Source organism: Pyrgilauda ruficollis, unplaced genomic scaffold (assembly GCF_017590135.1).
Source record: "Pyrgilauda ruficollis isolate IOZ18807 unplaced genomic scaffold, ASM1759013v1 scaffold43, whole genome shotgun sequence".
NCBI lineage: Eukaryota > Metazoa > Chordata > Aves > Passeriformes > Passeridae > Pyrgilauda > Pyrgilauda ruficollis.
In genome coordinates this window covers 5,277,324-5,349,412 of record NW_024525823.1, presented here as the reverse complement: position 1 = coordinate 5,349,412, position 72,089 = coordinate 5,277,324, and the positions used below count along the sequence as shown (strand labels likewise).

At 36.6% G+C, this 72,089-nt stretch overlaps 1 long non-coding RNA gene across 1 annotated transcript; it reads left to right on the top strand.

Moving 5' to 3' along the window:
- Positions 1–26,749: 26,749 nt before the first annotated feature.
- Positions 26,750–39,310, top strand: LOC121359280. Its single transcript, XR_005956024.1, has 3 exons — positions 26,750–26,885; positions 38,187–38,345; positions 38,920–39,310. It is a non-coding gene; the product is annotated as an uncharacterized LOC121359280 (long non-coding RNA).
- The last annotated feature ends 32,779 nt before the right edge of the window (positions 39,311–72,089 follow it).

Below are 72,089 nucleotides of genomic sequence, written 5' to 3'. Positions count from 1 at the left end.
TGGTGGAAGACAGGGGGAATACATATCTTGAATGAGAGGATTTAGCAGCTGTATTGAGATTCTAGAACAGGAGTAGGTTTGGTGTTGGGCCAAAATATAGTCAAGTAGTAAATGTGGAAGAAGTCAGGTAATTGCTTAGCCATGAGCTTTCTTGTACTGTAGCTGCCATCAAATTGTGCTTTGGGACAAAGATGTTTTCTTTTATCTGACATTCCCCCTGTGAATTCTGGGAGGTCAGCTTTGGACTTGAACAAACAACAAATTTATTTGTTTGTAACTTCTGCTAGTTTCACCATCTGGCATGAATTATACTGCACTGAACATGTTCTGTCTTATCAAATTCTATTATCACTTTGTGCTTATCCTGTAGTTTATCACTTTGCAACTGCTTGTGTAAAAATAAAGAAAGAAAGAAAATAAAACTATTAGTGGTTTGAAACCCCTTTAAAATCTTGTTGCAGCCATTCCTGCAAATACCTGAGGCTTGGATCCTTGTTTCAAGTACACATAACTCTATATTCTTTTTGTTGTCTGTATGGCTTCATTGTTCTATGCTGTGTTTTTATGACAAATTAAACATCTTTGGTTTTACCAAGCAATATGTGCCTTTTGTTTTTACATAACTTATTTGTCTCTAATTGTAAAGGATTATTTATTTCTTGCCTTTTCCTTCTGTTATTTTTTAAAATTTAATTTGATTATTATCAAGTTCTAGATTTGCTACCTCAATTCTTTCTTATTTTTAGGGTAGTATAATTTTTTTAACCTGGTTTAGTGTTTCGTATTAAATGTGTGCTTTTCATTTACACTTTATTACAAAATAATATCTCTGATTTTTTTCTTCTTCTCTCTGTCCCTTTTGCCCTTTCATTCATTTCTTGAATATTCTGTGTTTGTAGTGCAGAACTTAAGAGCTGACTACTTTCTTTCTTGCTCCTGTTAGCTAACCCTGGTCACAGTAAGCTGATTTATTTACATTTGCAGGTGTTTTTTCAGGATCAAATCCTTCACGCTGTATCAGATAAGTGTCTGAACATCATGAAAATAATAAACAGAAGAGATTTCACTCATAGCTCCAAAGTGTTAGGGAAAACTACTTTCAAAAGCTACTTTTGCAAACCATTACATATAACAGGTTGAAATCTTTGAAGCATCTTAAATCTGGTAGCTTTAAATTTCAACTCTCACTTCTAGTTTCACCTTTTGAAGCTTTTTTGGCTTTCACATAGATGTTATACATCAATAAATATTTAAGTCTGACTCCTCATGTAAAAAAAAAAAATTCCTTTGGCAAAATCTATGAATAAGAAGTAGTTGGTCTAACCTGATGATCAAATTGCAAACAGTACGGATAGACTAAGGCAACAAACCTTGCCCGTGGTACTAAGACAAAGGCAATAACTGAATATTTATTTATTCTCTTATTAAATGATGAAAATATTGTTCCCAGTGTGCTTCTGTTTAAAGTGCTTTGACCTACAGTGCCATATAATCTTGTTCTGCCCTGGTGAATTCAGAAGTGGAGCAGGTTTGGGGATTCTTGCTGGGATGGTCAGTATACAGCACAGTTGTATACTTATTCCTCAAGAGAAATTTGATGTTAGCCACAGACATTTTCTTGTATGGCTGCAGTATTACCTAATTTTTTTTTTTTTTAACACTACAGAATGAAAATCAAGTTATCTAAATCAAAATTTGGTAAATCTTTTGCCACATCCAGACTTGAGTCACTCTGGCCAAAGCATAAAAATCCTTGGACTTATGCTGATGGCATAGAGACTATGACCAGAAATGTAGCCTCCCAGGAATGTGAATGGCAAACTGTCTTCTTACAGATAAATCCTGAAGGAAGATATAAAAACACTGTACTTAGTTCTAAACCAAAAATATACAATGCAGCAGACTAAATAAAGCTGGATAAGTCTGAATCTTCATTAATTAAACAACATAAATTGTTTCTAGTTCTATCTGTCAAAAAGGATTTATTAAGAAATTTTGGGTTCTGCTACTCCTCAGTTGAAGTGGAACATCTGATGCATAGATGAACGCTTACATATCTTGTGATTTTCCAGGTAAAATTATATTTGAACAAAGTCATAACTTTATTAGTTTTGAATCACAAGAGACAAATCAATTTACTCTTACAGTGCAAGAAGGGGAACGCTTTGCTATTCCACTATGATCTTTTTGCTTTCTTGGAGGCTTTTTAGTTTGCATTTTTAAATAACTTTTAGAATTTGAATCTTCTTGATAAAACTCCCTTTCTAAAACTAGTATCAAAGGGGTCTGAATATTGTGAAGGCTTTTTTTACTAGAGGTCTTGATACTGACAGCCAGGTTTGATTTTGGAATTGAAGCATATGGATAAAGTGAAAAGTCACTAGAAGTATGGAAACAGCTGTAAACTGAATAAAGCCAAAAGGAGACTGAAAGAATTTTCTTGGAAATAGTAATGTTTGTGCCAGACAAGATATTCTTAGAATGAGCATTTCTATTCTGTAAAGCCCATCAATTTTGTTTTCATAGCAAGACGTGAGGAGTTAGTAAATAACAAGATTTATACATAGATCTCCTGTGTACTGAGTTGGACAATCACATTATTGATTGACCACCATGATGGCACTAAACCTGAACCTTCTTAATGTCATCATCTGTAATCATCTCTTGATTAGACACTCTGAAGCACCACAGCCAGGATCAGGTAGCAGGAGACAGTTCTGATTGAGCAAATCAGTTTGGAAAGGGTCCCTGGAGAAGAATTTCATTTTCCAGGCCAGAATTATCATCTCTGTGCCTTTGAATCTATACTAATAACATAATGTGGGAGAAAAAAATGTTTCTCATGATGAAATAAAACATCTGTTTCCTCCCTTTCCTCTGGGTTAGGTTTATCAAATTATGAGCTGAGTATTACACTGCTGAGTAGCAGTAAGCAAAATGGACTGATAGTAGATAGATATTTTTAATTCTTATGTTATCTGCTGTAGGACTGTTAACATATGTAATTATTTAGCATCATTTTTGAAAGTGCTTTTAAAACTCCAGATAACATGAGATAATTAGTGTCCCTTTACAGAAAAGTAAATCCCATGCCAACTTCACGCAACTGAAACGAATAATATTATGGTATCTCTGATCTTTACAGAGTCTGTGGCTGGAGCTGAGAATCAATGATTTCCCAGTCTGTGATGCTCCTCTGGAGAAAATAAAAACCAAAACAGACAACAAAACAAAATCCCTCTAAAATTTACTTCAGCAAATTAAATTTTGTATTAAAATGTTGATGACAGTCAAGAAATCTGATTATTTTATTTTGTTTGGGCTAAATTACAGCACTGTTACTCTCTAACACTTGAAAGAGCGTACACTCAGAGAAATGAGATAAAAACCATTGGCAGTCCTTGCAGGCTGAGGCTGGTATCAGGTAACCAGATGCAGTGGCACTGGTTTCGTCCCATCAGTGCACTGGTGTGTATAATGTCTCTCTTTGAATGGTTAAATGTGGTAGAATATCAGAGCAGTTGCCCCTGGAGTCTCCCTGTTTAAGAGGGTAAAGTGGGAAGCTCTGGGCCCTCTCTTCAGATTCCATCAGTAAAGCCTGTTATTAAGAATCCCAAAAAAAGCAGATGCTTTAAAAATAATATAAATACCTACAGTCATGTATCTGATCTTTCCCTAAAAGTTCATGATTCCTGTAATATTTTCCTTGGTACTTGACATTATTTTCCCATGTCTTTCCAGAATCGTCCCTATATTTGTATAGGCCATAATATGTTTTTCAAAACTGTTTTTTTAGGTTTTTTCTAGCTGTTTTGTTGATTTTATTTTTGATATTAAGTGATCTCTTCCATAAGTCTCCTTAAAATCAATCATAAATTGTGTTTTGAGCATATTTACTGGGTGGCAAGAGGTTGAATAATGTCGTATAGCTGTTTCTACATAGGAATGGAATAAAGCAGATATTGTTAGCAATGGGTTTGACAGATCTATAAAGAATGCAGTCATGCATTCATGGTTACCATGCAGTCATGGTTACCAAACAAAGAAATAAAATCTCAGTATGAAGCTAGAAGTATCAATGCAACCGGGAAGCATCCATAGGAAGTGCCCAAGGTCCCACCTGCTAAACATGGAGTATGTACGGAGTCTGATGCTTGGGAGTATCAGTCAAAGGATGATCTGCATTGACCTATCTGGGAAATCCATCCAACAAAGCTGGAAATGGACTTGTCTAGTGGTTGCTAACTGAACCTGTGCTATTCAGCTACAGGAAAATTCAGTCAGCTCAGAGCAGCTTCTGACGGGTGCTCACAGCCAATACTCTGTTCCTTAATCAACACAATGATAATCTATTTTTCATCCATATTGACTAGGGTGCTACTCCCTCTCACTTTGCAATGTTGGCATTGCTAATTTAGACTCCATCAATGGACAATGAAAAGGAGATAGTGCAATATTTATTTGCTGGGAAATCTGGGATAGGATTCTGTGAAACAGTTTGAGTCATTTCTATGCTTGTCTGTTCATTTCTGCTTGTTGTTCTGGTGCCAAAGTGATTTGAACTGTGGTTGTGTTCACAGCAGCACTATTTAAAAACAGGTGTGAGAACTCTCTGTAGCCAGTTAGTATGTGAATCTTCTTGTCCAAGGAATTCTACACCTTTATGTAAGGTGTTCTGGCATACTAAGCTCTGCTTTTGTTATATGTACTACCTTTACCAGCAAAATTTCATGGTTAAGTGTTCAAAAATTTTTCTCTATGTATTTCATGCTTTCATAACACAGACACAGGCACACAAATCCCCTACAAGGATTTGAAAAAGCCCAAACAAAGAATAGACAGGAAAAGTTTATGATTTCAAAGGTACTCTTGGAGTCTTCATAAGCAGAAAATGCAATTATAAATCCTGAATCCAGGTTTTATATCTGTACCTCTTCACAACTTAACATTAACTCATAAGGTCAAAATGACAGCCTGAAGATCACACCTGACCTATTTAATGTCTCTATCCAGCCCATTGCTGCTGGCAGAGGGAATGACCCCCCAGACACCAGGACTGAGGAAAATCCTTCAAAAATTACTGGTACCACATTACACCCCCATAGAGACAGAATTGATATCTGTTGCCTTCTTATTTTACATGCAGAAGCTCAAAACATTGTTAATTTAGTGCCACTATACCAAGGCATATAACCTCTATGAGAGAGAGCTATTGCTACATGTAGGGAATGTTGTTGGGAGAGGCCTCCAGGCAGGCTGTAGGTTTGGTTACAGCCAGTAGTTTTGTGGTCTGTGGCAAAGACTGCACAGTACCTGTGAAACTTCTCTAGAGGGTGACTTCAGAAAAAATGAAAGGTTTACAGGCAATGTAAAGGGAGACAGGTAATTTGCTTAATTTGCTTAGGAATATCCAGCAGGAGAAAGTCAGTTTTCTCCTACTGTGTGTGGGTTGTGATGGGATGAAATCAAATACTGCATTTTCTTGGGTTTTGTGTTTTTTTTTTTTTTTTTTTTTTTTTTTTTTTGTGGAGGAGGGGGAGAAAAAGTAGCTATTGAAAAATATCCAAGAAAAGTAAGCTGGTTTAGAGAAGGAAAAGAATTAACCTATGATCAGGATGAATTATCTGAAAAATCTCACGTTTGCTTCTACAGATGTTTAATCCTCATATTGCCTAAAGAATTCTCAAAACTATTCAGTCTTGGTCAAATGTAATGCTATTTTTGGGTAAGAACTGTTGACAGAATTTTGGAAGAAAAATATTAATACTAATATTAACTCTTTGCTTAATATTATGGATAAATAGCAACAACTGAAACAAAAAAAATATGCTGTAGTGGGAATTTGTCAGAGTGTTATAGAATTGTATTTTGTATCAGCTAAAAATATAGAAAGAACTAAAAAAAAATAATCTAATACTGTATGAAGTTACTAACACATCTGTGGTGCTCCGTATAAGACTTTCCAGGTGGTGATGCTAAAACCAACATTAATTTGTCACTGGGTGCTAGATTTATTCTGGCTTCATAGATGTAGAAAACAGACATCTGTTTAAAATAATTGCTGTACACAGACAGCAGGCTATTTTGCTACTCACAGTGAGTTGGACCCCATTGGTACAAAATGCACAGGAATCTACAGTGTTGCTAAATTATTTTACATTACCTTTGACCTAAAACCTTTTTTTCTAATGAAGAATAATTAATTCTTTTTGAAATAGCAATAAGCTTGCTCCTAACAATTACATAAGAAAGAAACAAATCCCCTAAATGTCTTGATTTTCAGCAACACACACATGACTTGTATCAAAGTGAATTCCAGGGTTTCCAAGTTTTTCTGTGGTTTGTAATAAATACTCAAATTAATCTCGTCTAAGAGCTTTGCAGAAGTTGTGTGTCTTTGGTTCCCTGAATAAGAAACTTGAGGCATGTTCTGTCATTATGCCACAAATATGAAAAATATGACAAAACTGTATGTTGCATAACAGAAAGAGGACAGTATACATCAGTTTAACTGAGCTGATGTATATTTTTTGGAGGGAAAACCAAACAAACTTCAGATTATTGTAAAATCTATGTGAAAAAATGTGTGTCTCCATTTTGTAATTATATGATTTCAAATTTCTTTTTCATTTGTCTCTTACCCTTTATCCTTCTCTATTACGAATTTTATTTTATTTTGTTTCTCCACTTTGCTATTGTGGGAGACAGTTAGAAAAAAATATGGTAAAGCAGGGACAGTTTGAAGAAACTTAAAATTAAAAAAGAAGATGAAAACAAATAAATAAAACATGGTTTCAAGTTTCTTAAGATAAAGCACTGCTAGGGAAGACAAAAATTTTTTTTCCCTTCTCAATGAAAACTCCTGGTGAGTTCTGTTTTGCCTAAGCAATTTCAAGCTGCTGAAGCACAGAGCCATCAAAGGTGCTCAGCCCTAGGGCAAACTTACTGGAAAGAAGGAAGAAAATGCTAGGTTTCATCAATGAAGACCTAGACAGAGTACTCAATCTGCCTTTTTTCTTCTGGTTTCTTGGAATTGTTCCACTCTCCTTTATAGGTTTGCTTGAAAGCACTAAAATAAGTAAATATTAATACTCTTACTTTAAAGCCATTGAGAGTTATGAGATATGCAGATTGGATGCAAACATCTGGACAGGAACAAAAAATCGAATAACTGTGCAGTCAGGATGACTCTATTACATCACAATCTCATAGTGACTGTGCTCTTCAGAGCAGGCTGTTATCTACGAGTGGGGCTGTAATGTTGTCAGTCACCTCCTGTGCTGTAGGAAGCGCCAGAGCTTCCTCCTTTCCCTGAAATACTGAAATACAGGAAAGGGTAACTATACAGGACTAGGGGTATTAGCAGAAATCAAACAGATTTGTACTGTATTAGTAATGAAGTAATTATTATGATATGGCCGCTGTACCCATTACGTATGGCTGTAAATAGGCCAGATGTGAATTTTTATTTCACTTCTGCGTTTTACTATATTTTGTGTATCTGCTGCTTTAGCTTCAGTACTCCCATGCTGGGTTTTTTGCATGAGATTTCTTACCCCCACTTCCTTTTGTTGAAGAATGGATATATAAAGAAAGTGGATGAAGGTATACCACTTCAAATTGAAATCTATAGTACAGAATTATTAGTATGTGCAGCTGGTATAAATCCATGTCTTTGTCCTGTAGTATGAAAAAAGCCGTGTGCTTCCCAAATCCCTGCATCTTAACTCAGCTAGCTAGGAATTTAACAGAGATTGCTTAGCTGTGTGTATGTGTTTGAGACTGTCACTTATTAATTAAGACTATTTACTGCAGCTCAAGGGACATGGTGTGTTTTAAAGTCCTCATAAATTTTATCTTTGCGAGCACTTGCTTTCAAATGACCCTGAAAGCACAATAATCTTTATAGTCAATGTATGTATAAAACGTGAAGTTTAAATGTATTCTATTCCAGCTAGAGTGAAATCCATTTACTTTGCTGCTTGGCATGGGCAAAAAAAAAAAAAAAAAAAAAAAAAAAAAAAAGAAAGAAGCAGATTTTAAACTATTCTTTATTTGTCTGAAGGATTTTACCCAAATTTATCAGATTAGAGAGCAACAAAAAGGAGATATGTCTCAAATGAAAATATAATGTTTTTGATGTTTAAAGGAAATGTCAAGTAATGTCCAAATTTTTCACGAATTAATAAAAGGTAATGGTAATGGTTTCTATTCATAAATATTCAGGGCAGCAGCTGTCTACTCTTCACTTTTCATGTCTTTATCTTTTCTGCACTGTTATATTCACAAACTAAGGGTATTACGATACTGCTGATCTGGATATTTTTTCTTACCATAATCTAAGGGTATTGTGTATGTCTCACTGGTACAAACCAGCACTCCTACCAAAAAAAGCCTCTTCAATAGGGAATTGTCCTTAATCCCCTGCTGCCAACAGTGGAGAAGCCACTGAGGGAGCCACACTGGGACTAAAGCTCTGGGGAGAACTAGGGAAAGGAAAGATTCACCTAGATTACTCTCATGGTATGTGACATTTCTCAGGAAGGAAACATAAAACAGTGTGGGTGGGTGGGCAGCATCAGGAAAAGCAGATGAGAGAGGGTAGAAGAGAAATTTTGATGCATAATTTCATAACGAGAATCAAATTATGGTACATATTGAATAAGAAGATTCTTAGTAATATTTTAATAAATATCATGGATTTGACTAAATGCCTGTGTAATAATAACCTATTAGAAACACAAAGTGAAATCAAAACAATTCTAAGAGGAAGGTAGGAGTTCTTAAAGATGGAAACACCTGGAAAGTATCAGAAACACAGTGGAGGAACTATTGTAGGACACTTTCTATTTGACAGTTCTACAGCTGGTATTTTAGTATGTAGTCTTTCCATGCCAAATATGCAGAATTATAGATAGTATTAAATTAGGCATGCCAGACTAATTAATATGAGTAAATTACAGAAGAGTAGTCTGAAATTCACATGCATAGTTTTAAGAGAGATGTAGGGCAACTGCTGTAGTCAGATCAACCTGGTACTCCTAGCTTGGCTATGATGAGAAAGCCTCACACATACTCCAAGGAAAGATTCCTGTGTTCTTAGAGGAAACATGCACTTTACCAATTGGTTGTTTTGACACTCTGTGGTGTGTTTTATACTCTCCATGTGAAGAGGTAGCATTCTGTCCTGGAGGATCCATTTCCTGAGTCATTAATCAGCCAGAGTCTTTGGCTCCTGAAGAGTCTCAGCTCTGCTGGTTGTCTGGTTTTCCACAGAGCTGGAAAACAGATGGAGGTCTAGTCAGGGCATCTGGACAGGTAGGGGTTCCACCCTTAAGAGAGGGGAAGAATCCTCAACCTGACACTTGAAAAGAGAAAAAACTAGTGCAAACATAAATCTCACCTGGTAGCATGGAAAAGTACTCTGACACACTGGACAAGTCACATTTTATGTACTCAAGGGAGGAAAGTTTTGACAATTTGAGAAACTGCACTAACAAACATATATACTAATAAACCAGGTTTACCAGCTCAAGAGCATGAGAGAATCATCAAAAATATGCAGAAACACTCTAGATAGTGGGAGAAACCTGCCTTTCCAGAATGTAGGCCACCACTTTATACACGGACTATGGCAACTGCCAGACAGCATTATAGCCTACAGTCAGTATGCAGTGAAAGGAAGCAGAAAGTTATATCTTCTATTATCTCGCATGTTATATACAGGCTGTTCCCTGGCCTCCCTCCACCCTGGATGTGCTCAAATGGCAGTGAGTGTTTTGGCAGGGAACACGCTGTCTAGCACACACTATCCAGTGAGAGCTATTTTTGTTATCTGCTAAAACTACAGCTTGGAAATAGGTGCTGTTGAGACATTTTGCTGTTTGATAATGCTCCAGGAACTGGTTCTGTGGCTGTAAATCAAGAATTATAATGTCATCATAATACCAAAAAAACTTTTTTTCAGACTCAAATGTGAAAATTTTATGTTCAGCTGACATGAATACAATATAAACCAGAGGGGAACATGAACTCTTTGGTAGTTTTCCCATGTATGATGCTAATGTTTCACCATTGAACTTTGGTTTCTGAATTTCTGTTTCACTTACATTCACATGAAAATTCCTACCTGTCCACAGTACTTGAATATTTTGTTTTTTTCTGAGGACAGAAAAAGGATATAAATTCTTGATTCTGCTTTAGCTTAAAATTTCTTAAATGATGACCCATTTAAAAAGAAATAGAGTTTTATATTCTTGGGGTTTTTTTTTGACTATGGAAGGCTTAATTTATAAATCTGCATGCAAGAAACTAGTTTCCTTAACTTTGAAAGTTGGCAGAGAAATAAGGAGAGAGAAAGCTCATTACTCTGAGCTCGCACATGACCAGATACTTGGAATTTCATTGGCAAGCTCCTGACCTGAGACTTGAAGGACATGTAACACCCCTCTAGATTTATGACCAGGTTTCCAATGAGATTCTCTAATGCAAGTCAGAAATGTAAATTGTCAGAATGTGAAAATAACTAATGCAGTATCAAATGGCACCATTAAAATTCATATGTGTGGCCTTCAGCTGAAATCCACAGTCCAGAGATGAACAGTGTATCCCAGAGAGGAACAGTGCATCCCAGAGATGAACAGTATAGCCCAGAGATGAGTACTGACTCCTAAACAGCGTATTGAATGAGGAGAGCAGGTAGATTATGGTGCCAGCTTGCACACATGTACACATATCTACACTATTTTGCATATTGGGTGTGAATTTTTAGAGATGTTTATTGAAGTACATCCTCCTCCGTGATGAAGGTGTCTTATTGAGCCCTGCCAGTAAGCTGTGCCTCACCTTTCAGTGCTAACAGCGTGGCTGGGATCTGACCTCTCTTCAGCCCTCTCCAGCATTAACTGCCAGGCTGCAAAGATCATGATCTTGGGATCATGTTTCCAATTTTTTCTTCTTTACCAAAGTACTAAAGTTTCTTTGGGCCAGATGGTGACAGAGGAGAATGGTAAGGAAGTGCCAAAGGCTCACTTTAGGAGATCACTTATTGTAGGTTTGTTCCAGGACAGTTTACATATTTGAAGCAGGATCTCCAGAGGGATGGAAATCCTTGGCTTTTCTTTCTAATTGAATGGTTTCACCTGTCCTGATCTGCTGAGCAGTCATATGTCCTTTGCTTTGCAGATGATTTGGCATGGATATGTGAACTCTGGAAATGCCGATGTGCAGTTTCTACACATGTTTTTGAAGGTTGGCATCCTGAAACTAAAATGATCATTCACTAATTTCCTCTCCCACTACAGACACACATATACACACACTTTCACTCTCCTTATCAAAGCAGTCCTTATATCCTCAGAATGCCTGACAAAGGATTTAAAATGAAGCAGCATTCACCCCAAGCCACGAACTGTTCTTTTAGAAACCTCACAGAACTGAACTTATGGTACACAGATGGTAAAGTCATGGTTTACAGAACTCAGTTGTGCTGATATGTGAAGCAGGTCTCAAATAGCTCAGCTGGCAGGAGTGGGTGCTACAGCCATTCACAAAACAGCAACCAAAGTACTTAAACTTTATAGCCATGCTTAAATTACTAATAGGAGCAGAGCCAGAGCAGAGGACTGATATTTGCTCGTCCTTGATGTCTGAAGAATTCCTGCTACAGCTTTGGCCTGAGAATTTGTCACTGTGCCACTAATTTCCAAGTGCTGCCTGGGAGCTCAGCACACAATCTGTGGAGCATTCCCGTGAGTTCTTGAATGTGGCCATGGTGCCTCGGAGATCCAGGGAGCTTCAGATTATGGATATTGCTCTTTTGTGACAGCCAGCCTCAGGGTCCTGAGCACATTTTGTTTCCAAATCTGGTTTACTCATCTATACTGTCCTGATCTGAATAGAAACAAAGTAATAGAGGAGTTTTAGACCCCAATTATAAGCCCTTCTACTTTACCTAAGACCTAATTTTTATGTCTTAAAATCTTTTTCTTGTAAACTACAATTCTATTACTAGGCTCAAGTAGGTTGAGTCAAGCAGGGTACCTAGTTGTTTCAATATACAGGACAAACAATACCATATTTTAGTCTAAATAACAGACAGTGCTTAAATCATTAAACCTATTTTTTTTTTGTTTCTATCTGCACAGAATGAATTGCAAGACTGAAGCACAAGCATTCCCTTTGTGCCCACCCTGTAACACAATTCCAGAGGAACCCAGCTGTTGAATATTTATCAGAAGAATTGGTCAAAGAATAAAAAAATAATGAAGAAACAAATGAGGGGAAGAATTGAACTGAAACATAGTTTTAAATGTTTCTAATCATGTCAGTAAGGTTTATTACTCCTGGTTGTAGGGGCACCTTCTCCTGGCAGGGGAAATAATTCTGTTTATCAAACTCACATACATAAAATTCCTAATGAAATTAATGAACATATTCAAATCAAAAGAAAAACATGAAGAAAGAATTACACAAAGATACAATTTTGTTTCTTTGATATTCACTCTATCACCCCTGCACAAGACTACAAGATTTGCCCTCCAGATCCAGGAATCACCCCATGTCAAATGTAGCTCCTTTCCCTGTTTTTTGGTTGGTTTGTGGTTTTTTTTTTTTTTTTTTTTGTTTTTTTTTTTTTTTTTTTTTTTTTTTTTTTGGTTTTTTTTTTGTTTTTGTTTGGTTTTTTTGTTTTTTTTTGGTTTTTTTTTGTGTTTTTTTTTTTTTTTTTTTTTTTTTTTTTTTTTTTTTTTTTTTTTTTTTTTAGGTTTTGTTTGCTTGTTTGTTTTTGTGTAGGGCGTGTGTTTGGTTTGATTTGGAGGTGATCTCTGGCTGCACATATTGACCAGAACCGTACAGGCTCTTTTCATTATTTACAAGATATTTTATCTGTTATAGAAACACCTAATTGCCTCTACATTTTCCTACCCTGAGGACTTCAGAGTAAGAATTGGAGCAGTTTCACTGGAACCCGTAGTACAATTGCTCAAAGCCTAATGCTCACTGTCACAGACAATAGCTCCCATGAGGCGGGGCAGCAATCCCTTATAAACAACAGCCTTGTGCTCACAGTAAAAATTAATTTCAGCTCTCAGAAGAAACACATTTCAGGAAAAGCAAGGGATGTGAATTTCAATATTGGCAAATGAATTTGTATGGAGAAGTGTACTCCACCTCCCACTCTAAAATCCATTAGCAAAAGGTAAATGTCTGTATACAAAAAGAAAAAAACAAGGTAGAAAAGATAAAAAAGGGAGAGAGATGTGCAGCCAAGAGACACACATGAAAAAAACATATATTAGGGAGTACAGAATGAAAAAATGTACTCAACGAGTTCAGAATAGTAAAGCAACGCCTGCTACTCTACCTCTACTCTATATACTGGTTATTTGCACTCATAAAAAAACATAAAACTTTTGAGTAAGAATAAGTTTTTTTCACCAGCTTTATATTAAGGGATGAGACTACCCCTTCAGATTTACTGTTGATCTATGGCTTTCCTATTTAATCTATGGAACTTAAAAAGATGTTTATATCTGCTATTGGTGTGCTTCCATGTCCTATAATTCCTGATTTATAGACCCTGGCAAAACAAAAGTGGCCTGAATTATTGAATGCTTTATTATGACATAATGTAATACCTTTACTATGCAGTAAATGCTTGTTTAATAGAGAATGTCCTTTATATTTCACTTATAAAATCAGGAGATCTATTTTTTGAGCTTGTATTTTATGTTAGCACAGCATGTACAAGGGTCTTTCCCTTAGACTCTTGCTTGCAGAATTATGATTCAGAATCATGTTTTTCACATGCTGTAGGACATCCAAATCCTTTTAGTCCTTCAAATTTTATTGAGGGCTGTGAAGCTCCAGAAAGTGGCAGAAAATTCTAGCAGAGACAGTACCCACCTCTACTTTGCTGGAGGTGTAAAATGATAATTGAAATTTATATTCTCTATATTTTGCCTGACTTATCTTTTAAGTTGTCTACAGGCTCAAAAAAAGTCTCTGTTTCAGTCAATGTCTTGGAAAAATTGGGAAGAGGAGGGAGAGAGTTAAACTGATACCAGGAAATGTTGTTTAGAGTTAATCTCCTTTTAAAATTGGTGGGTATATCAGCCTGTGAAAACTTTTGCTGTCAGGTGCAGCCAGATAAAAATCATCCACAGAGGGAATTTATCATTTATTTTAGCTTGGCTGAATGATGATTTCATCGTATCACAGTTACTTTTTTTATAATGCATCTCTTCACTGTGAGAAGCAGATATTCTCCCTCTGGTATAAAACTGATAGGCAATAAATCTATTTAATATCTTGTAGTTCTGTGGGACTCCAGCTGAGAATTTTGCCAATACAAATGATGCTCCGGATCATATTCTATGTTTGCTCATACTCACTGGAACATCAAATTTCAGTGGCAACCATCTTTTAGTATACACACTATTGGATGAAAGCAGAAATGGAAAATATTATTCAGTGCAAATATAGTGGATCTTTTGCACAGCACTATCTCCCTACTTATCCTATATTTTTTCTTTCTCCTCTCACTATGAGCAATGGTTACTGGTTACTATCCACTAGGATAAGATTTTACTTTCTAAGATTATTTTAATTACGGTTTTGTGGTGTCTGTATTTGCAAATACGCATTCAGACACACATGCTGGCTTTAATTATTCTTTTTTTTTAATGAAAACTCCTTTTTCCCCCTCTGATTAAAGTTCTTTTTCCATCTTGTTTTGCAAGTGGGTTTAAGATCTTTGATACTATATCTCTAAATACTAGATCTCTAAATAAAATGCTTGTTTTATAAAAGGCAGCATGGAGTTATGAGGCTGGGGGGGGGGGGGGGGGGGGGGGTGAAGAGAGAGAGAGAGGGAAAAAAGAGAGAAAGTCTTTTAAATCATTCTAGGAGATTAGGAAGAAATTCAAACTCACAGAATTTATTTAGCTATTGTTTTCTTTACAGTTAGAATTAGCATTAGGGTAGCAAGGATCTGTCCTATACAAACTGATGAAAGCACTTTTACCCTGCTATCCTTAGTGCAGCAACATGGGTTAGAATTGTGCACTGGTAGACTAGCATTTTGGAAAGCTGTTTTTTTAATTTTTTTTTTTCTCCCTCAGCCAAAGATGTAATTTGTGACTTTGGGTAAGCCATTTCTTAGCTGAGGCTTCTGCTTGGCAGGTTTGCATGGCAATGCTTTGGCAGTGCTGTGGGGGCTGGTGTGGGCTGCAGGTGTGGCATCTGTGAGAAGCCACAGCCAGCTCCAGCTGGGTCCAAAACAGACCTGCTGCTGGCCAAAACTGAGCCCATATGTCATGTTGAGGGCACCTCAGTGGTGACATTCAAGAACGGGTAAAGCCCACAGTAAGTACAAGATGAGAATGAGGAAATGTGAGAGAAACATCTCTGCAGCCACCGAGGTCAGGGAAGAGGGAGGGGAGGTGCCAAAGCAGAGATTCCCCTGCAGCCCACGGTGCAGACTGTGGTTAGGCAGGAGACATCTTCTGAGTTTCCTTACATCAGTTGTAGTGCTCGGTTTTGCACTCAGCACGCACTTGTAATGGAAAAATCTTGGGTTTATAATTTATTTTAAGATCTAAAAGGGAAGAATAATTTCATATTGGAAATTGAAATTTGGCAAGCTATATTATATTGAAGATTTCGATTCCCCAAGAATCATGGACTTGCTTTTTATTTTTTACATTACAGACGAAAAATTGCACTTTTCATATTAAAATAAGCTGTCTCCGTGTTGTTGTATGTACACTCATCTCAAGGGCCTTAATAACTTGACAGGTCAGTGAAGCAGCTTTCAATGGGTTGCTCCTCTGTGGTCAGTTCTTTATTTTTTTTAAGAGCTGCTGTGTATGAATGGAAGGAGATTTTGTAAACTAAAGAAAAAAAAAATTCTTAATTCTTCACATTCAAGTTTGGACCATTTGCTGTTTCCACTCATTTTTCTGACGTTCACTTGAAAAATTACGGAATCTCATTTATTTATTTATTTATTTATTTATTTTAGGAAAAGAGCACAATGATTTATTGGTCAGATCATTTCAGCTCTGTCAAAGAAGATGTAATCTCAGGTCAAGAACAACACTTGAGGAAAATAAAAGGAGAGACAAGATTCGGGAACAATTCAGCCTCCCCACACATATGGCATTTTCAGCTGTTTATGTACTTTTTTTGGTTTTGTTGTCGTTAATACATCTAAAAGCTGCAGGGAACAATTATGATCATCCTGGCTGAACTGCTTCATAACCCAAACTACACCATTTCACCCAGGGACTCCTGCACATAACGTAACAGCTTGTGATTGAATTACTAGAGCATGTTGAATTGCTGAAAGTCCTTGCATGGAGACAACTTGTTTGCTCTTTAGAAGTTTGCTCTCTGTTGCTCCACCAGTGTCAGGTCTGTGGTATCATAAACGTCTAGCAGCAGCTTGCTGTGATCATGCCCTAAGATGATTGTGACCCTAAATGAGCAGCAAAAAAAGCAAATAGGTGTTGATTTAAGCTCAGTCAGTCATGGCTAAGCTGAGTTCTTAAAAATTTACAAAAAACACTTCTTGGACTCTATTACTTTAAAAAAAAAAAAGTGACTATGGTCAAATAAAGCTTCTGTGTCTTCTTTTTTAGGGGTGAAGAAGGCTTATCTGTGAGAATGGTTTACTATGGAGGGTGCTTCAAGGACAACAAAAAACCACATTTTCAGACAAGAATTGTGCTTCAGGTGAGCACAATAACCTTACAGATTATTGTCTGCAGAGTGCAGGCTATCTCTCCAGAAGGCACATTAGGTGTTCTCAGAGAGTGAAGTGTAAGATAAATACTTTGCACTGAATGCATCTGTTTACTCAATTATTGTTTTATTTTTACTTTTTCAGATAGACCCATTTTCTGTAATCGCTTTAGGAGTAAACTACTGTCTAAATAGAAAAAAAAATAGATATAAGTTTCTTATGATTCATTGGTAAAAGCAATTTTTCTCAACCTTTTCCTGTACAAAAGTGTAACAATACAGGACCATTTTGTGATTGATTTGCAGGAATCATTTCTGTCCAGTCATCAGAAATCATCTGTGCCAAAACCCTGGAATATACAGCTTAAATAAGGAGTAGTGTAGCACAGTGTCATTGTAACCTGTGATAAGATTCACATTGAGTTTGGCAAGCAGTGTATCAGAAAGAAAATTTGATAATAAGTTTGAAACTAAGCTAGCCAAATAGATATATAAGCTCAGTTTGAGACTGGGCCCTGTGAATCACATCTTGTGAAGTGCTGAAAACTGTTAGTGTTCTGCATTTCTCAAAATGAAAATGCTGGGATTTCCAGAAAACTACATGGAAGATACCCATAGTCTTTCTGCACAATATTGTTGTTGATGTACCCTTTCCATAGCTGAGAGTATTTTGAGTTTTCTTTGATTATTAAAGAGGTGCTTATTTCTGTTGTCAAAATTAAAGAGATATCCATGGGTTTTTCTGTGTCTAAGTTGAACTGTTTAGTAGAGACAGTTAATTAATTTTTTCCCAGTGGTTTCATTAAGCCTCTATAGTTATTCTCTGAACTCCTCTGTTTAAGTAGGTTTGTTTGTAGGCTTTTCTCTTATCTAAAAAACCAAGACACTGATAGAAATGTATTCTAAAGTCTGTTGGAAAGTAGACATGTACTTCAATGCATACTGAGGGTGCACATTCATACTTGTAAACCAATATATGGATGGGATGTGACAAATAAACAAATATTTATGCATGCTATTTGTCAAAAAACATTGATTAAATCTCTCAGAAATCTATTCCAAGGATTCAATCTTTAGGATTTAAAGTGGTGTTCATTTCACCAATCTGAAGTTGCTGATGTTAAGTCAATTATCCTGACATCTTCCAATGTCAATGAAATGACAGACGGATATTGGCCTATCAAAGAGTGGGAAGCTTCTACCTTTCAGGTGGTCAAAAGCATGTAAATCACTCTTTACCATTTCAATGTAAGCAGTCATTAAAACACTACCCATTTGTATCTAATGCACTCCACACTGGTACAAAATGTACCAGGGGTAGCACTTACAAGCTTTCCATTGTTCATCTTTTCAAACATCACTCTGTAAAATAGATGTGCCATTAGTTGAAATAAGTTGCTTGTTTTGCTGACATGGGGGACATACAATTGTGGCTTTGAATAAAACTTTCTTACATCTCTGATATCTACTTCACTTTTTTTTTTTTTTTTGACATTAGCTTCCAGTTTCTTGGTTTTGAAATGATATTTAAATTTAAAGCAATGTAAACAGAGAGTAACACTGATATATGCTGGGTAGAAAGCATAAAAATACTGAATCTATTTTTAATTGAAATGAGCTAATTGTTCTGGATTGGGGCCTGTTCCTTTTGCAAGTAGTGCTAATTACTTTAAAAAGAGTTCTACGGAGAAGAAACACTTTGAGTTGGTTTTGGTTTTTTTCTTCACCAGAAAAGGACTTTTGCACTTTGAGATCTGAATCTGCTTAATTGGTCAAGAAAATCCTTAGAAATCTGTAAGATGATACTGCAACAAACAAGGTCCAGCATGTAGAAATATGTTGAGAAACTGTAATTGCATTTCTACTGTTGTTATTTTTTCATCTGACATGTCATCCTATAGCAGACTTTATAGAGCAGGAGGTGAATTGATATAATTAGTTTGGTTTCTTGCCATCTTTCCCATAGGTCAAGCCAATTAAAAGACGACTGAGGGAGACAGTACTCCAAACTGTAGCATATGGCACCATGGCATAAAACACACTGAAGATGGAAAATAATTCGGTTGGGATTTTAGCTTTGAAATTTAATTGAATATAAACAATGTTTGTCTCTGGTTCACCTTGAAATTTCTTTCTTTCTCTTTGCTTCTTATTTTCATCAAGAATCAGAGCACTATTTTCTTCTTGGATCATGTAGTATCATTTTTTTTGCCTTTGAATGAATTCCCTGCAGCAGCTGTTTCACTGCTCAACATTTTACTTTTGTTCTAAGCAGAGTCAGTTGAAAGCCACCAAATTTAGGATTTGTAATATATTTGAAAATTCGAATTTTAGTTTTACTGCAGAGAGCAGCTCTTCTCCTGCCCTGCTAACAAAGCAAATAAAACATGTTGTTTTCAAATTTTCTTGCTATGTAAAAACCAGTAAGATTAGCACTAAATGAAACTGGTTGTGTGGTGGTTTGGGAATGTTTTTGCTTCTAGTCAAGTTTCACACTGCCATTCCCTATTTCACCTGAGTCTGAATTCTAAAGACAGGGAACATGATTCCCCTAGGAGCAGTCTGACAAAACCAGGTTTTCTGGGAAGTCCCGATCAGTGCTTTATCACAAGGTGTGAGTGCACAGGGCATTTCTCAGGGCTGCCACTCTGTCTTCCATGTCTCATAAGCTGCTACCAGGCTGCTCGGAATGACTTAAGCACATTCCAACCAGTATTTTACAGACAGTCCCTGGATGAGACTGCAAAGTTAGAATGGCCTAGGATAGATTCCCTGACTCAATTTGGAAGTGTTCACCTTCTGGGGGGACAACCTTGCTAGTGAGAAGAAAACTGCTGGACAGCATATTTAGAAAAACATTATTGCTTTTGCAGGTTTTCTGTTTTTTTTTTTCATTCCAATTAGATTAGAGCTTTTCAGGTAAGTTTTGTTTTTCTATGATTATAGCTTAGTATACCCTTTATCTCTGCTAGGACATCAAGGGTTGCTATTTGATTACAAAAGGGTAACTAAATATTGGGGTCCAAACCCAGGTCCAATGTATATGGTTGCTTATGTAAAATTTCTTTCTTATTGTTTAGGGATTCTTTCAAACACAGACCTTTTGATTTCTTGTGATTTTTTTTTTTCCACAGACAAAGCAACATTTTTTATCTAGCAACTGCTTCAAATCTAAAACCATGGTTATATAAATTGTTGCTGAGTCTGACTCTCTGCTGTTCCATTAAGCACCAGCACAGTTCATCTTTCCATAGACAATAGAAATATGCAGACAGTAAAAGTGCAGTTGTTTGCAATCAGAGTAACGTAGCTGTTTTGTAAATATAGTTATCTCACACTACTGGAGAACAGGCAAATGAGATCAAGATCAGAATAAAACTGTTATTCCTGGATTCCAGTAATGAATATTGAAATGAATAAATTAATGTCTGTATATGCTATTCACTGTGATCCTTGAATGTACATTGGGATGCTTTCTGATGAGCATGAGAGAGCAAAGCATGTCTGCTTAATTTTTAATCTCATCTACAGGTTATTACTTGTAAAATAACAATTATCAAGTCAGATTCTCTGAAAGAATGAACTTGTCAAACTCACATACATTATCTGCTGTGGCAATTGACGTCACTATGATAATGCCATGCTATCAGTGCTTAAGATAAGAGTTTGTCAGTTACCCCATGATAAACTCTAACATTTGGGGGATTTCTTTCATCCCAGTTCATCAAATCACACAGGTCTGACATTCCATATGCAGTCCTCAGGGTTTCAAATGTTCTTTTGCTCTTGATTTATGCTAACAATAGAATATTTGAAAGAATGAAGACTAAGTGTCATCACAGTGCCTAAGTGAGTCTGATTAAACAGATTCCAGAAATTGGCTGTGGACAGCTGCACTGAAGTAGGAAGTTTGGATGACTGTGCTGATTTCAGCTGGTGTTGAGTTAATTTGCTTCACAATGGTTGGTGTAGGGCTATATTTTTGATTTGTGCTGAACACAGTGTTGATAATAGAGAGATGTTTTTGTTATTGCTGAGCAGAGTTTGCACCAAGGCCTTTTCTGTTTTTCTTGCTGCCATGCTGGTGAGGAAGTTGCAGATGTGTGGGAGGCTTGCAGGAGACATGGTCAGAATAGGTCACCCCAACTGACCAAAGGGATATTCCAGACCCAATAACATCTGCTTAGCATACAAAGTGGGGAGAAGAAGGAGGAAGAGGGGGGAAATTTGATGTGATGGCATTTGTCTTCCCAAATCACCATTACATGTGGTGGGGCCCTGCTCTCCTGAGATACCTGAACACTGCCTGCCCATGGGAAGCAAGGAATTAATTCCTTGTTTTGCTTTGCTTTTGTGTGTGGCTTTTGAACTTCCTTTTAAACTGTCTCCATCTCAGCTCCCAAATTCTCTGGCTTTTACCCATCTAATTCTCTCCCTGATCTGTCTGTGCAGGAGCGAGCGAGCGGTTGCGTGGGGCTTGGCTGCTGGCTGCAGTTACACCACAACAAGCAGTAAAGTTGGAAACAGAAGTAAGCCTGAACTTCGTAGTAGTGCAGAAGGGCAAGGAAAAAGATGGAAGCAGCTTACTTCCCAAATTTCATTGCTCTGAAGACAATGGAACTTCAACATGTCCTTGGTATTTGGAGACCAGGTTCAGGGATCATCTTTGACCATAGAGGTTTTCAGTGTGAAAGGCTGCGTGTGGGTTCACCACCTTAGGCTCAGGCACAGGCCTTTGCAGGGTTTGATTCTTGAATATTTCTTTAAAAGTAAGGCAAATCACACTTTCTAGTACTGAAATGTTTTCACTGACAACATAGACCACTGATAGCAAACACAAAATGTTCCTGTCCCCATTGCAAATAGTTATGAATGAACTGATAAATCTGACTCCCTGCTCTTGACAACTTAGTAGGGACCAAGAAAAAAAATAAAACTATCAATATTTGCAGGGAAAACAGAGCTTTGCTGTAGGGGGAACAAGTAGTAATTCATAGAAATGGATCTGCAGGTCTCCTTTATTGGTACAACCACATCACAGATTATATTTAAGATTAAATGGAGATTGGGCACAATCAAGCCCTCAGCAAGGGAAATGTCTTTTTTTTCTGAGTATGTTTTTCTATCCTATCATAAATGTACCAATTACTTCCAACCTCTGTCTCTCATTTTAGGTTGGAGTAATCATAAGATTTTTGTAGGAAATTGCATTAGTAATTTTATTACATCTTTAGACATACTTTTATATGTTAAAATTTAAATTTATTATTTTACAGCAGTATTGCTTCTCTGGATATAAAGCATTTTGGGAACATTGTTCTGAAAAAATATTCTGTCAGATTTATCATTCTTGTGTTTTGCAGATCCTGGTATCTAGAGATCATTCTTTAAATACTTTTAGATAACCTTAACTGAAAAGAAAACAAACCCTCAACTCAAACACAGATAAGAAATGGCCAGGAGCACATTATTTTCTTTAAAATAAAAGCTCTTTCCTTATGCTGTAAATCAAGCTGCAAATAATGTCTTCTACTGTCTTTTTTTTGCCTTATAACAGTAAAGAAACAATTTATTTGATGCCATATGATGCAACTAAATAAGAAGGCAGAAGGACGGTGAAGCAAATGTTTTCCAAGGAGAATATCTTTTCCCCTAAAATTCCTGGGGGAGAAGGCACAGCGTATTATCATTACTTTTCCCAACTCCCCTCCTCTCCTCCTCTACACCAGATTCTCTCAAGGTTAATTTGAAATGGTATAAAATGCCGTATTCATGGAAGGAGCTGTTATCTTTTCGTTTAAAATAAAGAGATGTACTTCGGAATTTTCCCCCTTCATTACTCGGAAGCATCAGAAAGGCCGGCACAGCTTACACCAGAGGGCAATAGTGAGCTGTAAATATTTTCTCTCTCCCCCCTGCCTTTTCCGTGGAAGCCCTTCTTTTAGGCTCCTCTTCTCCCCTAACCATAGGCGGTCCTAACAGTGTAAAATCTTGCACAATAGGACCAAATGCAATGATGAGCTTTTTCCACTGTTCTCAGAATTTTCTGTATTTATAACAGATAGATGAAATTGGTGACTTTCATGACTCCATAAAGTTACTCACCGATTAGTCTGAACCCAGCATTCAGGCTTCCCTGCAGTGCTAACACTCCCTCCCCTAAATCTGCACTCAGTCAGCTCTTTGGAGTAATGGCTCTTGCCAGAATTGGTAATATCAAACAGGAAGGAGCAAGCATAGAATTTTACATATTTTGCTTTGGAATTCTTTTAAAGCCAGTTTAAACCCTCGTCTTCAGAGACCAGGGCATTGCTAAATGTAAATGTTATACCTTGTTTCTAGATGTAGAAGCACAGTACAAGTGGCAGAAAAGATGAAAAGAAGTGAGTAGGAAAAAAATCAGGAAAATATAAGAGGGAAAAATTTATGTTTCATTCTTAAAATTATGCCATAGTTTTCTAAATAAAGAAATTTTGCCTTACAGTTTCTAAAAAAAAACTAAGCAGCCCTTTCTGTGTTTTTAAGTGTTCTGTGGCTTGAATTGAATGGCATTTCTAAACATAAGTTTCATCTATCCTAGATTTTTAAAAGTGTTAGTAATTGCATAACTATCATGGGACTGCAAGTCCTTTATTCATTTGACCTCTGCCTTTTGTCATATAGATTTTTTCTGCTTATGCTGGCTGCTGGAATTAAGCTTTTCTGACAAAATTAGAATGGAGGAAGAAAATTTTCCCATCCATTTTGCATGAGGGTAAAGATTTAGGGAACAAGTCATTATGACCTTACATATGTACATTTTTACATATATCTAGCATATTTTTAAGCACTAATAAGAGGGGATCTCCATGAGACTGGAGTATATTGGTATATTGTTAATGCTTTAAGAGTGCTTGGGATGTAATTTTTCCCTAAGCTTTTCTTTGGTGTCAGTAAATGTTTGGGATTGGGGAGTGGTGTTTTGGGTTTTAGGTGTTGTTATTGAGTATTTTTCCCCCATAATCATTGGCATTGCACTTTAAAGGAGTCATTAAAGTCATCTCTAAATAACATTGAGGGACTATCCCCAAACACCAGACCAGGATGCCTGATGAGATGGTGGCTACCTTCACTATTTCCTGAACGTAAGTTCCTACAAATGCCTGCCTAATTGTCCTTTATCTATCTGTGTGACCACAGCTGTTAGAGACAAACCCTCAGGTTATGAGACTGTGACAAGTCAAGGGTCCTAGCTGCCATTGTCTCTTTTGCTTTAAGTTTTTGTGGTGGAGGACAGGAGCTCTGAAGTTGTTGCTTAATTGACTTTTATATTTAATAGACTGCCTTCCATTATATCAGTCTGCCCCTCAGGCCCTGCTGAAGTCCTGATTGATTTCTAACAGCTTTTAAAGTTAATACTGTAGCCTCCTGCTATTTTTCAGTGCTTTTGATTGGTGGTTTTCTGCATCAGCTTCCAAACATGTACCCAGATAGTGAAATAGTTTGAGTGTTTCTGATTGGGAAACACTGCAGGGAGGGAAGAAACCCAATATCATTTTTTCATGGCTTTTAATTGGAAATGTCACAGAAAAGCATCCCCACAAAGCTGCCTAGAATAAGTCAGTCATCAGTTCTGAGGACTAGGGACTAAGCTCTAGGATCTCATTAGTGGGCTCAGAGGATCCAACATTTACAGCTGTGTCCAGAAAAGTCTGCTTTTCCTATTGCTGCTTTTCATTAATTTGTGAAATGTTTACAAACCACCTCCGGTCCAGATAAACTTCAAATATATCTCTTCTTGGGACTGAAAAACATCCCCCCCACCCCAAAACTTCCTGCTGATCTGGCCATGCAGCAGAAGCCTGAGGGCCACGCTGTAAATGACAATTCACCTGCTGGTATCTGGATTCTACCCCTACTAGGCCACCTAGAATTGTAGAATCCTTAATTTTGGAATAGGCCTCTGCAATCTTGGGAGTCCAACCATTAACCTAATACTGTCAAATCCACCACTAGACCATGTCCCTGCATATGTTCCCAAGAACCACATCTACCACTCACCTTGGAGAAAGTATTGAAAACACACATCATGCCTGGGAACTTATAAGAGACGTGGAATGGGTGTGTTTATCCAGCACAGGTGAAGTTTGCTGTGCACTGACTGTCCCAGCAAGAAGAAAAGAGCAAACCAAAAGGGGCTGAGCTCAGGCTTGGTCAGACTCTGACACAGATCCAACAATCTGCAGATTTTGGGCTGAAAAACCAGCTCTTCACAGAGACTGGCACCTTCCCGGCGCTGGCGGGAGTGAGGAGCAGATGTCCCTATGGCAGCTGGCGAAGCTGCCTCGAGCTGCTCCTGGCCGTGCTGATGCCAGGCTGCCCGTGGCAGCGCTTGTGGCCAATGCTCTGCGCTTCAGTGGGGGTCACCCAGCTGTAGCCTCCTGCTCATAGCGGCTCCCTTCTGGCTCCTGCCCCATCCTGGCCTCCCTTCTGGGCCAGGACTGCCTGCTGTCCCTGGGTAGCTCTCAGCTGCCAGCTGGAAAGACTGCTGAATGAGGCAGTGGTCAGGCACAGCCTCCTGGGCAGCTCTCCCCTCAGACTGCTGCAATTACCAGTTGTCTCCACCCTGATTAGAAAAGAAAACAGCTTTCCCCAGTCTGGCCTTCAGCCTGCAGCTCGTACATGCATCTTCCCTTGGCAACTGGTTTTTCTTCTGCTGATGGCACAGTCTCCAGTGAAATCTGTCTCACAATAATGAGAGGAAAACTCTGAAAACCTCAGCAACTCATGCCTCGCTTGGTGGATAGTTTTGCTGCTCTGTGCTTTCAAAACACAATAAAATAATAATTATCCCTCGCTGCTCTCTTTGTGGCTCTTAAAACATACTGCCTTCATTTAGGGAAAATGGCATTTGTTGAACCCAAAACACTGGAAGTTAGTCTCAGAGCCAATATTAGAGTTTGGGAGCTCTGGCTTTTGACCTCATGCTCAGTCCACCAGGCCATTTAGCTTCCTTAGGAAGCAGAAAACTACCACTCTACAAAGTGTATATATAATGAAATGTATCAAGATCTTCAAGAGGGGAAACAGCAAAATTCTCCAAGAAACAAAAACATCTCTCCTGTAGCAGTGAGAATCAAATATCTAGGCAGTTGCACATCTACACAGGGTTGGATTCACTATGGAGTTGATAAATGATGATATTTCCAGTGAGCATTTTTTGAAACAAACTTTTCATTAAGGTTTTGGCTGCATTTTCTCTGCATTTCCGTGCCTTATTCTTGTAAAAAGTTGTGCCATGTTTTTAGGCAGCCATATGCAAAATACCACTGAATGACCTGGGGCCACCTGACAGGTGCCATATTTATGACAACACAACATTTCTTATATAGACCACATATTACAGAGAGGGAGTGCTCCAAATATCACAAGTGGGTATCCTTCAAAACAAGGAATAAAATGCATGCTAGCTTTTTGTATACAATAATGCAGTCTGTTAGCTTGTGTTGCTTACTGAATTTTGCCAGGATTGTGATAATAGAAAAGAGAAATAACAAAAAAAAAAACAAAAACAAAAACAAAAAACAAACCCAAACAAAACCAACAAAAACACCCCCTAAAGCCTCATTTTACTGCAGCCTTATGTATGAAATTTTAAACCCACTGCTGTAAGTAAAAATGATTTTGAATCTTCCACGATGCACATAGATCAGTTTATTTCTGAAAGGTGAGTAAAAGGAAAGTCAGAAGAAAGCAGCAGATCACAGAGTTCGTAAGCTATTTTTCGCTTTAAGAAGTTTCTTAATTTCCCTGGTAGCGTATTCTTCTGATAGAGAAGAATAAACTAAATTAATGTATGGTAGAAAAAGCCCTAAAATGCTCAGTGCAAGCTGCTTGTAAAGGATTCAAGTGTAAGCAGAGCAGTATTTCTAAGCCTGTTCATTTACGGGCAGCAGCGTGATCTTCCTTGTGATGACAAATGAGCCTTTAAAAGTCACACGATCAAAAGCACGTCACTGAAACCTGGGCAAAGGTCAACAGGCTCTGAGTGGGAATCCTGCCGTGTTCCTGAAAGCATGAGATCATTTTCTCCATGATTGTGCTGTACCATGGACTGTTTGAGAGGATTATCCATTGCTGAAGGGGGTGTGTGACTGTAGGTGAGTGCATTGTGTGTGATAGAAGACTTGAGTGTTGCAAACCATGCATGGATTAAACGTCAGAAGCATTCAATTTAATGCTTTTATTTGTTAGAGGCTGTGTTCTTAATCTTAGTAACAGTAGCCAGCTGCATTTCTGCAGAGCGAAGCATTATAGAAACAGGAGAAAAATAAAGCAACACAAGTGCTTTTCCCCTCCTCTCTTCCCTGGAGACAGTTTTGTATCCTGGGACAGTTGAAAGGCCAGACTTAAAGAGCACGGACATGCACTATCTTTTGTGGAATGTGCATGTGATCTTCATTTGTATCACTGAGCAGGAGAGGGATGTTTTGCTCTTTCATCCGTGCATAACTTGTCACCACTTAAATACAAATTGCAAACATTTTTAAAGACAAATGCACGCCTGAAAGGATTTCCCATCCTTCAAGTTGCTTATTGTTAATTGACCCAAGTTCACTCTTTCAGCTGACAGCAATTTTCTTTTTCTGCTGTGTGAAATGTAGATGGTACACACCACCACAAAGCATATTACTAATTCAGAACAAATGTTTTTTATAAAAATCCAAATAATTAAATAGTATTTGATTGAGTGTCTGCTTGTAACTTGACAAAGCTTATGTTGGCAAATTGGCTATAATGGTTTAGGTTACAACATAGGGCATAGATAAGGTCTTATGGATGTTTTTTCACATTAAATTTCAGCTCTGGATGTTGAAATTATTATTATTATTATTATTGTTGTTGTTGTTGTTGCTGTCATCATATATGATATAAAATCACAGGTGTAATTGGAATTGTTCAGCCTGAAAAAGAGAAGTCTTATGGATGACATAATTGTAGCCTTCCAGCACCTAAAGGGAACCCACAAGAAAGATGGAGAGAGACTGCTTACTGCAGCAGTGCATGTAAGGAGAAGAGGGAATGGATTAAAACTGAGAGATAGGTTTAGTTTAAATATTAGGAAGATATTCTTTACTTTGAGGGTAGTGAGACACTGGCACAGATTGCCAGAGAAGTTGTGGATGCCCCATCCCTGGAATTATTCAAGGCCAAGTAGGACAAGGCTTTGAGCAAGGTCTAGTGGAAGATGTCCCTGCCCACAGCAGGGGGTTGGAACTAGGTGATATTTATGGTCCCCTTGAACCCAAACTATTCTATGATTCAATACTTACAGATAGTTGCACATGCATATGTTCGTATGTTTCTTTGTTCTTGTATTTTAAAACACCCAGAATTGCTGCTAAATGTAAAGACTCAGATGCCTCTGCATGGATTTTAATCATTGGATGCCTGTTTCCTGTGAGGTTTGTTATGTTCATGGGGTGATTCTTGTCTAAATCCTACCACATATTAGCATGGTTTGGGTGCTATAAAGGGGCACATATTTCAGCTACAATTGTTGATCTGTGGCGCCTCTTCCTCTCTACTGTCTTTTGATTGAGGGCTGAGTGGTATCATTGAGGGCTGGAAGCAATGTGGTGAAACAAATACGGGCATTTCAGAGGAGCAGAGTCTCCAGTTGAGTGGGCATTGCCCCTGTATGTCCATGCCTTCCAAGACACCCTTACCTGAACACCATAAATGCAGTGTCATCCCCTGTTGATTTGCCAAGGCTGGGACACAGCAATATCACCTCTCTGCCGCCAGAAGAAACTCTGCGTTGCTCCTCTAAAATTCTTGATTTCTCTCCTAAGCAGTGGCACTGATGAAACAGCACAGATGGTGGTGTTTGGATACAATGTTTCAAATTGTGTCTATTTCTTAAGAACACAGTCTTGTAGTTGCATCCTTTGATCTCTTGTTTTGATTTTTTTCCCAGCAATTATAACTGTCCTGTGTGGGTGTATAAACACTAAACCAGGTTTTTATTCAATACCCCAAAGAGAGAAAGTGGCCCTTCCAATTAGTGTTTTTGCCACATATTGAGGGAGGAGAGCAAATAACCGTAACCCCTCTTTATCAAACATTTATTGATGATTGCCTGAGGAGTGCAAAATTAAGGAATCATAGAATCACAGAACTCCCTGAGTAGGAAGAGACCCACAAGGTTCACCAAATCCTGTCTCTGCACAGAACAGAATAAACATTTAGTCATATACCTAAAAGCATTGTCCAAATCATTCTGGAATACCCACAGACCTGGGTCAATGACAACTATTCTTGTGAGCTTGTTCCACTGTTTGAAAACCCTCTCAATGAAGAACTTTTTTCCAATACCCAATCTGACCTTCACTGACACAGCTTTCAGCCACCCTGCTGCATCCTACTGCCAGAAATCTAAAAGAGATCAGCACCTTCTTCTCCACCCCTCTGTTGTGGAGGAGGTCACCCTTCAGTCACCTTTTCTCTAAGCTGAGCAAACTTTTAATGTCCTCACCTGTTTCCCATAATGCAAGCCCTCTAGTTCTTCCACAATCTTTGTTGGCCTCCTTTGGACACATTCTTATATACTTTTTATGTATTGAAACCCCAAACTCTATTCAAGGTGAGGCTGAGTCTAGTAGGACAATCACTGTTTTTGTCCACTTAGCTGTACTGTGCTTAATGCACCTCATGATCTGGTTGGCATTTTTGATCTCCAGGGCCCAGTTTTGACTCATTTTGAGTTTGCCATCAAGCAAAATCTCCAGATCCTTTTCTGTAGGGCTGCACTCCCTTCTGTCCTTCTGTCCCCCAGTCTATACATATATCCCAGGTTACACCACTGAGGTACTGAATCTGGCACTTGCCCTTTTAGAGTTCATACAGGCTGTGACATCTATCAAGATGTCTCTATAAGACCGCTCTAACCTTGAGGGAAGCAATGGATCCTTCTAATTAAACACTGTTGGGAAACCTGCTTAGTGTGCACCCCACTCCTGTGTCCAGGTCATTAATAGACACAATGAAGAGAAGCAGCCCTAAAACTGGGCCCTGGCAAACCCCACCAGTGACCGATTTCCACCCTGATGCTTCCCCATTTACCTTTGAGTAAAGTCTTTGAGTCTGACTCTCCAGACAACCATTTACCCATTGGATTATGTATTTGTCTAGCTGCATGATGGAGGTTTCATCCAGAGGATACTCTGAGAGACAGAATCAAATATTTTTATAAAAACCAAACAACCCCACTCCCTTATTTTCCCTCTTCCCTTTGTCCACAGGAAAAAAGATGATATTGAAAGGATGTTGCAGTGCACTTCTGTGGCATGTCTCTGCTTCAAGGGACTGTGTGACTGTTTGACTCTGTTTCTGGAGTATTTCAGCACAGTGTGTAGTACAGTATATACAAAAATATATATATATATACACAGGAGACTTCTGCTTCCTGCTGACATGCCAGTTTTCTTTTAAAACTTTGTAGAGCTTGTGTCCATTTGTTGCTGATTTCATACATTTTACACTTCAGAATTACAGTGATTTCAGTAGCTTAATAGCTTAAACAGCTAGAGACAGTAATCAGGCCTGACTAATGAAGAAGGCCAGTACAAGCACCCATTGGAGTTGTATCAGAAAAAATGGAAAAGCTTATGTGGGTGTGAAAATACAACCTCTGAACTCACTGAGTCAGATGTCCCCACAATTAAACCCGGAGTGGTGTTCTGAAAATGTTCCGTTGCCACGTTTGCAAGTACAGCATACAAAAATATGGGTGATGGGTTTGCTATGCAAGGTTTTAGCAACAAGGTGATTAGCAAGGGATGGCTTCTGTGGTAAAAAACTAGAAGCTTCCCCTATGTCTGACAGAACCAATGCCAGCTGGCTCCAAGATGAGCACGTTGCTGGCCAAGCCCTTCAGCAATGGCAATAGTGCCTGTGGGGTAATGCATTTAAAAAGGGGGGAAGAAATGCTGTGTGGCTTGAGCAGGCAAAGTGGAAAATATGTGAGAGAAACAGCCTTGAAGACACCAAACTCAGTGAAGAAGAAGGAGAAGAGGTGCTACAGACTTCAGAGAAGACATTCTCCTGTGCTCTGTGGAAAGACCATAGTGAAGAACCCCTGGAGGTCCATAGAAGAGGATCCCACTCTGGAGCCAATGGATACCCAAAGGAGGTTGTGAGCCTGTGGGAAGTCCAAGCAGGTGCAGGTTTGCTGGCAGGTATGAAGTAAACTCCAAACAGGGCAGATTTTGAGCAGCAGAGTTGTATGTATGTGTGAGTGTTTACTGAGACTGTAAGCTAGAAGAAATTAAGGGCTGCTAGGGACGTATGGGATACTCAGCAAAAGAAGCTGGATGGACATTTGGCTGTGGTCCCTTCTGTTACTGTGATGGGAATTTCGGAAGGTACATGATGCAGGGTCCTGGGAAAATTTTTGTATGAAGGACTTGATGTATGTTGTATACTAATCCAGATGAAGGTCAGTGATTGCTGGACTGTTTGGATAAAAATGGAAAGGCACCACCCTGGGTGATAAAGATGGAAAGACTGAATGGAAAAAAGAGTCCTCTGAGTCCAGAATATAGTGTGACTGTCTTACTGCCCTTGGTTAAAGTTCCTCTGGCCAGGAAAAAGACTGAATGTGAAAGAAACTAAGCAGAATGTTTGAACAGTTATCATCCTGAGTGTTGCCAATGTATCTTTTACTAAATATTCACCTCTCTGTATCTCCTCATCTCCATATCTCCATATTCTCTAGCTGTGTTCTGTGAGATAGCATTGTTACTCACATTAAAAAAAGGTCATGAGACAAAAACTCCAGAGTCAATGTATTTGTTCTTGCTTTCTTTTATTTTCTTTGTGTATTTTGAAGTGCAGTAGGATTTCACTTGCAATGTTCTAAGTATAGTAATCTCTGTGGACTCTATGTATCTGATATCTGCACCACTTACTAGCAAAACACCCACTTTATCTCTACAATGGTAAACTGGTACATGATCCCGTAGTTCTTAAACCGTAAAGAGGTACTGAAGGGTTAAATACTTCATGAAGAGGTAGTAATATTTGCACTTCCAAAAGGTCTTCCTGACCTATCTTACACTACACTGATGAGATTGTCTGGTAAAGAGAGGCCAGCATTAGCAGGCCCTTTTGCATGGATATTTCAGTTCTGAAATGCACAGAGGTTAATTTTCTCAGGGGACTTCCTGCTTGGAAAGAACAGGAGGAATGTGTAGGCATCACAAATAATTTGTCCATGAGAGGGTAATTTTTTTGTTTGTGTCTCAATGTTTGCAGTTGGGTAATATGTTGACAGAAATTTTAGAACTTTATATGATCTTACATGTTTTACATTGGCGTGTAAGCTGTGATTTATCTTAAGTAATTTTAACAGACATTGCAGGCCAAAAATAAAGATTTTTTTCTTCCCTTTCACATTAGGCTGCTTTGGTTTTCTCTCATTATATTCAGCCTTTAGAAATGCTTATGTATTTTAACAGGTCTCTGCAAAAAAAGTCTTAATAAAAGACTTCTGACTCAGTAAATAACTGTTTAAACATTGGTTCCTTTGTGACTTAAAAACAAGCATTTGTTTAAAAAATGCCTTCAGGAAGGATACATTTTGGGATTTATTATATGTCACAGATTGAATAATTTCTTGTTTATTTCCTTCACTTAAAAATTCATAATTAATATTTCAAATTATATTTAGTTTAGTAGTTACATTTGATTCTTTACTTAATTTTAGCAGTAATTTCAAGTCATCATAGTGAGATTTAGCCCTAGTACTCTCTGAACACAACCCATAAATCAGGTTAAATGTTTGAGTCAGGGAACTTTAAAGCTGCTTTTAAATCCCAAACACTGGCAAAAATTACATTTTATCTAGGGCAGCAGTAGCTTGTCACCAACCAATAATTAATGACACAAGAGCAACAACTTTAAACAACCACATATCAGGAATTTTTAAAGGCATCTCCATATTAATAGCCAGAGATTTAAGATTTGTAAGTTGGGGTTTTTTGTCCTAGAAAGAACAGTATACTTTATCCTTGCTTTATATTTTTCTAAACAGAAAATATTTTGCAGTCATTTTCCATACAATGTTTGTGTAGTTGATTCCTTCTTCCTAGTAGTAAAGTCTAGCACTTGTCTTTATTGGATTGTATCTTAGATTTTTAGGCCAGTTCTCCAATTTTTTCAGCATAATTCTGAATTCTAATTCCATCTTCTAATGCACTTGCTGGCTGAAAGCAACACCTTCTAGCCTGGGGTCCTCCTTCAAGCTTATAAAAGTACTGCCTATTCTCATTCAGCTCATTAACAGAAACATAAATAGAGAGCATCTTATACCCTTTAGCTTTGTGTTCAAACAAAAACAAGCAAAGAAAATGTCATTCCACCAAATCCGCCTGTTGTACAAATTGGATATTGAGATGCAAAGCACATGCTCTCCTGTGTGAGCAGTAGTCCTGAGTCATCTGGTACCCATGTCTGGATACTGTTGAACCAAGCTGTGCCAGACTAGGGCCTGGCTATTGTGTGGTCTCTGTCTATAGGATGGAATTGTTTTTTATCCATGCTGACTATTAGTCTTAATACACAAATGCAATTTAGAAGTTAGTGTGAGCTGTGGACCACACCCAACAGGCATTTTATGGGATGCAGCTCTTTTGGTGGTGAAATTTTCCCTGTATGTATTGCTAGTCATGTCATGTCACTTACCCATGGGGTTACTGTCAGAGCCCTGGTCTTTAAGCTTTTATCCTTGCTGGCTCTTTTCAAAAAACAAAGTGCTAGGCTCCAGATGGGGCTAGAAATAGCTGCTTGGAAGAGACTAAGTGCTAAAAGTTTTGGTTCCTTTCAGGCTGGAGTCATAAAAAAAAATGCAAAAGCAACTGGTGTGAGAGCCTAATGGCACATAAAGCTGTCAATATCCCTCCTTTGTAAGTAATAAAGAAGCTTTCATTCACATCAGATCAGTTACACAATTGAATGAAAACTATAGATATGAAGTCATATGCTTTGAGGCTTTTTTCACCCTGAAGTGGGACTATCATCCTGCAAATGTCACATGTGACACAAGGCTCTTCATTAAATTGGGAAGAACAGCTTCATATCTGAATGATGTATTGCGCAGTCTTTGAAAAGGATAATCACTGTGCCTAAGTGGGGACTGGATTTTAAAGAGAACCTATAAACTATAGGCTTCAGTGGCACTGTATGACATCAATTCATACTGGCTGAACATCATAAAGCAATGAACCTTAAATGCAACATATTTTTCATGTTAATATTTTCTCACAATTTATGCAAAATAATAAAAAATATATTGCTGGTTCAATGTCTAATGAACCTCTGAATGTTGAAAGTATTTTCTGTGATGGAAATACCTTAGTACCTAGGGGGAAAAAAAAGTGAAAACAGATATTTCACAGTAGATTTTACCATGTTTACCAAGAGCAGTTCTATTTATCTGTGTTTTAGGACATCACAAGTTAATATTTAGGTGTTACTGTTTAAGACAGTATTTGAGTGTTGGATATGAAATCCATATCCTCTGGCTTGAAAATATTTCCTCAGAACATGAAATATACTGTTAACAGCCTCATTCTTTCCACAGGATTAAAATAATTCTTTTGGTCCTGCAAGGGCAGCACATTGTGTATAAAAGTTCACAGACTTCAGGACCTCAACCAAAACTGAGCACTAATTAGCTCAAGGAGAAACATTTTTACCTGTAATACCACAGGACTTATAAAATACCCAACATTCTCAAGATTTTAGTAAGATTAAGTTAGTATCCTAGTGTTTCATTTTATACTTTAAATTATTTTTGGTACAGATTCAGAAGTCATGTTAATTCCTTGATAAATATGTAGAGCTAACTACGTATAGCTCAGATCTGTTTGCAAGCACCCATGTCAATTGTCCCTCAGGAAGCTCTCTGCCCTGAATGCACTTTGAGGCTGTCTGTCTGTCTTTGCATAGTCTAGATAACGTCAATAGTCAGTTTGAAGATTTAGGTCATTGTTTCTATTACCCATTGCCATCTGATTATGTTCACTGACTACTAAGGGACACTTCTTTTGCCCTTTTCTATCAGGGTTCTGTTTTGGGTTAGCCTTGGCAGGCAGTTGGGCCCCTCACAGCTGCCCACTCCCTCCGATCTCCAGCAGGATGGGAAGGGAATGAGAAAGATAACAGTGAGAAAATTTACCAGTTGAGACAAAGTCAGATGAATAGGCAAAAATAAAACTGCTCACAAAAGCAAAGCAGAACAACGGAATCATTCACCATTTTTTTATTTTTGATATATTTTTTTGATTGGTTTCATTTTGTGGGAAGTTATTTGTTTAATTCTGTGGCTTTTTTTTTTTTCTTGGTAAGGTATGATTTGTTTAACTTTTAGATTCTATGACATGAAAACAAGTAATCTTAAAACCTCTCTATAATTAGTTTCATACACATTTGTATCGTGTCATAAAAATCACTAAGATTAATTTAATAATTTTTGGACTTAGTTGATTTTTTAGGTATAAACCCTACATAATTCTAATTATTCATTATACAATACATTGTTTTCGATAGTCTGGAAAATGGACCATATTAAAAATCCTGTTTACTACTTCTCCTAAAATTTTCCTACCTTTCCAATTTCAATTTTTGCTCATGATTAAGCTAAGTGTTAAGATTAGTGTTAACATTATCTTCTTTGAGCACTCCCAGTTTGCCATGAGCATTTGAAAGGATTCTTTCTGTGATTATGGGAATTATTTTCCATTAATATCCAATTGTTTGCTCCTATTAAATGCTAATGCACGTAGAACATTTGGGAAGCTATTATAATCTGGTAAGGTGTAAAGACCCTCTTATAGTCCCTCATTAGCCTGCTAATAACTCTACTTTGTCAAGCAGAAACTTGGTTTCTCCACTAGCAGAAGCTAAGTTTAACAGACACACAGTATTTTCTAAATAATCTCCCTAATGGAATGAGTTTACTTTCAGTCACTCTCAAACCATGTTTTACTGCTTTTAAAATTCCTTATCAGTATTTTTTTTAAATTTCCTAAGTCACTCAGGATAATACTCTACTATAAGTAAATAATTTATAATTCAAAAGTAACATCTTCCAGTTTGACTTTAAAAGATACATAAAGTACAAGACGTTTGTTTGCCAAAAATAGTTTTATCTATATAAGTGCAAGAAACCCCTGTAAACCGTGTACCCTTGGGAAGAACATCCCATTCCAGACTACAGAGCAATTAATCAAAAACTGAAAACGCTGCTAGCAGGTTCTGTCTTACATAGTTTCAGGTGATGTCTCCTTTCATAATTTTAAACCATCCCCCACCTTACTAATCATATATTCAGAAATAAACTGACACATACCCAAAAAACTGAAATGAAACTAAGCAGTGCCAGACCAATGCAAACACTCTTCCCAGTTACTACAAATAAGACTCCCTAAAACAAAAGCATTTAAATCTATAGGTGCTAGACTTGTTCAAACCAATCTGTGGTGTACTTCATTTGGTGGAACAAATGTCCTTGTGAATGGAACATGGGTGCAATTAAATGAGTGCTATGTGGTAAAATGAGCTCGCTCAGGCAATTTATAATAGATGGAAATAGCCACTTAACAGTAGGACAGTATTTTTCATTCTGTTTCTGACTGCTCATTCCTGATCCCCTAAGGAGTCCTACAGACTACCTTCAAAAGTTGAATGCACAGACCAATATTCTTCACTTGCAGCTAAAAAGAATTGACTCAATAAAGATATTGGTTTAATGATCTGTACGGTTTTGCAGCTAGCCTGTACCTCTGATACTGATGCTAAAACCCCTTTTCTGCCTCTGCTTCATATGAACTACCAGCTTCTTACCTTTCTGAGTTTGATCAAGTAATTTATGTGATTAACATAATTTCATTTAGCTTGGAACAGCTACTCCTTTTTTTTTCTTTCTTTTTTTTTTTTTAATATCTGATGAACACTGAGGCACTCTTGAGTCCAAAAGCTTGTGTCTCTGTTTTCCTCCGTGTTTGTTGTCCCAATAAATATTTATTCTTCCCAGATCTACTTTCAAGCTAAACACTAATTTCTTGATAACAAAATGGGAAAGTAACAGCCAAAAATAACTGAAGGGTCCCGTTATCAGAGGGCTCAGACCTTTTCTTTCTGCTAAAGGAAAGAAAATAGAAAGGTTTATTCTTGAGTCAGGTTATTTTGCTGTGATTTCTTGCCTACTTGACCTAATCAGAATGCCTAGTGGCAAGCACTGTCAGCTGAGGCAGTAAGTTAAACAGCTGAAACCTTCACTGTCTGGCAGTGTTCTATCCTCAGCAGGGGCTTCTGGTTCTACAGGCCTGGAGGGTAAGTTCCTGCACTTGAAAAACTGCTCAATAGAATCTCTGGAGGCAACAAGTTAATGACCAAAGATTTTAATGGTCTACAAAAATTGATGAGTGTAAATTTAAGCTCTGTGGGACTTATCTGAGAGAAACTGATGAAAAGATACTATGTGAAGGTAGCTGTTCCAGAGATAATGTCCATTAGGTATTGCACTATGTTTGAACTTGAAGAGTAAAGCAAGGCTGTAAAATCACAGACAGTGTTCCTCAGGATGCAGCCAAGAATAGGAAATATTTATGGACTGCTTAGGTAGCTTTGGATCAGATGATGCTGAAGTGCGTTTTTCAAATGGTTGCTGAAGGTGAGTTTGTCCCAGTGAAAATTTCAGACCAGCAATGTCAATAATTTTTGTGTGTTCCAGCTGCAGCCTCCTTTCTGGTAAGGTACTGAAAAATGGTGATGAATCCATGAGTTATAATGCGGTTTTGGGTTTGTTTCTCACAGAAGCCATTTCTGTAATCTTCTCCTGCTACCAAAGTTTGGCTATGCAAATCCAGTACAAATACCTGCAGATGTGAGCTGAAATCCACTTTATTGCATTACTGTCAATAGGAAACAAAAGAGAGTCTAAAAGCTGCTAGTATGTCTCTCTTGCTAAAACTATTGTTAAAGGGCTAACCCAGATTGTGGTTGCTTGTCTAGCTCCTCTACTTACTCCCTTTGCAAATGATTAGTCACATACCTAAATTTTCTGCTTTGAAGCGTAGAGTGTAAAATAAGGCTGTCCTTTCAATAGCATTCCAAATTCTCATTGGTTTGGCTGTGCCAGCTCTTTACATGGCAATACTGTTTATCAGAGAAACCTATTGTTATTGTATTTGAGATGCTATTGTAAGCAGAGGCTTTTTCTTCCCTTTCTCTGAAATACAAAAAGCTTTAGTGGACTGAATGTGTTACTGTTGCTGCACTTGTTGGAGTAATTTCTTGTGAAGGACACCAATACGAAGGCATACAAAACAGAGAGGGGGAAAAAAGCAAATGGAGAAAATTATTTCTGTCTTCCTGAAATTGAATGATACTTGCAGCTTTCTTCCTGCAGATTTCCAATCTTACATCCTGTTCTTTGCCATGCTGACAAGATCAAACCTGGAATGAGACTGTTAAAGACATTGTTTCCAGCTGCCTCTCTCATCACAATCTCACAGCAATGCTGGGAAATACACAGTTAGGGATATCTAAACCAGGTAATTATTGTACATAATTACATATGGAGAAATATCAAGGAGGAAATGTAAAATAAAGAAATGACTGCACTTAGTTGTCTTTGTCTTTTTTTTTTTTTTAAAGTTCATCTCTAGGAGTAAGAACACTGACCTAATGCTGTCATAATGGATTTCAAGAGACAGCATTCATAGTTGCCATGATAATAGAGCATCTTTAGGGCCAGTTATCCTCTGTTCTAATTATAAATTAATGTCTCAAGCAAAGTATTTTAAGGGAATTTTCCCATTCTCTCTGGTTTTCCATAGGGTTACTTTGTTAGTTTCATTTCAAACAGCACGAAAAACTACTAGGGGGGTCTGGCAATCTCTGTGCCCATTTATTTCCTTTTAAAATATGATTGAAACATAGTTGTTGGAAAAATGAGGAAACCTTGTTTTTGATCTAGTCTAGCATCTCTGCCTGTAATTGCCACTGTCTTTTATAAGTAATTTCCATGGAAGTTTAAACTGACCAGCTTTGCATATTCATAAATAAAAGTTGTTGAGCATGAGTGATCCCAATTAACTTTCATACATTCTTTTTTGTTTTCCCCAGGTGAAGCTATTTGCAAATTCAAATTCCTTCCCTGGTAACATGGTAACATCCACAGTGCAGAAAAGAATAAGGGCAGTGTTCTGGAAACAGCTGCTCAGCATAGCCTCTGGAACGGGAACTCCAACCCCAATGAGTGGCTGGAATTCTCTGAAGATGCCTCTAAGCACAAGAAGAAATTATGACCATTTGGCTTTTATTATTTAAAAATTTTCCTGAACATTATGAAGAATGGATAAAGTGAATGCAGAACTGTTATTTTTAAAATATATCAATAATTAACCTATTGTGAATCAGGGACACTTTTTGGAACAATAGGAGATCAGTTTCAGCTAAACATTAGGAAGGTCATGCTAAATAAAAACATACAGTAGAATAAAGCTTGTAAATAGTTCTGGTTTTTGGTTTTTTTTCCTCTCTCTCCTCCCTGTATAAAGAATTTGCAAGTCTAAGCAAGTCTGTTTGGCAGCAAGTGTTCAGTCATGCTTGGAATGATAGTTCTAATCACAATTCATGAGGTATCATGCATTCAGGTATGATTCATCCAACAAGAAAATATTCTGAAAAGAAGCAAAAATAAATTAAATGGAGTCTGGTATTCTAAAGGTCGAAGAAATGAATAGACTTGGGGTCATTTCCCTTCTATTCATGGCAGAGTTATTAGAGGACACACACATGGAGCATTGGGAGAGAGCTCATCAAGGAGGGCAAAGGAATTGAAACAGGTGAAGCAAGGACATTTGATGCCATGTAACAGATTTTTCTATATTCTGACTGCCTGTTCATGCCCACCCTGATTCGTTCTCCTGGCCCTGGGTACTTCATTAGGTATTAACAAGTAAGGAACTAATGGTATGAGAGATTGGACTGTTTGTGTACTTTCACCTTCTGTCATGTGTTTTGTAAGATTATAAAACATTTTGAAGTGACAGATTGTACTTTGTTTAGTGTTCGGTAGGATATCCTCTCACTCCTGCCTGGCCTATGGGTAAAAATTATGGTGGGTTATTCAAATTGAATATTTGTCTTCTCCAGTAATTCCTAAAAATTGCACAGTTTGAAAAACAACAGCAGTTTGATCACTGAGCATCAGATATGTAATACAGATTCATGAGTTAATTGAATGCAGAAACAGAAATGCTCTTGATAAAGGTATAATCAGCTTCCATCTCTGTCTGAGATATTTAACTTCACATGTTGTGCTGGATCTACTTCTGTTTCCTTTTACTAACAATATAGCAACATGCAGATGGATAGCTTAAAAGTCATACACACATAGGCTTGGAAAAACCTTTTAGTGCTTGCAGAATGTTCCTTCTGTCCCTCGTTCTGTACTGATGACAGGAGAAATTATGTTTTAGTTCTAGTCTTGCAGAATATCCCTTGTGCTATCTGCTTGGTCCACTGCTTTCCCTGCTGGAACTCCTTCAGGCCTTTTAAATTATGTTCTTACAAGCAGAGAGAACAAACTTTAGGAGCTACTTGAGGAGCATAGTATTTCACACCTGATAAAAAATTTGGCTTTTTAGTTCATGTTGTACAATGCTGTTAGAAAAAAACTGTGCCTTCTCCATTTTGGTATACTTAATAATTAGTATCTTAAATAGTATAACTCACTGACAGCCAATAGATTTGCTAAGTCATTAAATGACATGAAAATTCTTCAATTTTTTTTCCTGTTTCCAAAAAGAGGATGATCCTGTTAATTTAATTTTTTCACAGTACATGCATTTTCTTTTTTCTTTATTTCTTTAACAAAATCTCTGTATGAACATTTAAAAAATATTTAAGAGACATACACTAATGCACATGTTTTTGTAAATAACTGCAAAGCAAAATACTTCAGTACAAAGCTGTGTTTTGGTTGAAGATTGAAGTCCTTTTGTATTGATAGTACTTATATTTCCAGAAAAATATCAAAGTAATTGTAAAATAACACATCTATACTTATTTATTTTAAAATGATGCCTTTTAAACAACATGAAATCTTTCAAGAAGATATTTCCTTAATATATATAAACCAGTGGGCTGGAAGATATTTTTCTTGACTATATAAAAAATCGTATGTGTGTAAACAATAACCTAATTTCACACACACATACAGAAAAAAGAAATGTCAGGGACATACAAAGTTACTGAGCTGTTAATTACAGAATGTCTCAAAAGCAAAGTCCCACCTGCTTACCTCTTCATTTTTCTAATTTGCTTCACCCAAAATAGCAAAACTAGACAAACATTCCTGGTACAATTGCACTAAATTCCACACTAAAATCAGAAAGAATTAGTTTGACTGTGTATTAACAGACTAAACTCCAAAAATCTCTTCTGAAGGAAAAATACAACCAGCCTCTTGCTATATTAGAAGTACAATACATTCTTTCTAAATTTTTCAAAAAAAGCCACATCTTGGGCATATATAAACATTTTTAGCTGTTTTCTTCTTCCATCTCGATGTGTAACTTTTATCACTGGAACCTTTTCAGAGGGAAAACTTTTCCAACACATGAAACATCAAAATGCTTTCCAAAATGTTGCATTTAACTAACATCTTTGGGCTACTCTATAAAGAGCAGTTTAATACCTACTTTGCTGTATGTATATAGGGGCAAGTATCAATCCTTTGCGTAAGGTCTGTTAGACCACAGACTTGTCTCTGGAGAAGAATTTTAGAAAATTCTGTATTTGAAGTCAGAGCAGTTATATATGTAGAAACTTTGGTATTACAAATAAATCCTATGACTAAAATGACTTAGTTAAAAAAAAATTATAGAGGTGGTATATTTCATTGGAGTATTTTTCCTGGGACAAGACAATGCCCCCAAATATATGGTTTAATGAATAAAAATATTTATTTGCTATAGAATTGGAATTCTCTTAGAAGAATCATCAGAAGTGTCTTCTGAGGCCCATAGGCAAAGCATACTTTGTTGAGAGACTGACAACTTATTCTTCTGTGTCAGTCTACTTAGCTTTCATTGAATTATGAAGATGAGAAGGCTGTCTCAAAACTAGACAGGTGTCTGTCAATAACTTAGTCTCCATCAAAATATGCTAACAGGCACCTCAAAAATAAGATTCTAGCAGGCTTGGGGAAGAAGAAATAAGAAAACATAATTATCCTCTATTATCTTTGATTTTCTTTTAGTCAAGAGGGTTAAATTTATCCTACCTAGCTGAAGGCAACAAATGAGGACCTGACTGCCAAAACTTCATTGGAATCACCAAAGAAATATAGGCATTTTAAAGAGACTGATTTACATCTGAAGTCAACTCAGTTTTAGGGTGATTTTTTTGGATGTATTTGCCACTTTTACATGAACTGCAGAGGGTCTCAAGGTTTATCTGGATTTAAAAGCAGAATGAGACTATTTTCTCCCTGAATATTAAGACATGATTTCAATGGGGCATTACTTGCCCTTCAAGTTTCCCTTCAGAAGCCCAGAAGCATTATGGAGGGATATTCCTAGATTTGTGGGAGAAGAAAGGTGATGTGACCCTGCTGATAGCACTCTGCTCAGGGGAGTTTCTTTATGTCCCAGAGTGTGAACTTGGGTATGGTCCTGTGCTGCTCTCAGCTGAAAGGTTGAGTAGTGCCTGTGGTTTGCCCTTTGGATTATCCACCAGTAACTATGCAGAAAACAAGACTAGATCATGCAGACTGAACAGATTTTAAGATTCACCAGAGAGAGTTGTTGTTCTGAAGTATTGCACAGTTGACTCAGTACATACCAACTTAAAAAAGAGAACCTGGAAAAAATCTGCCCATCTCTACCGGAAATGCAAGGGACATTGATTCCTTTGCTTAACTGGAGTTGACTGGTGACACTGGAGATAGACAATTTGCAATATCTCTCCTGGTTGCTGCTAGTCCAGACCTGGAGTTCTAGGTCACACCTTGGTCCTGTGTCTTATCTGCTGATTCCTATGTCTTGTATACCCTAAAGCATATCCTAAAGCATGTCAGATGTGATGACATGCCATTGCTCATGTTTAAGTTATATAAATGTGCCCAAGTGTCTGTTCTGCTGAATATATTGGCTGTAATTGCCTTTGACCTTAATTGAATCTTAAACACCTACCCTACCTGTAGATAACTGCATTTCTTGCTGAATGTTGAATCCAATTTGTTGTACTGAACTAAGATAAATAATTCTGTGTAAGCTAATTAAGAGCACCATAAGCATGCTGGTAAACAGTCTGTTGACAGGTTGGGCAAACTGGATTTTCCATACACCTGGCCTGCTTGAACAGAAACAAAGACATTCCCTTTTCTGATGACAAGGGGACACGTGGAAAGAAAAGGTGGGATTGTTAATACAGCAAGATTTTAAAAATATCCAGAACATTATATGTTGTATATTTTTTTTTGTATTTCCTTTATAATCTAAAATTTTTGTGTTACCTTTATAGTCTAAAATCTTTGTATTATCAAAAGTCAGCATAAATTATATGATTTTTTTATTTATTCTGATTTTTAATAATTAATATTTCAACAGGTATTCTTAACAGAATTGTTGGACTGTGATGTTGAGATCTATATTTCAGACATCTTCATTTAGCTGACTATTTAAAAGACTTCATGGACAACATTATTTTAATTTGAATGATCAAAAAGCTACTGTATTTTAGCAATATTTATGAAGACATTAATAATACAGCCTTTCTTTCCTTTCTCAGTATACTTGAAGGAATTTTAAGGGACTACTCAGTTTCACACAAGAGGAGAAAAAACCCATGACAATAAAGTCCAAACCTTTACTATTTCTAGTCTAATTTATTTTTTTATGAATTCAAATGATGTGTGAAATAGAATACAGAGTGTCTTGAATAGGTGAAGTTATGAACTATGACTATGCAAGCAGAAAAAGCAACCAGCTTCCAAAGAATTTTCAGGGAAATATCTGAAATATCAATCTGTTTTCCTTGCAAATTCAGGATTGGACTTTGAATAGGTTGAGATTTGTAGATTCCTAGAAAATGTGGGGAGAAGTAAAGATTAATGGTCTGATAAAAGTTCACATTGTAACTATTCAAAACTTTTCTGTTAGTTATCCTTACTCCTCTAAAATATCTTTTATGGAAGAAGCCCTCTCTAAATGAACAGGAATCCATAGAGATAATGGAATCTGCCTCCTTTGAAGAGTTCACAAACCAGGGTCACTGATGCTTATTAAAGTTTACTGGAACAGTGCTATTAACTAAATCAATATTCACTCTTCATTAATACAATGTGCACCTCTGCAGCAATTGTTTGTCTCTGGGAGTATTGATTTGTGACCACTCGACCCCTCATTTTTTCTGTGTTTCTCTATGATAGGAATATTTATGCCTCTCACTTAGTCCATTGCTTTGTAGTTAGAAAAACAAAAATACAGTGAAAGATATATGGTTTGATATGTAGCCACAACACACATGCTATCACCTTGTTCCACTCAGTCAGGAGTCCCCTGTAATACTTACTGCTGGTTATAAACAGGAATCTCAGTCTCTCTGAAAATCATTGCTGGGAACACTTCAGCAATTTTATAAATCATATATGTTTCAATAGAAGATGAAACAGTAGCTTACATTCCAAGCATTTATACTGTTTGTAAAGCTGTCATCCCTGGTTTGTTGTAAACCTCCATTACTGATGGTAATGGGCAGGTTATATGCATTCTGTTTAGTTACAGGTACCATGAGCTCTCCTCCTTTCACCATTTGATTTTCTCAGTGCATTGAGGTCATTCAAACCTGGCTTTCATTGTGTCCATATCTGTGCAAGAGAGGGAGAAAGGATGAATGGACCACAAGAGTGGTGTCAAAGAATTGTCAAGGTTTTTATGGGAAGAAAAGAAAAATAACCCATGTTGTATAGAGGTATAATCCTTGTGTAGTCTCCGTACCTTAACAATCCTTAAATTTCCAAAGGTAGAGGTAAAAGAGAGAAACAAAAACCACATTTTTTTTTTTTTTTTTAGGCCATACTCATTTATGCCAGTATGTGTTTTGAACAAACATGGGAATGGTTAGGGGTGGATGGATTACGAGCTTTCTATTAGAAAGCAACACAGCACGGCATGTGTTTCCCAGCAAAACCAGGTTCAGCTGTGCTGGGTGTAACTGTCAAAAGCTGTCAAAGAGCAAGGTATAAGGAAGAGAAATGCGCATGTTGGGCTTTCTTGCACCTTCCTTGAGCTCTGTGTGATATACAATTTTCGACAAGCCTGTTTAAAAAGGGCTGATTTTGGACCTGTTCTCTTAGAGAAAGCAGATGTACAGGTACCCCTCAGAGGGAGAACAGCACAGGCCCAGTAGGAAAAAATGAAGAAAGATGGCAAAGCCTGTTACTTGAGGGATGCATTCCAGATGGACATATAGAGTAGAAAGTGCAGTTTGTACTGAGGCTAGCTCTGATTAGTAAAAATATTCAGTGCAGATATAAGCAAAGTCATAAGAAATTTTGGACAGCCAATGATATTAATATTAATATTTTGCTTGTTGCCTTTACCATTTCATTTTTTTAGGTTTTGGGTTGTTTTGGGGGTTTCTTGGCTGTTTACATCTGAACTGATCTAAGATAAATATGGCCACATTCTCTCTTTCTTATTGGAACAATGTGGTTGATATTACCTGTGTGACAAACTTAGACTCTCTTTAATGAAAGAAGATAGGAAGGATGGCCTTAATGTGCAACAATAGAAGGTGACGACATCCCTTTTATTTTCAAGACTGCACATGCTGCTGAATACTGAGGACTTTATGAATCTGCTTGCTTTATATATCTCTGTGCAGTAAATATTGAAAGTGTATTGGAATCTTATAATTTTATTTCTTCTAATCTTGAGGAGTTCTGCTGTGCTTTTGTTTTCTCTAAAATGAATTAGACTTCTTCTGTGTGGTTTTTTTTATCATGGCTGATAAAAGTGTTTTTATACTGAAGAATAAATCAATCTGGGTTTTATGTGTATGGAAGAAATATTCTGGGTTTGCATTAAGAACACGCCCCATAACATTTTTCTTATCACTGCTGACATGCTGAGGAATCTTTTGGAAGCCCCAATCTTCTAAAGTTTTTTGCCTAAGTAACATGAGATGTGTTTGTAAAAAAAGTTGTTCAGTTTTTAAAATTTTAGTAAAACAGGAAGCATAATGGAAAAAGGCATGTTTATTTCCAGATAAGTGAACTTTCCCTTTGACTGAAGCTGAGAGACAACAGCTGGACAAATAAATCACCCTTCTCTCTCACTTTGTGAGTATGTGACCAAGGATAGATTGGCATTCTTACATTACAGTCTACTCATTCTGAAGACATGACCTAAACACCTTTAAAACCTTTCTCAGAGGTAAATGCCTCTAACACACTATTGAGAAGAGATTGATTGTAAGGCTCCCATTAGCCTTATTTAGTGTTATTGTTAAATTCCCACAAGTGACTTAGAAAACTTACTCTGTAGAACTGAATTATTTTGGGTTGTCTAACCACGAGAAGAACTACTCACCAAGGAATTCTGCAAACATAATAATTGGAGCATTAATTTACTTGTTTCCTTGAACCAATAAATTGTTTCCTATTTGCACATACTATGATTTGCTATACACTCTTTCTTCCACTGATTCTTTTTCCCTGAATTATTAAGCATTTGTCTTCCAACATTCAAACCCCCAATTATAATGCTAAATTGATTTAAAGAACTTTTATGCATCTATTTATTTCTGTTTAAAGCTCCCTGTTGAAAAACAAAACAAACATTTTACTATAGTCCCAAAAACAATGGCAAAAAAACCCCTACAATTTGTTTCTACAGGGTACTGAGTTTCCACACTTGCTTTCTTCTAACCTTCTTCAGCTGAATTTTTTGCTTATACTTTGCCAATATGTTGCTGAAAATAAAAAAAAATATGTTTGGAAGACTGAAAGATGCTTATCACCTTACTACTTCATGCCCACAACTCAAAAATTTTCTGGGGATATCTGGACACTTCTCTATTTGTTCACAACTCAGCAGAAACAGAAATCCTGTGTTGGAAGACCAATCAAAAAAAAAAAAAATTTCTCTAATTTAAGTTCCAAAAACACCAGGAAATTAATCTTTTTTTTTTTTTTTCATGCAAAATCTTCTGCTTAGCAGTTTATCATAACTTTCAAGATTTGAAGAGTTTGTATTTATCGGCTTATACGTTTATTCACATATTTATTATGAAATTATTTTCTTCTTTGTTCACTCTTTGAATAACACAAATTCTAGCAGTCAATTTGCTATATATTTCTGTGAATATGGAGCAAAATACTTTATTGTCTATTTTGTCAGAGTTAAACTGATGCATGAGTATAGTTAGCAGCTGCTTAAAAACTGTTGATTTAAAAAAAAAAAAACCATAATTCAATTAGTCTCTCAACATTTGCCTGACTTGGATTTTTCAAGCAGAAATTAACCTCAAAATTGTTTTTGAGGCTTGTAGCAAAATATTTTATAGCTTTTCTGTTGATATAACTTTTCTAGGGCAAGTATTCCTGTTCAGGGAAGGAAATAACAATTGCTGGTTCAATGATACCTGAAACTTGCAGTCTTAGCTCAGATTTATTTATTTAAAAAATAAACCCCTTCTATTGCACTTGTGCATGGTGGCCTAGTTTCATCACAAAAGGTAAAAAAAAATGACTTAAGCAGACTTTAAATGAAAATGTATTCCTTAGCAAAAATGAAAGAATTTGGATAGCAACAGTGCAATATTATTTAGAAATGAAAGGATTTTGCTTACACAGAACAAGAATAATTACATTTTTTTATTGATTTTTCTTAATCAGGTCAGCATGCTGTTCAGCCACTAATGAATGGCACTCCAATTAAAAAATATGTAATGGAATAAAGTCACCTAAGCTATGATTATGACAATAGTACTGTCACTGATAAACTCAGTGTTTCTTAGACAAAAACTTTTCCCCAAATGCTAATAGAATTCTATACAGCTTATCTTCTTATTGTGTCCTGTCAGAAGAGGAATTTCAGTGACAAACAAAAACAAAAATATTTCACCAATGAAAACAGAAGGGAGCATATTGAGAGAAAACAAGTATATAATCCTTGAGAGTTTGTTTTAAATTCATGAAAATGTAGTCGATTATAAACTTTACGGTAACGGGGTTTAATTTCTCTCTTCCTTAAGCAGATTTGTATACACTTTAAACATACAATTTTTTACATTGAATTTGTTCTTTATTACTAAGCTTGTGGTTCTTTAGGACAGCAAAGCAAACTAAGACTAAAAATATTGAGTCACTGACACCTTGAAGTATTTAAAAGACAAAAATGAATGTAGCAGTGAACATCTAACTGAGTAATTTGAATGTACAAAGAAAGTTTTACATCATTCATGTGCAGAATTGTAGCTTTGAAGACAAAAAAACTATGTAATCTCTATTTCCTTTTAAGGTCTGTATGAGCTTTGGAAAAATCAGGACAGGTTCCTTGGAATAATTTGAAACAAACTTCAGAAATCACTGCATCCTTTCCTACTATAACACCGTATGTTGTGTACTTCATACAAAAATAGAATGAAGAAGAGCAGAAACTCTGTACATTAGTTCAGCCCCTGCAATCTGCAACTTCAGTCAGGAAAGTCTGGCTGATGGGCAAGAGAATACTACTTTAAATAATCTTTTTTCCTTTTTTAAGTATCTTAAACTGCTGAAGAGTAACACATTTCTCATCATACCATCTAATGTAATATGGTCAAAGCTGTTATATAACCCTTGGCCTGGAGACTTTTTGTAGTTCTGGACTTGATGCACTGACTATAGCCCTTGAGATTTCTTCCTGATAAGAAGGCATCTCCAGTGACTTGGATCATTTCTCAGGTTTCAAATTTTAAGCCAGGTGAACTTAGATCTTTTCAAATGTGCAAACCAAAGCCATGCTGTGGCTTAGGCACTGTCCTGTTCTATGTACTTACTACTGACATGTCCCTGATGCAGAGCTGACCAGTGCTGACCAGTACTGACCAGTACTAGACGGAGTTGCCTCTTGGAGCCTAGCTAGAGGTTCCCAAGGGCCAGTAGTTTTCATGTGTACAGAGATCTTTTTTGAGAAAGTCAGAGAATTTAGCCGAACAAATACCTGCTGATCATATATGCCATTTTTCCTCATCATCTGCAAATTTATATGTCTAATTTTATTTAATAGTACAGAGACAGCTAAAAGATCAGACAGAAATCAGGTGAGCCACAGTTTAGAAATATTAGCATTTTTGTACAATGTTTTCCCTGAAAGAAAAATATTGCAAGAACCCCTGCTTGTGAAACTGTATTAAACTTGCATGTGGTATTATCAAAAAACACAAGAAACTGTGATGAAAAAGGGCTTGCAGAGGTTATCTACTTTAGGCAAGATCATCTATATCATACCTTATAGCTGTCTATTTTACTGACTGAAATCTTTTTAATGAGTCTACAAGCTCTCTGGGCACAACATTGTAGTATTTCACCATCCTAACTCTTGCAAAGCATCTAAAGTGCTTTGCAAAGCATCTCTCTTGCTGCAGAACTAGGTTCATTATCTATCTGTCTATCTATCTATCTATCTATCTATCTGTTTGTCTGTCTTTCTGTCTATGTAATCTATCACAGATATATCTTCCTTCAGTCTTTCCTTATCTAAATTAAACAGCACTCCTTCAGCCATTTCTAATAAGCAAAATTTTCAAGATAATTCTTGTTCCCGCTGGTGTCTGTCCATCAGTTTTATATTTTTCCTTAAGTACTGTGCAAACTTGCCCAGCTTTCTAACTCAGGAATCACATGTATTGAAGATGACCACCAGGTCTCATAGATGATGTTGCAACCATACAATGTCATCTGGTATTTGTTTGGATTGTCACTTACTGTAACCCTAATTCACATTAGAATCTAGGCAGTTGTTCCCTGTCTTACATTTGTGTATTTATCTGATGCTAGGTTCAGCACACCAAGCGTTAACCATTTAATTTTATAAATTAGTTTTCTCTATTGTTAAGTTACTATTTCCCTGTAGTACTGTGTAAAGAAAGTGGTAGTATCCAGTAGCCACCATAGCATACTCAGAAGAAAAATACTTCTTGATTCGCAATTTTTAAAAAATTGACTTAAATTAAGACTGTCTTTTGCCAAGTGTGTTACTTCCTAATGGTACTAAGGACTAAGAACTATGTGAATTGTGTATTAATGGAGTGTACTGCACAAGATTTAAAAGGTATGATTATTGCCCTGTTCCTGGATGAATTACAATAAAATACTCACACTATGTGTAAATATAGCATCTTAAGTATTGTGCCTCTCATTTCTGTTGCAGTTGTCACGATTTTCAGAATGATTTGTGAACATAAAATACATGTGCAAATTGCTTATTCTTACTGCAATGAATAAAATACTTTTAACATTTTTACTGTTTACATATAATTCACTTATGAATGTTGCTAAGTGTATGGAATATTGCAGTCCTCATGTAAGGAATTTTGGGTGCTCCTAGCACTTACTGGCAAGGGTGGATTGTTGGATTATTTGGTGTTTCTTTCTCCCTGAATGTTATGTAAATTATATAAGGATTAATGGCTCTGTAAATTGTATGTATCTCTTTCTAGCTCACCTGCACCAGTATGCAGTACAACACTGTAATTGTGGAATTCAAAAATAATTATATGCTTTGGCCTAAATATAATGCATATTTAGACATGGAGAGTGGGAATTGTTACAATCTGTTTTTTCAAACATTTATAATCACTATGGTAAGCAATTAGCTTGCATCTATTTACATAGTTCAGAATTCTTACTGCTGTGAATGAGAAATGAGCTCCACTTGACATTTGAGGACATGCTGCATAGGCTAAAGGTCCTCTTACTGTTAAGAAGGTCATGACAAGTCATTGTATGTTGGTCTAATGATCTATGTCACTTTTATAATTGGTGCTTGAAAAGTTTAATCATAATGGTGCATAGAGATTTACAAAAAAAAACTTTGAAAAATGACTGTGGTCCAGAAATAATAGGTATATAATCCACCCATCTACCTTGGTTTATGCTCTCATCTCTTGACCTGAAAAAGGAAATGGTAGAAAGGCACACTTTATTAAATTAAAATCCTAGTGATTTTATTTTATATACTTTTAAGAATTGCGCTGAAATTACTATCGACAGTTATGTTGGGTCAATAAACAGAGACTCCACTAAAGATCTGACCTTGTTTATGTTAAGTGTATAGTAATGAATTTAAATACCTTTCCAGAATCTTGGTAATATGCTTAATTCTTATAATTTAAGGGCCAATGATAATTACAGTTAGATAAGTAACTGCTGAAAGTAGTTTATTTTAAATAATGCTTATACTGAACACTGGGTATCAAATAATAAATGACTGTACACTAAATGACTTAAGAAAATTTATTTTTATTATATTTCTAAGGGGGAAAATTCATGTAGAGGGCTGCTGAATATTCTCCCTTTACATTCTAGTCAAAATATGAACTTACATATGCAGTTGCTAGCTGAAGTATATATGCTTTGTAAAAAAGATTTTGATACTTGCATTTTGAAAACACATTATTTCCATGTGATTAGATTCTGTTTACAGATTCTGTTTACAGAGTAGCTTTCAGAAAAAAAGACAGACACAGTGAACAGACAGTTCACTTTGGGGAACTTGCAATTTAATCTATTGTCAGTTAACACAAAGTCTTAATTACTGATTTGTGCATTGAGAGAAAAGATAAAAAACAACACGAAAAGACCACAAAGACAGCAAATATTTATGGAACATCTTTCCTTACGTCTCTTATGCTCAGCCTAAGCCACAAGCTCCTTTTGCAGCGGCACCTTTCTGCAGAGGTTCCTCAGGCTCCTTTCCTGCAGAGTTTTGGGGCATGATAGGGAATCTGCATTGGTACCAGCTCTGGATGGAACCAGTGGTGCCCAGCACAGGCAGATTATGGACACCCCAGACAGAGCAACCAAACCCTGCTGTTTGTACCCAGTTTAGTGTCTACTTTCTTTTGATCTGTATAATAAATTCAAAAAGTTTCACATGGTGGTCTATGAAATTTTGTGTGGTCTAAATTGCACTTCTTTTGATTGCTATGGGCATTTCTTCACATTATATAGCTTTTATATGGAATGAAGCACCCTGGAGATAACTTTCTATTTAGGAGGAGAGGAGTGTATTAATGTGTTGCTGTGCTTTCCCACATGCTAATTCATGATAAGCTTGGAGAATGATATGGGGAACATTATTACTATAATGTGTCATAGTCCAGTCTTGACTCTAAACAGATTTAGAAAGTCCAGATAGGCAGAAATTTTGGCTTAGTGTGAAGTAGGATTTACTCAAGTTAATCTTTGGCGTAGACCTTCCACAGTGCTATACAACTTCTCTTTGGTGGAGAAAGAATGGTTTGGGTTCAAAGGGGCTTTAAAGATCATTTAGAAGAAAGGGAACTCTATATGTCAATACTTTCCTAAGCAAATCAATTATAGGTTTATAATTTTCATTTTCACTGCATCAGGCAATCTGGCCATGCTGCATGGGAGGACAAATACTGAGCATGATCTAACCTCAGGCACTTGGGCATCCTGTTTTCAGGAAATGTCTGTTTCTTACCTTACTCGTCAGCAGTGTGTTCATTTCTTCTGGAAATTGACCCTAAATTTTTTCCCATCTGTCCAGAAGAACAGGAATACGTAATTTCCCAAATCAGCATGGAAGGTTGTGGAATGGGAAGATGTTATTGTGGTGTCAAAACCACATGTGCAAAGAAGCAAGAAACCTTTAAATTAGAACTGTTATCTCTTCATGTTTGTTCAAGTCCAGTGAAGTAAAGGCTTGCCTCTCTCATGCTGCTGACACATTGTATTTATTTCATTTCATAAGCAGGTGCTTTGCCTGAAGAAAGCTGAAAACATAAGCACAGCACCTGCTGAAGAAATTAAATAAACACACTGTAATCATCTGAACTTGTGAGTCAAGCTCTTTTACTTACTTTTGATTTCCATCAGCAACTTGCAGCCTTTAAAATTGAATTTCAGTTTGCAAAGCTACTTCTTTTAATGGATTGCTCATCGTGGCAAGCACTGCACTCAAAATATTGTATCCAATATTAAACTGTAATGACCTTAAACTGTATGTGAGGAATCTTTTTATCATACATAAAAACCTTTTCAGAAGTTTTTATTGCCTGTGGCTGAATACTCTTCTGTTCTACGTTTTCTGACAGGATACAGAAAAACATAGTAGGTAAATTTTCTGGATGGTAGGGCTAAATTCTGCATTAAATAGGCAAAGTTATTTATTTATTTACTGTTGCAAACCCACTGTAACTCATTGCAAACCTTTCAGAAAGGAGGTTTAACAGCACAGAAACAGCTGAACATCTAAATGAGAACTTGAAATGTCTATAAAATATCCTCCATGGGTACTTTGCTATGCAATTTCCATGCTGTGAAGGTGATGACAGGTTTTGCTAACAGGGACAGGCAACTGAGGGAACACGTGTGAAGGCTTTCTTCACCTACATATAGGTTTCTACAAAGATGTTCAGAAACAGTGCATGTTAAACTCAGCCGAAGCAGACATACAGTTGCTAGGATTAGTGCAGTCTGCTGTTTTGAAGTGCTGCTTGTACTGGCTTTGATCATATATTTTTGTCAGAGCTGCCAGGTACCACTTTATAATGAAGTCTGGCAATGCCCAGAAGAAGTTCAAAATCAAACCATCAATGGGTTCTTCTTTCATCTGTTTTAAATTCCACCTGAAATGGGATAATCTTGATCCAAGACAGCCAGACAGCTTTTGTTTATAATCGAAGAAAATCGGTGCCTTTATAAAATAATTTGTCTCATCAGGTTTTAATTGCATCTTTGAAAGAGGTGAGCTGTTCTCTGTTGGTATCTATTTCTTCTTATTTACTGTAAACAGACTTTCTACAAGAGCGTAAGAGACCTGAAAATCTTGCTGTGGACCCCTACTAACCGAAATTATGTTAATCTCAATTGATGATAATAGAATTGAAATGATTTCAATTTGACAACTACTCTTTCTGCAAACAGGCTCTGTGCAGGACAGGACAGATATGGAATCAATCCATCTCAAACTGAGCTGAAAATGTAAGAATTTTGGCACTTTTTTCTAAAGTTGGCTAGAAATGTGGACTCGAGAAGAACCTTCACAGTAAAACACGAGACATCAGGGCTATGTCTTCTGCTTCAATCTGGAAGCAGTATATAAGTCTGACCTGTAACACATTATGGGATGACCACCTGGCATATGAGGTGTAGGAGTGTTACCCACAAAACCTCTACTGTTTTGTGCAGCTCTCATTTTGAAGTGTGTGAGCTGAAAGTGGTTTTGCAGGCAAGTTAAGAAAGGTTTCACACAAATAGCTGTGTTTTGGAGAATGAAGAGCCCAGATTTATCAAGACTCACGTAGGTGTCATTGGTTATAAGTACTGAAGTTTAAGTGTTCGCTAAGTATTTTTTGTTGTTGCTTTTTTTGGTGCGTTTTCTCCCCCTCTTTTTACTGGTGGAAACATGGATGCCTGAGGAACTGCTATTCATCCTGGGCTGCTGTATTTTTGCTCTGAGACCATGTAGTTATCTTAATTTAGACTTAGGAAATAATGGGTCTGTGTTTCTTTGTGATCGTGAGCAATATAAGTGACTAATATTGTTGCCTAGATTTAGCATAACAAAAAATAAACCTAAAAACCCAGCCTTTTGTAAAATTGCCCTCAGCACTGCTTGTCTTGTAATGTCATTAAGAACCCTTTCGTTTCAGAGAAAATTACTGTATTCATTGCTCTGAAGTAAGTGAATTCTTTGCTTGTTTTTGGAGTCCACTTGCAGAAAAGAAGAAAATGCTAGATGTTTCTTTTTACTGCTCTATTCCCAATTTATAAAGCTTAAGTATGTCTATATTTCAAACTAGATTCTTATCCATGTAATAGACTTTCAAATGAATTACACTTCAAATAAAAGTGAAGAATGAGCATAGGTGGTTATGGATGAGAAATCAAAATATGCAAATAATGTTTGTTATGAAATAACGGATTATCCTGACAAACTGTACTTAACAGTCCAATAATTTATAATCATGGTATAGATTAATGAAAAGTAGTAATGCTTGGATTTATTTTTCTTCCTTTCGAATGGAAATGCTTTTCTAATCTCTCTTGCTTCTGTTAGATACTGGAAGGTAGAATAGTCTGTATGAATCCTGAAGTAATGAACAGTATTTCACAAACACATTATTTTAAACTCAAGTGAGGGATGTCCATTAGGTGCTGTGGAGGGTGAAGACAGAGTCAGCAGTAACTCCTGGAAGTGCTACAGTGTGCAGCCTCCAAAATGCTTCTCAGGAAAGTGGAATCGTTTCCTGTGTTCACATCTAGACAGCGCTGCCAACTCGTGTTTAGGTGAACATGGCAGGGTTTAGAGGCATAAGCTTTGTGGAACTCCAGCACCCATTCTGATGCAGGTTTGCCATGTTCCTCTGCTCTTGCCTGGTAATGACAGCAAGTATCTTGTTTTCTCCTGATGTGACACTAAGGAACAGAAAAGTCTGCTCTGTGTGCAGAATAATAAAGGCTTGTGCCATGGCCCATAAGGCTGTGAATGGTTGTGTCTGCTTATTCTAACAGGTAGTTACTGAGGAACAAAGGACAGGCAGTTTCAGGCTCAGTAAATCCTCCTTTTCAAGGTGGACTGAGGTAACGACTCCTCTGCCCAACCGGCATTGCAAGGCATGACGATTGAAGCAGTTTTCACTGCCAGCTCTTCACCTCAGTTCCTGTTACAACTCATGCAGTGAATAAGATTATGGTACCTCTTTGGAGGGAAGGAAGGACCTTTTATTGTTTTTAGTTATATCTCTTCCTCTGCTTTTATTTTTGTTTGAAAAAAATTCACAGGGGCAGACACAAAGGCCCTTTAAACAAATACATGTGATGGCATTCAACTGGATTAATTATTATAGATGTTAGATTCTGTTATATTCCTCTTCATTATGTACTTCTATTTAAAGAATTCAGAATAAATAGTAGCAGAAATTATTCCTTTCTCATTGTATTAGAATAATGACACCAAAATAATTTTTTGTGAGCTCAGATATCAAGCATAAATTTTCTTTTCATCTTGGCAGAATAACATGCTGTGGTATAAGGCTAATATTAAAAATAACATGTATTTTTTCTTAGTGGAGTGTGATACATGACTGTACTACTTCTGATTATGAGAGGAATGTAGTGAAAATTTTCCTCAGAAAATCCTTTGTTCCAATTATTTTAAAATTATTTTTACTAATGAACGGGGGCTGGAATTTTCATAGAAAACACCAGAACTGAACAAATGCAAAAGACAAAAAAAAAAAAAGTACTTTGACACTGTATTATCTTTGAACTTTTAATATTTTTAAACACTTTACTGCAATCTACTCAAAATAACATAAGATTCATTGACTCAAACCACTGGTTTGAATTTGAAAACATTGTTTTGAAAAGCTGAAATGTTATTTTTCATCCGACTTGGAGAAAAATGTTCTCCAAACAGGCATTACTTCCAAAATATCTATTTTGATGAAACACTATCTTTGTCACAGGAAAACACTCCACTTTGAATACTTGTGCCTAACTGTAGTGTCAGCAGAAATGTAGTGGAGTGAGTCAGACGGCTGTTCTCGTGCTGTCTGGAAAAAAGAGTGCTAGAGACAGAAATGGAATTCAAACGTGAGAAAAGTGGGTTTCCCATTCTTCCTTGTGCTGAATAAGTTAATACTCCTTATCACATTTTAAAATTCAGAAAATAAAGAAGTTTTCATCAGTAAGTCTGGACAAACCTTAATGTTTTAGGCAATATTCTAAGAGAGAAAAAAAGCAAAACATACAATGCTGTAAGATTGTATTTACCTTTACGCATATGAGAAATTTTTATAAGAGACAGCCCATTAAATTATATATACCATTAAATACCAATAAATATAACCATTAAATTCTTCATCCAGACTGCTGACACAACAGGGACAATGTGGTTTTTACATACTTTTACTTCCTCCAGTTTAATGAAGAGGAATTGCAAGATGGCTGAATCCTGAAGTAATTCTTCTGCAGGGGTAAGGCTGAAATAGCCAGCAACCCTAATGAGGAAAAATGAAAGGGCATCACCACTTAATTCACCTCATTATTGGCTCTTAAAATGGAGATAAATGAGGCAGAGATAAAAAAAGGAGAGCATGAGACAGACATGCATTTCATTTCTGAGTGGTTACTGTATAGAAGCAGGAGCATGTCTAAGTTGGGCTGTAAGTGTGAATTCTGGAGTGCCATTACCAGCTGGCAGAGATGCTGGCACAGTTGTTGCACTGATGACAGGTGGGCACTGCCAGGAATGTGATTGCTTTAATTGTACCTTGTCTGATTGTGCTCAACATAATTTCAGATTTCTACCAAAAATTTAAAGTACAGTTGAAAGATCAGCTGTGCCAAGTTGCATGCCAGGAGCCTCTCAGATAGCAGCAACTTGTAAGCAGGTTCTGTGGGAAACATTTAATGCAGAGCTGAAATCTCTGTGCCCAAAATGAGGCCAAACTATCCCTGTCCTACGTACACACACACACACAAAGAGGCCTCATAAACCATGTTTACTGAAAGAGGTAACATTCACAGCATTGTCCAAGTGATAGGGGCAGCTCCGTTTGTGTGTTCCTCTAAGTCAGAACAGATTTAGCAACCCATAAATTTCTCTAAGAGAGCATTGCATTCCTGCAGCATATACCACGGGGTGATTTTAGGAAGGAGATGAAGAGCCATTGATTTCTGTGATTATTGGTCACTCAACCTTCTAGTCCCTGAAATTATGTGGAACACACCCCTTCCCCCTTAGGTGTTTCTCTACCACCTCACACACCATGTTCTCTCAGCATGTGACAAAAGGCATGAGGCATCATTTCTGGCCCAAAAGATGTACATTTGCTTTCATGGTTTAGACAGCATACCCCAAAGACTTCCGTGCTAAAAAAAAACCAATTTATTTTTTATACAAAGACTTACACTTGGACCATATTTAGGGACAATTTGTAACTTCTGTTTTTTTCAGTTCTAGTTGATTCACTATAGTCTGGTTTAAGTCCTGTGCTCTTTTTAATTCAACTAACGCCAACAATGCTCTCCATAAGGCTGGGGGTTTCTCATAACCATCAAGTGCCCTAAACCCTTGAAGAGATAGCTGTTCTTGTTTGCATCATTACTGAAATCAGGGAGAAGCTCATGGTGGTCCAGCACCAGCAATAAAATAATTTTAATAAGAAATATAATATAAATACAATAATGTAAGTAAGAAGTCTTGAACATTTATCACTCTTTCACTTTAATGTCATTTTGCAAACAGCATTTCTACATGTGTACATCTAAATTGATTTTAAAAACCCAAAAAATCTGGAATCTGGTTTTTGTTTTTTTTTGTAATGTAAATTCTTTTTCTGAGGAAAAATGTTACAAATTGAATTTCTTTTTGTATCAAAAATAGAACTTTAAATCTCAGAAACACATAATAAGAATGGTCTAGCAGTAAGTATGTCAGAGAAATGAAGTATCTTGCTTTCTCAGTGATCAAGCAAAAAAAAATCTTTTGTCCCTTCTTTCCTTTTCAGCGAGAAGTGAAATGTTGCACCAATCTTTGTCCATTCCATTTGTAAATATGAATGTTTCCAAAGTCTACCCATATGGTGCTTAACCTCAAATCTCCTCTTTTGATATTCATTGGTTAGAAGAGCAACTAACTCTGAAGTTAGAGCAGCACAGAATTCCTTCTTTACTGAGAATACATCTTCCTTATTCCTATGTCCATAGTCACTCTTCCTTGGACTTAGTTTCTTCCATTTGATCATCCATCACCAGCAAAATTTCTCATTGCAGAATTGTGTTTGCTGGGCACACCAATTAAGCTTTTTGCATTTAAAGACCTGCTGGTATAAAATTTTGAGTTTTGTTTTGCTGAATGAATGCTGAACTATATTTATATCTCATACTGTTGTATTTCACTGTTTCATTGCAAAATACTTAATTTCAGAATGGAAATTTCGAACTGATCATTAATTATCCCATTAATTGAAAATTAATGAAAAACCTCATTCTTCAAGAAGAATTGAGTCTTCCTGGAAAAAGATTTTGTGTTTTGGTGACTGCTCTAAGTTGAAACACAACAGACGTGAGCAGGAAGAAAATTAAAATTTTTAATAATATCTAGATTTTCTCCCCTCTGTCCCTGCATTTTTCCTTTTTTTCTTTACAATCGGTGCAAGAGAACAAACTTACTATTTGGTTAGATTTCTGTATTTATTTCTGCCTCAGTCTTATTCTTGCCTCAGTCTTTTTACTCTCTATTAATTTGCAAATTTCTTGAACAAATGGAGTGTAGGGGTGTCTTTGATGACCAATTTGAATTACGATTTATTTTCTTGTTGGTTCCCTCTATGTATCTCATAACTTTGAGGTTATTTATTTGCTCTGCTATGTAGTTCTTCTTCTCATGAACTTTATTTCTCTTAGATATTTTATTCTGCAATTCCTGGGTCATCAGCCTTGAAGAAAATTCAGGCTTTGTGCTCCTGAATTCTTATTTTTTCTTTTGAAATCAAGAATTTCAGTTACAGAATGTAATTGGGTTATAAGCCATGACAGGTTGCTTACTGAGTGTCAATGTGGGAAGACACATGAAGGATCAAAACTAGAGGCAATAATTCAATGCTCTCTAGAGTTAATAAACTTCCAGAATGTTCAGATCCTAGACTGGGTCTAAGTAAATGTATTGAATGTGAAAAGCTATTTCAGTCTCTTGCACTGTCTTAGTTGCTTGTGTTTCTTTATCAGTGGTGCAACTGAAAATGAAGCCATTGGAAATAATGATTTATGGAAACATATCTTGTTATTGTGACTTCCAGGAAATCAGTAAATATTCATGACAGGTGAAAAATTAATATGTCATTCTTTAAGGGTATCCTGTGGTGTTATGAAGACATGAGATAAAATTCTGCACTTATAAGAATAAATGTGTTCCCTATATGCCAATAGAGACATGGCCATTTACATCAATACTAATTTTTTTTCAGACCACTGTGTATGGTAGCTGCCCCATATGATCCTGATTTATGGATTCTGCCACCAGCACTTTTTAAAATTAAAAAAGTGAAGGGACTTGAGAGATTCATTTCTTGAACGGCACATTTTTCATGCTCTTTCATCAAAAAATATGACAAGTAGCTTATTATCTTTGAGAAGTTGCCATTTAGTGAGAGTACTGTCAGGGTTTTATTATTTGGATGCTTTAAGTACTTGACACATTTTATTTAATAGTGTAATACTATAAAAACTTGCAGATTTCTTAAAGAAAATGGTCTTGGTAATAATCATCTTTCAAATCTAAACAAAGAGTAATTTTTAAGCAACTATAAGAAAATCTAAACCAACTATTTTGAACTTGAAGTCTCACATTGAATTCTGTTGAAGGTATCTCTTGTTACTGGGAAGTAACTAAGAGCCATTACCATTCTTATGATAATCACATTGAATATTGCAAATATATGAGCTCAAATATTTCTGTTGCATATCTCTTCCTAGTTTTCTAACTGATCTTTTCTAAGATCAACCCTCATTAAATCTGAAAGTTGCAAGAGCAAATTTCACAGATTTATGATTAATTCTGCAAATTATTGAAATGCCATTCAAAGAATCAAGCTGCCTATTAGGAAAAATCTGGATCAAATGCTCCTTGCTTTAGTATCTCCTCCTATCCAGAAATATACTGGCATATTGTAGTACACTTACCCCAAGTTATAATTCTCAACCAGACAGCAGTTCAACTTGAACCAAGTTGGAAAAATTACATCAGAGCTTGTAGCCAGCAAAGAATAATTGAAATGTAGGGAGTGACAGCAGAGAAGGAGATATGAGATTAGTTATCAGAAAATGCACTGAAATAGGAATTTTGAAAAGACAGAGGAAAAGAGAGAGAAAAATAAAGATGAAATTAGTTGCAAAACTTTTTTGAACAGGGAAAGAAAATGTGCAGAAAAATGAAGTTCAGTAAAGGAGAAACAGATAATGTGTGTTAGCTCCAGATTAGTGAACTGAAATGATCATATAAGCACAGAGAGGTGTTAGTCACTCAAACAAAATAGATTTGTGCATGCAACTAAATCATGGTATTTCCCTATATATTTTCACCCAGATTTAAAGCAAGAGTTAAAACAAAGTAACACTGCATAGAACAAAAAAATATTAACACACAAATGCTTGGAAACTTTCTGCATTTGCAGTGCTATTGATGTGTTTCATGAGAATTTTATTTCTGTGCCCTTAATGCCACACATTAAAGAGTAAACTGTACTTCCCAAGGTGCATTGCCCATTTACTAGACATTAAATTCTAGGCTGATATACAGCCAACTGGAACAGGTGATAGCATATTTATGAACAGAATCTTCCTGAAAAATTCTACAATGAAAAAGTAAGATGATAGATATAGCAGCAATTCCTTTCAGTTTGAAATAAATTTGAAATTTTTATTCAGGTAAAAGTGAAAGGTTTGTTTTCAAAATTTTCCAGTAGAATTTCTTTGGGCATTTAAACATTTAACAGTAAGCATCTATAAGTAGAAAGGGAGATGATTCCTTGGACCAGTCAGAACTCATTGGAGAGCAAAAGAAATTTCATATTTTATGTGAACTTTGGAAAACTGGCACAGAATGGATACTTGTATTCCTAAAAATCTCATTTAAAAATTAAAAAAAAATATTTACTATAGCGTTATCCATTTGAAAGACTTTTATTGGACAGCAAAATTTGGAAAAGTTACTTTATTTCCTTCTTGATCATCAAGGTATTCTCTTTAAAAATCACATTGATGTGCATCTTGAACACTAAATATCTTTTAGTAATTCACTGCTGCCTTCCCAAGTTAACAGAGATTTGTTTTCTCAGATCCTAATCCTACTGACTATTTATTCCTTCAGGAATTCCTTGCAACAACACAAATTTCACAGCACGCATCTTGCATTTTATCACTGAATGTACCAGTTAGATGAAAATACAATTTAAACACAGTTTATACCAAGAGGTTCCAGACAATCTCAGCCTAAAAAATTAGTGCATTTTAAGTTATGTTCTCCCTCACTTACTCTAACTCTCCAATGCTCAACCAAAAAAACTACTGAACATGTACAGCATGGAATATTTGTAAGTCTTTCTATGGACTGCAAAGCAACAAACAGGCAGATTAAACAGAACTGGGTAAAATACATTAACACACTAAAAAAAAAGATGAATATTTTTCAAAAAAGGGCATGTGAAGTGATTGGTGAAGGGCACTTATATTTATTACAGTGATTTTTTAGGCACTTTCCTAATGCAGACTAAGATGGGATCCTTCAGCAATACCAGAAAATGAATAGAAAATAACTGGTCATTTTGAAGAATTGGATGCATTTCTGCTCTAACACAACTTTTTGTTACTGAAAGTTTTTGTTTATCATAAAATCTAATCTTTTCTGCATTACTGTTGACAAACTTTTTCACAGGTATTTTTGTAACTTTCATGTAGCTAAGACAAAAATAACTATTTTCACTTTTGTGTGTTTGTTTTTCATAGATCACTCCTTCTTATGACTAAAATTGTGAATGTAAGGTGTTTAACAGTTTCATATCGGCAACTATGTAATTCACCTGTATTAATACAGTTGCAGTTTTGCAGGAGGACTCACAAATTCCTAGGTTTGTTTTCAATTTTAATGTGCTTATACTGGGATTTGTGTATAGTCAGAATCTTTGAAAGACAAATATTATAATTAAAATATCAGTGGCGATCTTGCTTTGCTTTGAAACCTAAGTTGTGGACTTTTTGTGTTACAGAAACTTCCCAGAGTCAGGTGCACTTACCCTAATGTGGTTGACAGCAGAAGTTAGTACCTGAGAACAGGGAGATAACTCACACTTGATGCAATCAGTATGGATGCAGGTGGATAGGAAGCTCTGTGAGCCTGGAATGTTGAGACTGATTTATTTTTCTTTCTACTCCTCTGTGTAGATCTAGTCAAAATATCCCACTATGAAATACCCTGGACAGGAATAACTAATAGCCTAATGATAGCATGCACAGTCTGTACATCAAAAGGACATTTTTCAAACCCTTAACCTGCCTGGCTTTGCAGGAAAGACATAGTCCCTTTTCTTTTCCCAGATCATCAGATCAGTGGATTCTCACATTGCGTTTCACTCCTGTTGAGTTTCTATACTAGCTACATAATTAAATATTAATAAGGTTAAATGGAGATCAAAAGAGAATTTCATGTGCACTCTGCCTGACAATAGTAATATCTAGATGCTTAAGGTTTTCTCCTAGAATTAAGAAGAACAAGGTGCAAGTTCCTGGCCCATGACTGTATTCCTGTTAAGAAACTGAATGTGTTAATGTCTGTTCTCTGAGGGTAGTTATCACATGTTAGGATTACAATTTGGGCTATGCTGACACTGAAAAAAATTATCTGAAGACCATCTTTAAAACTGAAAGCACTGAACAATTACTTGCAATGCTCAGAGAGGTTTCCTGGAACTCATTTAGGGCTATAGATGCAGCCAGACTGGTTTCTGATTGGTGGGATGCACTTGCCCAATCCAGCCAGAACAGACCTTTCTGCAGAAGTCTGTTGTGCAGCAGGAGAATGTCTTTGAATGGAGTTGAGCAGACAAGAGAAATAATCTGAGAACTGAGAGCTTTGTATATTTGGAGAATAGCTTCTAGCAGAAATACAGATATTTAAAGGGCTAAGGAGAAGACAATCTGGCATGAGTAATGATGACAGTGGAAGGAATAGCCTAAAAATAGGTTGTGATCTTGTGGTTGCAAAATGTGCATACTCAAATTAGGAATTTGCATATCATATTTAATTTGTGAATATTTTACTTATCCATTTCCTGACTCACCCAAGGTGAGAGGCTTTTAAGTATCTTCTTAAGTGTTGCTTGAAAAACAGAGAAAGCTGCAGTGTCTTCTCCACCAACAGAGAAGTTGTAGGAAGCACTGAATTGAGGCAGTGCTCATAAACTGCAAACTGGCCACTACGGTATAACTGATGATTCTAGTTATTAAAATACAAAAACAAGTACATCATTATATCTCTAAATGCCATTTTAATGTATTTTTATGTAGATTATTATTAAACAAACTAGATTTCATAAATATTAAACAGCACCCCTTATCTAGAAATATTTTTTTGCCAGTTTTAATTTAAAGGGAGAAACTGGGTTCCAGTTGTCCTTTGCTACAGATTTCCTGCTGGTTCTTTATCTGTTTTTGAATGTCACTGAATAGGAGTTTCAGTTATTCATTAATATTCAAGAAGTGAAAATCTACTTGTTATCTCTTTGATTAATCCAGCCTATTGTGCCTTATAGCATCAATCACAAAACATTGCAGTGGGTAATGAATTACTATGTGACTGCAGGAAACCATAAGGGATATTAAACTAAACTTAATCTTTTTAACTAACGACATTCTAAAATGAATGCAGAAGATAGAATTTCTCAATAAATGGCAGAGTCGAAAGATTTCTTTGGTGTTTCTGATAGATATTCTTGTACATTTTCTGTATGAAAGACGTGCACCCTAAAAAAAAAAAAAGTATCTTTATTTTTCCTGCAAATTCCAGTCTCTGGTGAAACAATTTTTAAAAAAGCTAATGTTCAAAATTTTCTCCCAAAAGCTTTAGAATTTAGTTTTTAACTTCTCATGCACACTAAAAAAAAAAATAAAAAAAGGTACTTCAAGACATCATTTTTAGGACAAAAAAAGCCTTAATAAATAGTAAGATATGTTCACCTATGTTCATATATGGAAGCTTTCTCTAGGCAATGCCTGTAGGGAAGGTTTTCTTTTGCCCTTTGGTAGTTGCAGGTGTACAGGAATGATCTTAAGACCTGCAAGTTTCAACCCACAAAGGTGACTGGAGGGTCTAAAAGATATTAATTTTTGAAGAAGGTTATAAAAATTATAGGTGCAAAAGCAAACCTAAGAAAATATATAAAATGAGTTCTCCTTTCTAGTAAGTGTTTAAACACATATGATTTGTACAGATAGTCAGGTCCTTTTCCATCCATTGCCTGTTTTATGCTTCTAACTTTCATAAACACAAAGCATATGTAGTTGAAAATGGAGCATGGAAAATTTGTTCTGTGAACACATCTGCTCTCTTTCAATGCATCTGCTTAAGATAAGGGTTTTCCTCTGCACAAAAAAAGTACAACTTTCAGTAAGTGTAGAGTGGTATAACAAAGAAGTATCATAGGCTGGTGTGTAATAGCTTTCCACAGTCATACCAGAAGTAAGGTAATTATTAGATTCCCAGAGTTCATTTTGGTTTAAAAATCTTACTTCTGCCTCAATAAGTATTGAATAATGAGCCCCAAACCCCCAAGTCTAAATCTAATTCTACCATGAGGTTTTAAAAGCTTATTTTCATGTGAGTGCAGAGTTTAACAGGAATCCTGTGACTTTTGCTTGAAAGAAGGCTACCCTGCTGTGTTTGCTGAAGGAGGATTAGAGAAAAATGGTATTAATAAATTATGAAGCAGTTAAAATAAACTGTAGGCTAGCAGAACAACAGAGTACAAAATCAGCAAGACAAAACCTATATGTTTTACATCTGTACAGCTCAGAATATGAAATAGATGTGCAGTGCCTGGGACACATGCCTATGGAAGGGAACAATGCTGAGTAGCTGTGATCAATGCCAATGCATTCGTAACATCTCAGGCAGAAGCAGAAATATGAGTGCTCTTAGCCCTTAATGAATTCTAGTGGCAATAAGGACAGAATTTTTGGAGGTTTTATCTCATGGGACTGGTGCTAGCATAGGCAAATCTAGTGGTATACCCACAGTATCTCTACCCTTTTAAGTCTTTAATTAACAGATGGAAATGGAATATTGGGCAACACAAAAAGAACATTTCTGAAGTTCAAAGTGTGTTTGGGTCTGTTTCTGAAACTGTTTTTCAATTTTGGATCTAAGTCTCTGTACCCACGTCTTAACATGTAACTCCATATATTTGCCAACTGAAAAGAGAGAAAATCAACTATTTGAAATGTTCCACCTAGGCAATAACAGCATCTATTTTGTCATAGTATTGAGCACTGGAGGAGCCAATCAGACACGACAGATATGTGGAAATACCATGGGTATTTCATAACAAACAAATTCACAAGCCTTTTCATGGTATGGATGCTTTGCTCCACAGGTAGATTTCTGTTGCGTGGTGAGGGCATTAGTGATGGATAAAGTGGTATGGACACATGCTCTTCTTTGTTAACTACTTCTCTGTTTTTGTCAAAGAGAAGCTAAGAGATGACAGCTATGAGAGTTTGCTGGCTTCTACGAGAGAAAATTTAATGGAATAAAGAGATTTTGTGGTGAGAAACAGGAAAAAAAAGGCAAGCTTTACGACACTCATGTTCTTGTGAACACAGATCTGGTTGCCATATTGCCTTTCACTGTGAAAAGGGCAAATCTGGAAGAGTGCTTCAACCACACCACTCCTTTCCATCAGGTGAATTACAAAGCTGAGCATGGTGCATGGAACCACTTTGCCCCTGACAGCCCCACTGCACGTTGCTTTGGAACATGAGTCAATATATTCCAGAGGGGAACAAAAGCACTCTGTAGGGGGTCATTTTTATAGAATTGTTTTTAGTACATGTGAACACACATTCGAAAGTATCTATGGTGCTATAGAAGAATTTTTTAAAAATTGAATTTAAACATCTATATGCAACTTTCACTCTCAAAATTTAGTGGACTGTTACTTTGGTAGGAAAGCGGTTTTCAAGCAATTCTCCGAAATGTTTTCATTCTCACATTTGGAGGGAAAGTAGCATCAGAAAATACAAATTGGAATAATTTTAGATGAAATTAATCTAGAAAATACATGCCCAGATTACATTTCATGCAATGGTTAATGAGGATTCAGTTCTTGGCACTGTGGTAAGGAGATTCAGAAACACCTCACTGAAATGTATACATTGTGGACGGTAACTGCACATCAACTCCACTGATTCACATATCTACTCCTACCCCTAATTTCTGTTAAATTACTCATGGACATCATGTATTCCTTTCATGAGTCAGTTCTATGTAATCATCAAAGTACTATAGCTGGAACTTTTTTTCTGAATTACTTTTCTGCTCTGATTGTGAAAAAGTTTTCTTCTCCCACTCTTAGGATGGGATGGTGTCACGATCAGTTGATTTTCCTCTGCTAATGTACTAATACAGCTCACAGAGGTGTTCTCCTTCCCTGAGATATAACCTTTAATGTATGGAGGAAGACACATCCCTTTCCTGTCACTTTTTGTTAGATTATGCTATCCAAGCTATTAAATGTGTGTATATATTTTTATTTAAATTGAAGTAAAGATAGGCAAGATCTGAACCTTTAGGTAAGATTACTGAAACTTTAAGGATTTAGTTAAATAAACCTTTAAAATGTCCATTATAGCTCCATCATGACAACACATAATTTGAAAATACCTTTTATTTTTCGTATTCTTTGTTGCCATGGTTATATTTTTAACTACCACTCTCAATTACAGCAGTACTTGATTATATTGTTATTAGATTTTATTCACATTTTCAAAATAATTAGTCTTTAAAGCCAAGTGAAAAAAGAAATTTGTATTTTGAGACTTGAATCTGTAAAAGAAAATGAACACAAGAAGCAAAGTTCTATAATTTTTCTCAGAGTTAAAAACCTTTGAGAGCAGGATAGAGGTTCCATGTATATTCAGATGTAGTGCTATGAAACACTAGGGAATAAAAGACTTCTTGAACTTGCTTTCATTTCCTAACAGTTGTTTTCAGAATAAAGTTTCTCTGTCCCTTAAAATATATAAGACTCCTGAGCCCAAATATTAAATTCCAACCTGTGTTTCAAAAGGGGTTGGAAGATTAAGTCATCTTAGTGAGCTTGGAGCAAAAAAAAAAAAAAAAAAAAAAAAAAAAAAAAGACCTCTTGTTCTTTTGAAGACCTTTTAAAGTCATACAGGTGATTTGTTTGTCATGCAGTGAATGCTGCTGACATTTCTGATTTTCCAAAATACTGAGAGAGCTTTTGGACTTTGTGAACAGGAGATTGGGGCTCTTGGTGCCACAGTATGAACTGTACACTCACTTGTTTTATTCTGAGATTTAGATCAGTATGAACAGACAGACTTGTACATGCCAAGAATGGCCTCCTCCATGCTACAACTGTTCCTCACTTGCCTCATGATATTCCTGACCAGATTCTTCTTATTTCCCATTATGTTGGGAGCTCCTCAAAATACAGAGTAGTGTCTTTTTCTTGAGCATGATGTTCAGAGTACTGACTCAGGAGAGAACAATGTTAGCTCTGGTCCCCCTTACAAAGAAAGTAACATATATTCCTACTAAAGTCAAGTATTTAGAGCAGAACTGGTGTGCTGATCTCCTTACTGCTGGGTCAGTATCCATGTCACTGAGCTATATGTATGCTGCTTGTTTGCTTTCCTTAAGGATTAGGGAATATTGGATTTGTTGCCATGCAGTGTTAATTTACTCAGTAAAAATACAATCTTGTTTCAAAATAGCATACAACTTCAAGTTGAAAGCTAAAATATTATTCCAGAAAAGAAAAAAAACAACTCAAAAAAAGATAGGTTCACCTACTTTACTCCCTGTCATCTAAACCGAGGACACTAACCAATTAACACTACATGTGTTATTTTTGCACTTCAACACATTAGGAGACTTCAGTCTAGGTGCTGAAATTATTTGAACAGCTAGAATTTACAAGGTTCGCAAGAGTATGACAATGATAATAAAGACAAGGTATGTTAGATTGTGTATCAATCAATGACCTGCATTCATCCCCCACATGTATATTTTGGTAAGAGAGAGGTAAGAAGGCAGAAATTGTTTTTATCTGAATATCTTAGGAATGCATAACATTCTAGCCTATGCATAATACCCACATTGTCTTTGGAACTGCCTGTATGCAGCCGTGCTTCTTCCAGTCCTTTTTCACCCTTTCATATGTGGTGACATCCAAGTGTATAGTGGGCAATGACAGCATTTAGATATTCAGGAGTTAATTGAAGGAAAAAAAATCTCCTTATCCTTATTTCTTATTATTCATATTTTTTATGATCTCTGTTCCAATTACAGCATAGCCTTGATGCCAAACACAATAGCATAGACTGTTTAAATTATCAACAAAAGATATATTTATTCTATTTATATATAATCAGGACTTTTTTTTGTTGCTGAGCATTTTTTAATAAAGGAATGAATATAGGAAACTCGCACACGACTTTTTCTGTTAAACACTGTTTGCCTGGACTAATTTTGATATCAAAACCTCCTCACCAAACCAACAAGCTTACCAACTGCCCTGATATTAAAGCAGATTCACATGTGTGGGAGAGAATGAGCCTCCTACTGCAGACACTACCAGAAGTTACCACTCACTTGTTGCTGCAGAAGGAGCCCAGGCCACAGCAGAGAATCTGTGAAAATGTTGGAGTAACTGCAAGAAGCAGCCTCTTGATGACAGCTACCCCTCCACCGGAATCATCAGCTCTAGATAAATTCTGAAAGAGCTTTGTGGCCCCAAGTGACTTTTCTGGTACCCTGAAAAATTACTGTGGTCCCACATGAGGTAAGAATCTAAAGAGGAAAAAGATGTTTCAAAGCTGCCCTTTCAACTTAAGGTTATGCAATCAAAAGTCATTACCACTACTTCTTGAAATGGGAAACAGGGACCCTCACAGGTTCACACATGGGAAAATTTTGGGCATTATGGCTAGTGGTAAAAGCCTTCTCAGCATCTATTTAGTTTTTCAGATATCTATCTGCTTTACACAGCTAACTCATCATAGTGAACCACAGTGTGGTCTTCAATGCCTGTATTTATTATGCTATTTTGTGCATTAAATCAATATAGGCTACAAGTCTTTACCCCAGAGTATATCTTGAGCCGTTTGCTTAATGTGATTTCCTTCTAATATGCACTCTTGTGTTTGCTTGCAGCCTTTAACTTTCACATTTTCAAATGATCACAGCCTAAACCAAGGGAGCTGAAAAGCACATGACTCTTCTTTTTAAAATGCAGAGCCATCAGGGTCCTCTCCTGCAAAGGGCTGATAAGTGTTTTAAATTTTTCAAATATGGTAGAAATTGTGGCCTTTCGCCTTTAGCCTTGATTAGGGTTGGGATTTAACACATGCTGCCTCTGTATTTTCTCTGATTAGATTGTCCTTGGGCAAGTGCATCCAACATGTGCTATGCAGGTCAGTGATCAGTCTTCCACTGGGACAAGAACAAAACCAGGAAATATTCATAATTCATTATGATCAGACATTTAAGAGTACACTAGAGAGATCTGCTGGTTATGGCAATTTATTCAACAGCCTTATTAATACTTTAAGTTTGTTGTCCATGTTTGTCTTTACTATATGCTTTTGCTATTTTAAGGCATCAGTATTTTTTGACTTTGTATACACAAGTCAGATTTAATAATCCTTATATCTGACTGTAGAAATATTTCATTCTTTCAAACAATTTTGTCAGGTCTAGAGAAAATGTTCCCTGTTTTAAGATAAATTAATCAGGTCAAGACATGAACGTAGTAAGAACTGCTTAAATATTAACAGCATAAGACACTTTTCTGCAAGATATTAACTGTGTTTTCTACATTTTAGTGAAGTAACTATGCATGTTATATAGATATTTACAATGCACCATTCTCAGTTATAGAAAATATGTTACATTTTTTCCTAATTTTTTTTACTCCTAAGTTGAGTTTAAAGATCTTAAAATTATATTCTCAAGCTGCGGGCTCATGTATAGCTGAACACAAAGTGAAATTTGCCTTTCTGCAGGGAACCAATGTGATATGCAACACAAGTTCTACTTAAACTTGACCTCAGAAAGCTTAACATTTCTCAGAATCACAGAATAGTTGAGCTGAAAGGAACCTCTAGAGACCATCTAATTCAATCTTCTTCTACAAAAATGGGGTTAACTAAAGCAAGTTGCTTCAGGTCATGTTAAGTTGTGCTCTGAATATCTCCAAGGATGTTGACTCCATAACCTTCCTGCACAATCTGTTTCAGTGTTCAGCCACCCTCACAATAGTTAGGCTTTTTCTTATGTTTTAAAAGAATTTCCTTTATTTCCATTTGCGCCCGTTAGCTCTTGTTCTTGCACTGGATACCACTGAGAAGAGTCTGGCTTCCTCTCCCTAACTTCTTGCTGCAGAGGGTTGACTTTGGCTGCCAGGTGCCCACCAAGCCACTCATCTGTTTCCCTCCTGAACAAGACAGGAGGAGAAAGCAAGATAAAAAAACCTCATGGATTGAGTTAAGGACAAGGAGGTCCTTCAGCAATTACCATCACAGGCAAAACAGACATGGAAATGAATTTAATATGTTACCAATCAAATTACAGTAAGAAAATAAAAAATTAGAAATTAGAAAAAGTCTAAAACCAGCTTCCCCTAATCCTTCTCCCTGTACTCATCTTCACTGCCTACTTTTGTACCTTTCCCAAGAAGCTCAAGAGGCAAGGAAATGGCTGTCGCAGTAAGTCCGTAACACTTTGTCCCTTTCTTCTCACTCTGTTCCCTTGTTCCAGTGTGGGATCCTTTCCACATGAATTTCAACACTGAGTCTTTCCCATGGGCTGCAGGTCTTAACAAACTGTTCCAGTGTGTTTCTTTTTCATGGCACACTTTTTATCCAGGAATGGACTTTTCCAGTGTGAGCTTCCCTCAGAGTCACAGGTTCTGTCAGAAAATCTACTCTGGCAGGGTTTGTCTCTGCAGGCCACAGCAGTCTGCTCCAGCATTTTCAAGGGATTAATGCTTCTTTCAAGGTATATCCACCTGCCTGCTTGGTGTGGGGTCCTCTGTGGGCTGTGGGTGGATTTCTACTCCCTCTTGGACCTCCACGGGCTGCAGGATGAGAGCTGCCTCACCATGGTCTTCTCCACAGATACCACCCCTGTAGCCGCCCACTGTCAAATCTGGCTGCTAAAGGCAATACACCTGCTTTATGTATGAATATTGATCAAAATCTCCTGAAACTATTCTGTTAAACTCAATCAACCCCATCTCTGAGC